Source organism: Oncorhynchus kisutch, linkage group LG11 (genome assembly GCF_002021735.2).
Source record: "Oncorhynchus kisutch isolate 150728-3 linkage group LG11, Okis_V2, whole genome shotgun sequence".
NCBI lineage: Eukaryota > Metazoa > Chordata > Actinopteri > Salmoniformes > Salmonidae > Oncorhynchus > Oncorhynchus kisutch.
In genome coordinates, this window is record NC_034184.2 from 42,970,413 (window position 1) to 43,042,501 (window position 72,089).

General features: G+C 42.7%; 1 protein-coding gene across 1 annotated transcript; it reads right to left on the reverse strand.

Annotated features, from left to right (window-relative positions):
• Positions 1-8,271: 8,271 nt before the first annotated feature.
• Positions 8,272-27,590, reverse strand: LOC109899644 (uncharacterized). The gene is made up of 5 exons (XM_020495062.2): positions 27,324-27,590; positions 14,504-14,645; positions 12,150-12,553; positions 11,808-12,036; positions 8,272-11,562 (listed from the first exon to the last, which is right to left on the reverse strand). The coding sequence occupies exons 1-5, from the start codon at positions 27,429-27,431 to the stop codon at positions 11,441-11,443; spliced, it is 1,005 nt and encodes a 334-aa protein (XP_020350651.1). The 5' UTR covers positions 27,432-27,590; the 3' UTR covers positions 8,272-11,440.
• Positions 27,591-72,089: the final 44,499 nt, after the last annotated feature.

The window sequence follows — 72,089 nt, forward strand, 5'->3', positions numbered from 1 at the left end:
TGTCCAAACGTTTGACTGGTACTGTGTATATATATATATATATATATATATATATATATATATATACACACAAAATGTTTTGTTCATATGTTTTCACACGTCTCTGAAAACCATGTGTTTTTTTCACGTTCTTTTGATGTGTTTTCTTGTTGTTTTAAGGGATAGACAACAAATCCTCACTTGCTATCTGGTGAGCCGTTTTCAAAATCTCACCTCGCCAATGATACCGCTGTGGATCTTTACATTTTCACTTTCATCTCACTGAAGGTTCCCTATTTAACGAGGATACAAACACAAATTCAACACATTCAAAAACATATAGTGTCAGGGAATTTCACATGCGGCGGGATGTATGAAACAGCTGTCTGTAGCCCTTTTATGTAAATGAGACATTTGACAATAGTAATCTCCATCATGATAGTAATCTGCATCATGCAGACGATACACAACTTTACATTTCTGTGTTACCAGAGGATTTTAGCTCCGCGCATCAATCATTAAACTGTATTAGTGATTTAAATAATTGGATGGCTCACATCTTCCTCCAGTGAGGCTGTTTCTCTCTCAGACTGATACAGAGAGACTCAACTATGCTTTTACTACAAGCAGGTTTGACTACTGTAATGCTCTCCTGTCTGGAAAAGCCATTGGTCAACTGCAAAACATACAGAATGCTGCACCATGGGTATTGACCAAGATCAGATGCAGAACACATATTACACCGTTACATTTAAAAAGAATAATTTTATGATGATTCATCTATTGGTTTTTAAATCAATTGTGCAAGTTATATACCCAGTAGGTTCCTCAGGACCTTTGGCACTGGCCTTATAACTTATGCCAAAGCCTAGGACCAAGAGGCACGCAGTGGCAGCCTTTGGTTATTATGCCCCCAGCCTCTGGAATAGCCAGAGAACCTGATGAGGGCTGATACTGTGGACATATTTAAAAGAGATTTTAAACATACATTTTTAGCTTTGCTTTTCCTTAGGGTGCTTTTTAGTCATTCGGTATTATTATTTTGTTTTTTTTATCCTCTTATATTTGTTGTGTAGTAAATATTTCATAGTTTCTGGTGTGTGAAGCACATTGCGTTGCATTCCATGTCTTAAATGCGTTGTGTGAATAAAGCTTGATTTGATGCTTAATGTCCACAGAAGATACTGCAACCTTATAGTATTGTGACATCTCTTATGGAATGTCGCTCCATTTGGTTGTGCCACAACTGCCCGGAGTCGATGACGTAGGTCTTCATAATCGTCATCGTCGTTCCTATCAGTGTAGCGTCATCCACCTAGGATGGTCTGGCTGATCTAGGATCAGATCCTAACCATCTCTCTGGACCAAACACAAAGGTTACGGATCAAACATGCCCGGTGTTGATTGGGGAATGTGTGATCACTTGTGCAAACAAGGGAGAGAGCAGTTTTACTCTGCAGCCTTCACAATATCTCACCATATCTTATCTACATGGCGCTGAGACTACGTACTGAGGAATAATGTGACGTGAGTGCCTTTTTAACCGATCTCAGTCCAGGTATGTTGTAGAGACGAGTGAGAGACCTCCTGTTAGGACAATAGCCTACTGTGACTACTGGCAGCCATTCACAGCATCTCCCCACCACCTTCACCAAAACCATCTCTGGATCTGTGGCTGTGAGTCTTCTTTGGGACAAACGAGGTCCATCAACTGGAGGAAGCAGCTTGCGTATCACAAAAACAACTTCATTAAAAATAGAGTTTCCTTTCTCTTCTTGTGCTGGACCTTTTCAAAGAGGAGCCCACCGAGGAGCCAGCGGCTGACCGACACTGACCCTAAGTAAGCACAAAGCCTGTGAGAGCAAGGGGGTTCCGGGGGGTCACAGCTTCCATTATTGTCCCTTGTATAGCTATTGACAGTTGTATTACTGAAACACACACACACACACACACACACACACACACACACACACACACACACACACACACACACACACACACACACACACACACACACACACACACACACACCTCTACGTTTGATGGGAACCCTAAGGAATGCCAAGCTTAAAGCACATCCCTTGTTTATAAAGGGCTGCCGCTATTCCTTTTCCAGCACTATGACTACAGCCATTCCTGTAACTATTACTGTTATTACTAGCTATGAGTACTATTTTCAGCTGCCGATAGTGTTTTGTTTTTCCAGCTTCAAGTAGACACTATTTGCCTATTTTCTTGGGGGGGGGGGGGGGGGGGGATTGTAGTGTACCAACACTGGATCAATGTTTTCTCTGAAGCGTTTGCTTTTGTCTTCACTTATCGTTATTTTGGAGGGGGCTTAGTGTTGCTCACTCAAGCTGCTGCTTAAAATGTTCATCCTATTGGTATCTGAAATGAGAGTCGCAAGGAGAAAAGAAACCAAGAGGCAGACAGCTCATCTCATTGGTCCCTTCCAATGTGTTCCACCGTCATACAGTAGCCCACCACAACCCACACAATAAAAAAATGAAAAAGGAAGACTTCGAGAAAATTTTACACACTGCCTTGTTTCCTCAGATTTGGAAGCAGGGTGTTATGGAAATTTCTCAGTGGACTGGCATGATTTGTAACTGCGGACAGATTTGACCCTCCAGACCTCTTTCTAAGAATGAACATGTGGATTTGCACGGTAGCTGCCTCCAGCCTCCTGCCTAGTACTCTCATGTTCTCCCGAGGAAATTACTGTGGCTTGTATTGACTCTCTGTCAGAGGAAGTAGGGTGATTTGGACTTCTGAAGGATACGAGGTAACCTGACCCCTTGTCAGAAGCAGGCATTACACAGGAGAGCGGTCACAAGGGCGAAAGAAATCGCATGACTTCAAGGTGCTGCACACCACACACACACACACTGACAGAACAGGTTGTGTGCTTCGGTGTCATGATCTGCTTCTCATATATCTGTGACACACTGTTGAGATAATCTATGGACATTCCTTCAATGTCACCGCTATACCCTTGCCTCATTAATGCTGGGGAGGGATTTAATGGGTATTGTGCTACATAAAACCAACATGAATCAGTGTCTGTCACTTCTCCAGGCTCCTGAGGTTGGTCTGGATCCAATAAAGCTGTCATGGTTATCGGCAAAGCACTGACTGGACTTGCACTACCGGTGAACCAGCCATCTCTAGTCAATAATTCTAGCTTTTTTTTGGCAAGTGCCAAAGCCTACCAGCTCTCTCCTCAAGACAAGGGTGCCCCTCACTACCTACACCCCCACGAAAAGCTTTGCACTGCAGCTAGCCAAAATGCTGCAAAGGGGTTTCACTCCTGAGCACCGATTTGATTGAGTCTACTTTCTCTTTAGCCCCGGTTCATTTGAATATGAATCTCCACGGTAACCAACAGTAAAACAGAGGGAGACCCATCAACCACCACCCGCCCCTCTCGTCCCAGCATCTCTGCCCCATGCTCAAGGCCCGGCTTCCTAAAACAAGGCCTGCTTAATAAAGGCAATATCTTATTCTTTCCCCCTTGAATGACACAGAGAGGACTGGGGCCATTTGCAGGGCTGCCAAGGACAGTGGACAAAGACCTGAAGCACGGAGAGGGAGAGCACAGCGCCTCACTCCACTTCACAGTGCACAAGGGCCTGGGACTGAGGACACATCCAGGGGCCAGGGACAAAGCGTTCCTCATTTCTCAGATCATCACTTGCTCGGAGTCCTCAGGAATGACTTCTTTTCAGCAATGACTCCATTTCTGATTCATCTGGAACCTACTACTCATAGAGTCAAAACACATTTTATATGGATTAAAATGCCCCTTCCCTCTTCAACCTCCATAACAATATTGTAGAAGCCCCTAGGGCAGTAAATTGATCCAGCATGGTGAAGTTGGAGTGCTTTCAACCACAGGCATCCCACTCATTAATAATTATGTGCAGAAATGATTAGGATGTCTTGACAAACATTAATGAAGAACCCCGGGACTCCTTATTTCAATAATTAATAGCATAAAGCAATGATTGCTGTGAATACCTTAATGCTATTACACTTGCAAAGGAGATTTTCTTGCATTGAATGGGAAGGAGAAGAACAACTTTGGCTAAATGTTTTTTGAGAGTAAATTATGGTGGATTGTCTTAAATGGTTATTTGCATAATTCATAAAATGATGAAAGGGCCCACTGGGAAAACAAAGATTATGTACGCGAGAGAGGGGATCTGGTGTTGTGCATACTAAACTGAACTATGTTTATGAAACTAGATCACACCACCAATATATAGTATAATACTCTGTGGATTTATCATACAACTTCAGCAATATAATCAATGAAACATCACTCTGGGCACAGAGTGGTTGGAATCAACCAGTCTTTTCAACGTTTCTGTGCTAAGTGGGATTCTACAAATGTATAATTCTTTCAGGCCAAAACTTACCCATAAACAAAGCCTTTTCCATGACTTCATCCAAGAGATCTGCAGGAGAAAATATAAACAGGCATTAATTACAGTATTTATGATTTCCCCCACATTCTTCTCTCCCTTCATCTGCCTCTCTACCTCTCTCTGTGCCCTCTCACCTACCCTTTCTCCACACGTGTACTCTCCCTGACCCCTGAAGCACCATACTTAGTGCGCCACCTGCTGGTGACAGGGTTTCTGACCCCACATTTTGGTAGGGCAGTGGGATTGAGGGTGCTGAAGAGCACTATACTAAAAGTGACAAATGTGAAAGCTACAATATTGAGTGTTTATTGTACATTGCTGAATGAGAGGGAGAAACTAGTGTTATTGTTATGAAACTATGGGTTAAAGGTCCACGGCTCACTTGTTAGAACTATTTTCTATTTTCTATAGAAAAAAATGTGTTAAAGTTATTTCTGTTGATTTATTATTGCTAGAGAAATGTATTTAAACCGTTTATATGTATGGAAATCCATATTATTGTTGCTATTATAAACTGGCATTTAATGGGTTAATTTAAGATTGCACCTCAGTTGAACTGGGCGACAGGTAGCCTGGTGGTTAGACTGTTGGGCCAGTAACCAAAGGTTTGCTGGATTGAATCCCTGAGGTGACAAGATAAAGATCTGTCATTTCTGCCCATGAAAAAGGCAGTTAACCCACTGTTCCCAGGTAGATCGTCATTGTAAATAAGAATTTGTTCTTAACTGACTTGCCTAGTTAAATAAAAGTTGTTTGCAGTAACTTCTTTGTTATTGTAATATCCAGTGGCGTCATGCACCCCGAAAATCTGAGGGGGCACAGAGTGCCCAATGGGAAGAAGCCATTTCAGGCTATCAATCAAGCTATAGTAGCTAGAAAAGCAAGCAATAACTAAATGTACTATATAAGACTCACATTCCTTTCAATCTTTTACCCAGATTTTAGCAGAGAAGCATATTTAGTTTACATAGAATTAAGCATAATGATTATGGCTCTAGATAGCAGGAAAAAGCTGTTTCAGGTTTTTGAAAAATTCAAAATTCTCCAACTAGAAATGAGAAACTAGAAGTTGGAGAATCAAACATTTTTCAAACACCTGCCATCTAACGTGAACTCAACATGAAACCAACAAACAATTTCAGCTTTTAATTGTATTTAGGTTAAGAGTTTGTTGGGAAAAAAATAAAAAATTCCCTTATGTTGATTACTTTTTCCAATCCAGTCAGTTTTCCACATCATCACATAGAATTTGTTGTTGTTGAAATGATGTGGAAACAATGTTGATTCAACCAGTTTTTCCCAGTAGGTTGGTAGCTAGTTATGAGGTTGGAAGATTGAGAACCTATCTGGGCTATTTAAAGCCAGCTTCATCAAAGTGCTAGGTGGCTAGTAGTATTAAAAAAAATATATATAATATATATATATAATAATATATATACAGTGCCTTGCGAAAGTATTCGGCCCCCTTGAACTTTGCGACCTTTTGCCACATTTCAGGCTTCAAACATAACGATATAAAACTTTTTTGTGAAGAATCAACAACAAGTGGGACACAATCATGAAGTGGAACGACATTTATTGGATATTTCAAACTTTTTTAACAAATCAAAAACTGAAAAATTGGGCGTGCAAAATTGTTCAGCCCCCTTAAGTTAATACTTTGTAGCGCCACCTTTTGCTGCGATTACAGCTGTAAGTCGCTTGGGGTATGTCTCTATCAGTTTTGCACATCGATATATATATATATTTTATATATTATTTTAAACAACAAACCTGAGGTGGCACGTGCCCCTGTGCCCCCTACGGACATAGAACGCCTCTAGTAATACCCCAAACGGATAGTAGCAGTTTCAACATTCAGGATTCCAGCTTTAAGATACAGTTTTCACTATTTCATTGGTGGATTTATCACCTAATTTCACCCTTTATCATTCAACATCAAATGAACTGTGTGACATACCTGGACTTTATGTGAAAATAAAGTTTTTTTTTTTTAATCATGAAATTATATCTCAAGCCATTTCTTGGAAACATTGGAATCACATAGAAACCCTCTCTTTACAGTGTCAGGAATTGGCCTATATCAGAATGCTGGGACATTGTTGGAAGCCACTACAAGATTTTCCAAGAACACGTCACAATGAGTAAGCAGCAGAGAAAATATGGCTGGTGGTCACACCAATTCAGTGGCCTTGTGGTGAAAGTGACTAACCTGAGACTGAAAGGTTGGGAGTTTGAACCTTGACTGAATCTTACCAAAGACTATAAAAATGTGTCTCTGCTTGGCACTCAAATTGGGGGTAAGGCCCTGTGATAGACTAGTGCCTCATGCTGCAGGAGATAGGCTGCTGTTATGGGTTGTGCACGGCTACTTACTTCACCATCACACATTTCATGAGTTATTACATTTAATTGTTCCTTAATTAAACAACATTGACCAGCCTAAATTTCAAGCTGGTGCTGGTGACCTGCGGGTGCAGCATGTTCTTGCTCAGGGGTATTCAACTCTTACGCTGTGAGGTCTAGAGCTTGCTGGTTTTCTATTCTACTTGATAATGAAAAGCAACCACCTGGTGTGCCAGGTCTAAGGAGTTATTTGGTTAGAGGGGAACAATGGAAACAAGCAGTGGAACTTGCTTCAAGGTCCAGAGTTGAGTTTGAGGGGTCTAGCTGGCAAAAGCACAGCCATCATTATCATATTTCCCAGCATGCTCTATTGCAGTTCGATTTGTTAGTTTTTGTTTTTGTTTCAATATCTGTGTTTTTGAATGTACACTGATAGATTATGTAATCTTATGCTACACAAAGATAAATAACAAACATTTTTCTTAACTAATCCAATCTGTTACTTGGACTCACATGTTTGTTTCAGTTCAGATGGTTTAGGTAGTCTTATTTATTTATTTGTCTAACAGGCAGTTATTCTGAATGCAGATTGTGTGTGAATAAAAATTCTAAGGGTTGGGTATTCCCACTGGCTGGATTCCAATAGGAATTAAACATCCCTTTGCAGCAAGTATTCTGGGACTTGCATACCTGATGTGGCTACTTTATTCATAAAAAAATTAGCTTCTCAAAGTCAGGCCTTGTGATAAATGTAATGTATTATCTTAAATAATTAAAAAGCACTTTGGTGATGGTTTTTCATTTGAGCAGCATAATGTTGGTACGCTGGTGAACTGGAGGTTTGAGTGACGTGTGGTATTATGTGTCTTTCTCAGAGACCTGGTTGCTTGTTGCGTCACAACAACAAAGGAGAATTAAGGGGAGAATTCACGTGGTGGTTAGGAGAACTAACGTCAAAGGTTAGGATGATGTACGTCAAAGGTTAGGAGAACTAAAAAGACAAAGGTTAGGAGAATTCTCGTAAAAGGTTAGATGAATTGGGTTAACGTTATAATAAATGTTCTGGGAAGGGTTAGCGAAAATGCTCCAGTTGTCCCCGATGCGCATCAAACATGCAACCTTTGGATTGCAAGATGGTCACGATATATGCTGGCCCATCCTCCCCGACCAGCCTCCCTCCCATCGTTTCTGTCTTAAGTAACCTTCTGTCATTAGTAACCATACCAAATGTAACACATCATACTTATTGGAGGTGCAACGATTCACATAAAGTACAAAATGTCTGTCCAGTGAGTCCATTCAAGGGATCAGCGTGGTGGATTTGTTGAAAATATGCCATAGTCTGCTGTAAAACTTTGCAAGACCCTCAAGAAACCCTCAAGAGAGACCTTTTTGCTATGCCAAGTAGACAATCAAATTCAATCAATCGTATGCATTTATAAAGCCCCTTTGAAACAGAGCGGCTCTCCAGTTGGGCTGACACCTTTCCTGGTCGGAGGAATAAGGCAACCTCATAGAGAGTCAGACATAAGATGGAACTTTATTTCCAGAGGACAAAATGAGATGGATGTGGTTCTGTACAAAGAGAGATGAGTGAATATACTGTACATAATAAACTTAGCATGACAATGAATGGGTCATCAGATATAATAGCACAAGAGCAGTAATAATATGGTCTGTATAAATTGATATATCAGTGGCATAAGCAAAGGACTGAATAGCACATAGCACAGCTACTATGAACAACTAACAATAGACAGATTGTAACTGCAAACAGTAAACACACAAGTTACAATAGTAACATCAACTCACTTCTGTCCACGCACTAAATCAGACATGTCCACTTGGAGTGGGGTGGCTGTGACCTGAGCAGGCAAGAGGACTGTCAGGTGTCCGCCCGCTAGCAACCACCTGAGCCTAGCAACCTATCAGTGGCCTGGTCACAGAGTTTGCTGGGAATTTGGGGACCCAGTTTGGGAAAACCCCTAGTTTCTCTGGCACCGTCGGGGGATGGATGGAGTGAGCTGCGTGAAGTGATGAGACTCACAGGCAGGGGAATCGGTAACATATTTACATCAGCAGTTGTCACAAAGTGCTTTTAAAGTAAACCCATGTAATATCGTATTGAACATCGAATTATAGGATCTCTATTAAGTTAAGAGATCCTAAAATTCGATGTTCAATATGTTATTCTATGGGTTTACTTTAATAGTATTAACTCTGCCTTCCTTAACCCGAAAGAGCAAGCAAAAGCGAACCAGAGGCACATTGGCTATCACAAATCCCTAGAAGGACGAGACCTAGAGAGGAACTCGGCTCTCTTCTGGCTGTACCTGCTACATAGCCTATTCAGTGCTAGCGAATTTCATATTGTGTATCTTCCTGTCTCTATCTGATACAGTGCTGTCTCCATCTCAGAACCTAGCCAGTAAACATCTCACTGTAAGGGGTCTGTCTGTTCCCTATATCTTTCACAGGAGGGGCTGCATTATTTCCTCTCCTTCTTATTATTTCACCTTTCCCTGACATTCAGGGATTATTGATGATGTCTCCTGTCTCGCTGTGCGGCCGCCCTTTGACCGGTGGACACGTCTTGTTTCTCGGCAGATAAATGAAAACATCAGAAACCCATATTGATTTCATAGCCAGGGACCAAGACTAGACACGCTGTCAGGGGCATTTTGATTGTTTTCTCTCTTTTTTGAAACCACCTACTCTCCTCAACTGGCGAGAGTACTGGCTGCTGCACAGACAGAGAGAAAGAAAAACAAAATAAGTCATTAAATTATTAATTGGGCCAAGGAGGAGGGGTCAAATGAGTCGATGCCTGGTTTAATAGCACTCTGTGGCATTTTAGAAGCAAGGATGAATTTTGGAGACAGCTTAGGTTATCTTTACTATTAGAAGTTCACATCACATCCTGGAGCTGAATGGAATGCAGCTTTATTGAATTTGTATCGAGACAGAATAAAAAGGCCACAATAAACAGGATAGGGGTTATCATGCTGTCAGTGGGTGGAATGGGGTTCAGGACAAATGCCCACGAGGGGACGTTAAGTCCCCACCCAGTGTTGTTGTCTGTGAATAAAGACATGAGTTGCTTTACAGGTAATCTCGGATGAAGGAATGGTTAGGAACATGGCTAGGGAGAGGGACTGCAGTACTGGATCAGGGTTAGGGATTTAGGATGGAGATATTCAATTAATTAATTGAAAAGTTCTCATGAAAAGTATAAATTGGCTATTTTCAATTAATGGACGCAATTTTAACTTGAATTGAGCTCACGGGCTCCTGAGGATCAAAAGCTGTGTTCACACAGCAGATTTGATTGGTCAAAATACCAATTAGTGAAAAAAAGATCAGATTTGGGCTGTTTGTACATTGGTCTGTTTATACACAGCCAAAGAGCCTGAGAGTAATGCATCTGAAAATGGTCACATGGCTACTTCAGTGGATATTTCAATTCATCAATGGCAAGTAGTTAATTGTAATTACTGCCTATGATCCTCTTTTTGTGTCATTTTATTTCAGGAGTAATGTCCTATTTGATGTGGTGCATCTGCCCAAAACTAAGGCTGCGCTTAGACAGGCAGCCCAATTACATTTATTTAACTAATTAAGTCTTTTGACCAATCAGATAAGCTCTGAAAAATATCTGATGTGATTGGTAAAAATGAATGGGAAAAAATATCAGAATTGGACTGCCTGTGTGAACGCGGCCTAAGTAGCTTTTAAGCAAGTGGTTAATGCACCTAACCTTTCCACAGATGACTAGAGAGACAACATATGAAGGACATTGACAAACTGCAGTCTTTTAATGCACCATATTCAATGGTCAGACATGACCGGATATAAAATAACAAACTTGACCGTTCCTCATTACCAACGGTTACATCTTCTCCAATATGTAATATCTGCATCAAGCCACATCTCCTGTCCTAGTCTCTTCATGTGGGCCCTGTAGACATAGTGGACTTGGGGAGAGTCACACACTGTTTAAGTCCGTTAAGATGAATTCATTCATGCCGTCATCCTCCCGGAGGCTCAGAGTACCTGGGGTCCATTAGGCATGATGCTTATCTCAGGGGGAAGAAGAGGGATGGAGGAAGAGGTTAAGGAGGGGACCACGGGGTGGTAATGGAGCTTTTGGAGTTAGCTTAATGCCTTGGATCAGAGAAATCAATGGAGAAATATCATTTGGACCCCCTCCACCCCCCCCCTCCTCGGTCTAAGTGGGTAGAGGTCAACGACAGTGAGGCGTCTGTCTGGTGAGACATGACTGAAGCCTCCGTTCCTCCACTGGTTGATCACACATGGGTCAGCAGTCCTGGATCTATGCATCTCTATCAATCAGGGAGAATACCCCGGGGGCTGTTCCCGTGTGGTTTGCTAATGGTTGGCTGGTGACAGAGGGTGGATATAACCATCAATGCTAGATCTTTTGTACCTTTTTCCACTGGTCTTGAATCCTTCCTCTATCGTTAGGCTGTCTTTTGAGTAATTTTGCCATTCTCTTCCACAGTATCTCTAGCTGAAGACAATGTTAAAGCCAATGTGAAAAAATTCATAGGCAAGACATTTGGCAGGCACATGCACTGATACACTGACATAGTTAATGTGATAAAAAAAAAACTAGAACAAAAATGTTGATTGAATAAACTTGGCGTTTGGGCAGGAACAGTCCTTCATAGATAAATGGGATCCCGGTTGGCTCTCCTGGATCGGAACCGGATCTCAGACAGCTTGGAGTTGATGCCGGTGCCAATTTGCCCCTTCCTGGCCAATGGGAAGCGGGCCAGCGTGGCATCTGCGGAGGGAGAGAGTGACAGCACAACAACAATTGGAGGAGGGAGGACAACGCAGGAGTGAGGAACAGCCATGTTTTACTTTAACTATACCAGTTATGTATCTTTCTAATGATCGAGAAAGTGAGTGTGTTGTTTTCACTTATCAATGAATGATCAAGTGCACTTGGGAGAAAAATACAATGACAGGTGGTTGAAGGTTGTTGGTAAGGCTGTTGATCAGGGATTGTGTCAATAATACACGTACTATAGATGGCGTTTAGCTTGTGTGGGTCCAGGGCGGTGCGGTGGTTGGGGAACGTTGGTCTGCGGCTCCTCCCCCCTCGCAGGTTGCTGTTAAGCAGGGTGTCCATGTCGAACACGCCCAGCAACAGGGTGCGCGCCATCGCCGTGGGAGACTGCGTCTGATTGGCTGCATGCCAGGACCGCATTTCACAGAAGACACCGGAACCCGGGTATACCTCCACCTGGTTAACCTGCACAACCAATAGGGAGAGAGAGCAAATGTGGTCAGAATTAAAAACACATTTAGACCTTCATAACCTTTGGAGGAAGGTCTTTATCTGGAATGAACAGCATTTTTCCTTACATGGCCAGTCCCATTAACACAGTGTGTCTCTGAGCATGTCCTCATCACAGGTAGGTTGGATGCTGAGCCACACAGAGAGCTGTGGAGGTCGTCGTTCTCTGTGATGTCACTCAGCTCCAAGTCTCCGTCCACACTGTGCTCACTGATGGCCATCTCGGGTCCAAAGTTGGACATGCTTTCATTCATGTCCTGTGTCATAGCTGAGCGGTTGGACATGGGCTGATGATGGAGTGGAGAACTGAACCCTTGGCCAAAGTGTCCTGACACGGAGTGGTGGTGTGTGTACGTGTAGCTCTCGCCCCTCCCTGTTGCCGTAGAGACCGCCTGTGGGGACACTGCAGGGTGGGGGGGCTGGTTGGCTTGGCCCAAGGTCTGCCACATGGTGGACAGCAGGCCAGGGATCTCTGGGGGATGACACCACAAAGAAAGAAGAAACATTCATGAGGGAATGTGATAAGTCCAGAGCAGTTGAATTATACAATTACAGATGAAGTCGGAAGATTACATACACCTTAGCCAAATACATTTCAACTCAGTGTTTCACAATTCCTAACAATTAATCCAAATAAAAATTCACTGTCTTAGGTCAGTTAGGATCACCACTTTATTTTAAGAATGTGAAATGTCAAAATAATAGTAGAGAGAATGATTTATTTCAGCTTTTATTTCTTTCATCGCATTCCCAGTGGGTCAGAAGTTTACATATACTCAATTAGTATTTGGTAGCATTGCCTTTAAATTGTTTAACTTGAGTCAAACGTTTTAGGTAGCCTTCCACAAGCTTCTCATTTTGGCCCATTCCTCCTGACAGAGCTGGTGTAACTGAGTCAGGTTTGTAGGCCTCCTTGCTCGCACACGCTTTTTCAGTTCTGCCCACATATTTTCTATAGGATTGAGGTCAGGGCTTTGTGATGGCCACTCCAATATCTTGACTTTGTTGTCCTTAAGCCATTTTGCCATAACTTTGGAAGTATGCTTGGGGTCATTTTCCATTTGGAAGACCCATTTGCGACCAAGCTTTTGTAACGGATGTGAAACGGCTAGCTTAGTTAGCGGTGCGCACTAAATAGCGTTTCAATCGGTGACGTCACTTGCTCTGAGACCTTGAAGTAGTAGTTCCCCTTGCTCTGCAAGGGCCGCGGCTTTTGTGGAGCGATGGGTAACGATGCTTCGTGGGTGAATGTTGTTGATGTGTGCAGAGGGTCCCTGGTTCGCGCCCGGGTATGGGCAAGGGGACGGTCTAAAGTTATACTGTTACACTTTAACTTCCTGACTGATGTCTTGAGATGTTGCTTCAATATATCCACATAATTTTCCGACCTCATGATGCCATCTATTTTGTGAAGTGCGCCAGTCTCTCCTGTAGCAAAGCACCCACACAACAAGATGCTGCCACCGTGCTTCACGGTTGGGATGATGTTCTTCGGCTTGCAAGCCTCACCCTTTTTCTTCCAAACATAACGACGGTCATTATGGCCAAACAGTTCTATTTTTGTTTCATCAGACCAGAGGACATTTCTCCAAAAAGTACGATCTTTGTCCCCATGTGCAGTTGCAAACCGTAGTCTGGCTGTTTTTATGGCGGTTTTGGAGCAGTGGCTTCTTCCTTGCTGAGCGGCCTTTCAGGTTATGTCGATATAGGACACATTTTACTGTGGATATAGATACTTTTGTACCTGTTTCCTCAAGCATCTTCACAAGGTCCTTTGCTGTTGTTCTGGGATTGATTTGCACTTTTCGCACCAAAGTACGTTAATCTCTAGGAGACAGAACGCGTCTCCTTCATGAGCAGTATGATGGCTGATTGGTCCCATGGTGTTTATACTTGCGTACTATTGTTTGTACAGATGAATGTGGTACCGTCAGGCGTTTGGAAATTGCTCCCAAGGATGAACCAGACTTGTAGAGGTCTACAATTTTTTTTCTGAGGTCTTGGCTGATTTCTTTTGATTTTCCCATGATGTCAAGAGTTTGAAGGTAGGCCTTGAAATACATCCGCAGATACACCGCCAATTGACTCAAATGATGTCAATTAGCCTATCAGAAGCTTCTAAAGCCATGACATAATTTTCTTGAATTTTCCAAGCTGTTTAAAGGCACAGTCAACTTAGTGTTGACTGTTGAATTGTGATACACTGGAATTGTGATACAGTGAATTATAAGTGAAATAATCTGTCTGTAAACAATTGTTGGAAAAATTACATGTACAAAGTAGATGTCCTAACTGACTTGCCAAAACTATAGTTTGTTAACAAGAAATTTGTGGAGTGGTTGAAAAACGAGTTTTAATGACTTCAACCTAAGTGTATGTAAACTTCTGACTTCAACTGTATATTGATTTTACTCATCCTCACCCTTCACTAGCATGTTATGTAGCCGTTGGTTTTCAGCTGCCATTTCGACCTTCTCTTTCTCCAGTTCCCGAACACGCGACCTGAGGAACTGGAGCTCTGTAGTGTGGGAAGGGTTAAATACGTCCATCTCCATCTTCATTGTCTGTGAAGGAAAGAGAAACGCAGATGGCTGATGAGTGAATGGTTTTGAGAGACACTTTCCATCTACTGTATTGTGTTGCCAAGATCTCTTATTTTTAAGTGATCTAGGTTGTGGCGTCAAACAGTCTTTAAATGGCTACAACAGAACAAAGAGGTTTATGTACTCAGTGCAACAAACACTTATAACACCTCCCATCTATGGCTCTGTCACCTTCTTTTGTGACCACACAAATCTAGGGCTGTGAAGGTAATGGAATTTTGGATGACGGTTATTGGTCAGACAAATTACCACGGTTACCATTATAAGGGACAGTTAGAAAATGACTGGTAGTGTCATAAACCCCCCCCCCCCCCCCCCACCAACGTAACAAATATGATCACATTACCCTCCCTGTAGTGCTGTAAAATAAATTGCACACCTTCCGACCCTCATTGAATTAATTCATGATTATGACCACAAATAATAACTGTAGTGACCCTGTGTTTATAAACGTGGATATCGACTTTGTCACTTCAGTATGCTTTTGTGGCACAGTGATGCCACGCAGGGTTACGGGCCAGAAGGTTGAGGATTCACCGACCACCACAGAGGAGCTAACTCTCCCTGCCTGTTTCATTACACTACGATCAGAGCCGGCTGCAGACAATGATCAGCTAGGGGGAAATCAGGTGTTCAATATGGTGATGCTATATTTATAAAATATATGTAACACATTTTCCACCAACAGGTTTCTGTGCCAATGCACCATACAACCAATAAGCAAAACATAACTGCATACCGATTACCAACTTTGGGCTCTTCAACATCATGGTTGGCGTTTTCAACTAGACTAGGCCTGTGTCAATCTCGACAAACACAAAATACATCCCTCCCTACATGGTACCCAGTACCGAAGGCTTGGCTTGACAATCTTTAAATGTCATTCAACTTTTAGTGATTTGTAACAGATGTCTCTTTCCATTCATTGAATGGCCTGTGCACAGTTTGGATGCCGGAATTATATTGGACTGGACGAATGTGCGCAGGTAGCCTACAGAAGACTTTTGAAGAACCAAAATCTGATTAAAACATTGTGAGTGATTGTGTTTATGCCACACATAAAAAGGATAATATATTTTAAAAGTTCAATTACAAATATTTCGGCTATAATGAAGCGTTCGGTTCTATGTGCGTGAGGAATAGGCACTCGGATTGGAGAGGAGGCAGAGCGTGCCTTAAGCTTTCCTGAATAACTGGGACTGGAGCATATGTGGCCACATTATTAAAGAAAGACTTGAGAATGATAATTCGCAACAGTCAGCGCATTTTAGTATCAGAAGTATGAATACAGCCAGACTGGCCTGCTACTGTGCCTTTCTAGACATTATAAACTGTCGAGAGTAGCCCCACAACTGATCCAAATGGAATGAAACATTCAAATCACAGCGTTTTTGAGCTGTTAATCAAATGACACGTTCACTGCAGTTTAAAGGCCTGGAGTACAATTTTGTGCTCACTTGAAAACAATAATGCAATTTTTCATTGCATTGTGATGTTGTAGGCTAGTCTAGGTAGGATAATTGTATTGTCCCGAAACAAGATCTATAGGGGAGTATTTTGAGCTGTGTGTCTCATGTCTTCACTGTCCTTTCATGCGTAATGATGCACCTTCCTCTCCACAGCCCTGAGCTCCTCCCCTTTGTTCTTGTGGATTTATATAGAACATTGGTGAAGCTTCAATGATTTTATGTGTGCCAGTCTGACATTTAAAAAAGCAATAATTTCCTTAAAGGTTCTGTATATCATAAAGCTACCTCTACGTTTAAATGTGTCACCTTCGACAGACAATGGTGACAGACATTCACAGAAAGCTATGACAAACACGTACGAGGAAAGGACTATAAATAACAGCATTTCAAAAACGCTGACATTAGCAATGTTCCAAAAAAAGCTAGGCAAAACAAATCATTTTATATAATTAATTATATAGAAAAACTTAGAATTCCCCTCACACAGAAACTAAAATGTCACTACAAAGGCTTTTATGAACATTTGATTAAAATTAAGTTTCATTGTTCTTAAAGTTATCTATTTGTTTTTTTCTCTCACTATTTCAGGAAAATAAAATGCTGGAGATTATAGACGTTCCCCGAAGGGAAAACCCTCCCAAATATTATAATCTTTCATCGCTCTCATTAATATGCAAATTGAATCGTGTTTAGTCAATCATTTTACCGTGCAAGTTGGGTTGTTATATGCCACATCATATTTGAAGAGATGCAGAAAACATTACGTTGATGCATTTTCAATTTGAATATTAATGAAGTTTACATAATTTACCGGTTCCTGGGATTTAACAGGTCCTTGCATTTATTAGTGTACACAACAAACATTTCTACAATGCACTGCTTCAAAAAAGGCAATCCTTTTTTTCCCAATCTTACATTTTTGATACATTTTCTATAGGTGGAGAATACAGAATAAAGCTGACACTACAATCATCTGTGGTGGACTAATATGGGAATGAGTGAGCAGCCTTCAACAAAAGGAAATTTATATCATTCATTATTATTCTATTAAATTATTTTCTAACATAACTTGATGTATACACATATGTAAATATATGAGTTGATATCACCATTCTGATTATCAGCAGATATCTCTAAAAGTGTCAAACCTGGGCCGCGTTCAGCAGGATACAATGGTTGGTGTGAAACATATGATTCAACAGAAACGGTGCTGTTCTGAACAACCAATTGAAGAACGCTGTGATTATGGCCACCCAAAGGTGATTGTGTTATGATTATGATTCATAGCTATTAAATACCTTGCCCAAACAGTTGTCCCTTATAGGGAGATGGCTTTGTGAATAAGAGGCTTCTTCACCTGAGATTGGACTCTAAAGAAGTTTGTAGATGTTTTTAAAGATGTTTGTAGTGTAACAGAGGTAAGAAAGTGCCATAAGCTCACTCCACTTGAAATATCTCCAATGTTGCTTTTGAATAGCTTAACTGGTTCGTATATTGTCAGATGGGCAGTCACGTGTGCTGGCTAGGCAGAGGGCCCCAGGTCCAAGATGTGGTACGGTCAGTTTACCCTGAGTAAGCTAATACTGCTAAGTTAGATCATTGCTGCCGTGACACGGATCCGCAGTTGGGCACATCTCAACGGCTGGGGTTGCTATGGAGCGAGTTTAGAGGGGGTGAGTGTAACCAAGGTACAGTAAGAATGTACCGTAAGCTAACTCCACAGCTTCACTACATAGGCTAGTTTCACAACATTCACCCCCCTTTGACCTATTCCCCCACGAGAGACCACCCCATGTTGGGCGCCATTGTCACATGCAATGTAACATCCATTAAGTTTTTTTTTCTTCGAAAAAGGTTTTTGTAAAACATGCATCTTACATCAGATCATCTTGACACTTTCTCTGTCAAGCTTACTTTCATCACGGTCTATAAATCGCTTGCTCTCTTTTCATTGTCAGTATCCTTTATCTTTATGATGGATAATCATTTATTATACGTTATATATATAACATCTTCACATTTCCCGAAAAATGTAACGACAAGACACAAATTACAAAAATGTTCACCAATGTGGGCAATAACGCAATTCCACAAAATACACAACATGCGCAGCAGCAGAATAGCATAAAACAAAATGGAGCATTATCCAAGCAGGTTGCAGGCCGCATGGAAGCCTTTAGCGTAGCGTATTTACTTCACACAATGAAGCATAATTGTCACTGCCGCATTGAACATGCTCCCTGAACGCAGTTAATAAACCTAACAGGAAACCCCTACAGTAAAGTCTATAAAAGAACATGTGACTATTTGAGCTGTCATTGTGACTCTTCAGACAGTCACAAATTTGATAGCCAACTGACATTTACTCCTGAGGTGCTGACCTTTTGCACCCTCGACAACCACTGTGATTATTATTACTTGACTCTGCTGGTCATCTATGAACGTTTGAACATCTTGGCCATGTTCTGTTATAATCTCCACCCGGCACAGCCAGAAGAGGACTGGCCACCCCTCAGAGCCTAGGTTTCTTCCTAGGTTCTGGCCTTTCTAGGGACTATTTCCTAGCCACCGTGCTTCTAAATCTGCATTGCTTGCAGTTTGGGATTTTAGGCTGGGTTTCTGTATAGCACTTTGTGACATCGGCTGATGAAAATGGGCTTTATAAATACATTTGATTGATGGGCCTATGCACAATCCATTACATAGACAACTCTGTCACAGATATAGTCTGTTAACAAATCAGAAGCATTAGAGGAAATTATATCTTCTCCTATCCCAAAGCCTAGGCTATTTTCCTATCCAGTCCCAATCAGACTGAAAGCCAAAATCCTTACTCCTGTCTGGCCTCAGGGCCTGGACAGCTTGCTATCATCGACGGAAAAATGAATTCAAGTTTATCAAGACATTTTGCAGGAGAATGTTAGGCTATCTGTCTGCCAATTGAAGCTCAACAGAAGTTTGGTGATGCAACAGAACAACGACCCAAAACACAGAAGTAAATCAACAACAGAATGGCTTCAATAGAAAAAATACACCTTCTGGAGTGGACCAGTCAGAGTCCTGACCTCAACCTGATTGAGATGCTGAGGCATGACCTCAAGAGAGCAGTTCACACCAGACATCCCAAGAATATTGCTGAACTGAAACAGTATTGTAAAGAAGAATGGTCCAAAATTCCTCCTGACCGTTGTGCAGGTCTGATCCACAACTACAGAAAATGTTTGGTTGAGGTTATTGTTGCCAGAGGGTCAAGCAGTTATTAAATCCAAGGGTTCACATACCTTTCCCGCCCTGCACTGTGATTGTTTACACGGTGTGTTCAATAAAGATGAAAACGTATAATTATTTGTGTGTTATTAGTTTAAGCAGACTGAGTTTGTCTATTGTTGTGACCTAGATGAAGATAATCACATTTTAGGACCAATTTATGCTGAAATCCAGGTATTTCCAAAGGGTTCATATACTTTTTCTTGCCAATGTATATAGTACCAGTCAAAAGTTTGGACACACCTACTCATTTCAGGGTTGTTCTTTATTTTGACTATATTCTACATTGTAGAATAATAATAATAATATGGAATCATGTAGTAACCAAAAAAGTGTTAAACAAATCAAAATATATGTTATATTTGAGATTCTTCAAAGTAGCCACGCTTTGCCTTGATGATAGCTTCACACACTCTTGGCATTCTCTCAACCAGTTTCATGAGGTAATCACCTGGATTGAATTTCAATTAACAGGTGTGCCTTGTTAAAAGTTCATTTGTGGAATTTCTTTCCTTCTTAATGCGTTTGAGCCAATCAGTTGTGTTGTGACAAGGTAGGGGTAGTATACAGAAGATAGCCCTATTTGGAAAAATACCAAGAACAGCTCAAATAAGCAATGAGAAGTGACAGTCCATCATTGCTTTAAGACACTTTAAGACATGAAAGTAAGTCAATCCAGAACATTTCAAGAACTTTTGAAAGTTTCTTCAAGTGCAGTCGCAAATACCATCAAGCGCTATGATGAAACTGGTTCTTATGAGGACCACCACAGGAAAGGAAGACCCAGAGTTACCTCTGCTGCAGAGGATAAGATCATTAGAGTTAACTGTACCTCAGAAATTGCAACCAAAATAAATGGTTCACAGAGTTCAAGTAACAGACACATCTCAACATCAACTGTTCAGAGGAGACTGCGTGAATCAGGCCTCGAATTGCTGCAAAGAAACCACCACTAAAGGACATCAATAAGATGAAGAGACTTGCTTGGGCCATGAAACACGAGCATTGGACATTAGACCGGTGGAAATCTGTCCTTTGGTCTGATGAGTCCAAATTTGATATTTTTGGTTCTAACCACCGTGTCTTTGTGAGGCGCAGCGTAGGTGAACGGATGATTGAATGAGTAGGTGTTCTAAAACTTTTGACCGGTAGTGAATGTAAATGTGATATTTCAGCTTTTGTAGTTTTATTTTGGCAAAATATATTAAAAATCTGTTTTTGCTTGGTCATTCTGGGGAATTGTATGTAGATTAGTGAGGAAATAAAACCATTTATTACGTTTTTAGAATAAGGCTGTAACGTAACAAAATGTGGATAGAGTCAAGGGGCTTGCACACTCCGAATGCACTGTATACACTTCATGGCCAAAAGTATGTGGCACCTGCTTGTCGAACACATCATTCTAAAATCATGGGTATTAATATGGACTTGGTCCCCCCTTTGCTGTGACAACAGCCTCCACTCTTCTGGCTTTCCACTAGAGGGGCGGCAGGGTAGCCTAGTGGTTAGAGCGTTGGACTAGTAACCGGAAGGTTGTGAGTTCAAACCCCCGAGCTGACAAGGTACAAATCTGTCGTTCTGCCCCTGAACAGGCAGTTAACCCACTGTTCCCAGGCCGTCATTGAAAATAAGAATGTGTTCTTAACTGACTTGCCTGGTTAAATAAAGGTAAAAAAAAAAAAAAAAAAAAATGTTGGAACATTGCTGATGTAGAGCGATTAGGCCTGGCTCGCAGACGGCGTTCCAATTCATCCCAAAGGTGTTCAATGGGGTTGATGTCAGGGCTCTGTGCAGGCCAGTCAAATTCTTCCACAGCAATCTCGACAAACCATTTCTTTATGCACCTCGCCTTGTGCACAGGGGCATTGTCATGCTGAAACAGGAAAGGGCCTTCCCCAAACTGTTGCCACAAAGTTAGAAGCACAGAATCGTTTACAATGTCATTGTACAGTATGCTGTAGTGATAAGAGTTCCCTTCATTAGAACTAAGGGGCCTAGCCCGAACCATGAAAAACAGCCCCAGAACATTATTCCACCTGCACCAAACATTACAGTTGGCACCATACATTGGGGCAGGTAGCGTTCTCCTGGCATCCGCCAAATCCAGATTTGTCCGTCGGACTGCCAGATGGTGAAGCGTGATTCATCACACCATAGAACGTGTTTCCAATGCTCCAGAATCCAAAGACGGTGAGCTTCACACCGCTCCAGCCAACGCTGGGCATTGCGCATGGTGATTTTAGGCATTTGCACGGCCATGGAAACCCATTTCATGTAGCTCCCAAAGAAGCAGTTATTGTGCTGACGTTGCTTCCAGAGGCAGTTTGGTAGTGAGTGTTGCAACAGAGGACAGACAATTTGTACGCGCTGTGTGCTTCAGCACTTGGCGGTCCCGTTCTGTGAGCTTGTGTGGCCTACCACTTTGCGGCTGAGTCATTGTTGCTCCTAGACATTTCCACTTCACAAAAACAGCACTTACAGTTGACCGGGGTAGCTCTAGCAGGGCAGAAATTTGACGAACTGACTTGTTAGAAACGTGGCTTCCTATGATGGTGACACGTTTAAAGTCACTGAGCTCTTCAGTATGGCCATCCTACTCCCGATGTTTGTCTATGGAGATTGCATGGCTGTGTGCTCGATTGTATACACCTGTCACCAATGGGTGTGGCTGAAATAGCAGAATACACTAATATGAAGGGGTGTTCACATACTTTTCTATATAAAGTGTATACATATACAGTGCATTCAGAAAGTATTCAGACCCCTTGACTTTTTCAACATTTTGTTACATTACAGCCTTATTCTAAAATGGATGATATTGTTTTTTCCCCTCCTCAATCTACACACAATACCCCATAATGACAAAGCAAAAAAAGTATATATTTTGTAATATTTTTGCAAATGTATTAAAAACAAAAAACAGAAATATCACATTTACATGTACAAAAGTACAAATGGAAATTACAATATTTTCTAAATTATTGTTTTTGTGCTCAGCCAGGCCTTTCCTTCGAAATGGCTAATCCGTGTTTTGACCTAAGGAACTTATTGAAATTTACAGAATGGTGGCCTGGAGGAAAAGGGCAAAGGGTCATGCTTTTTCAATTTCAGTCAAGGGGAGGGTTAAGTATTTTTTAAATCTAGTCCAGGGGAGGGTTATGTAATTGATTAAATGTTTTAGAATCAGTTGCTTATTAGGCTATAGGCCCAATGCCGTCCCTCATCTCTGATTCTCCATAGGCTATATAGGCTATCTAGTGTGGTCTCAAATCAAATGATCCATAGCCTATAGGCTACGAAGTGCATGCTCAGAGAAGCACAGGCAAAGATATATTTCTAAGATTGGTGCTGGGATGGTTTAAATTAAACTAGGCTGCATTAAACACTGCAATGGATATTCCGACCCTGAGCCCCAGCCTGCTCTGCTTTGTGTGAGCTGCTTAACCAATGGCTGTACTGTGTAGGGCTACGATGGCATTTCAGGAGGAGAGTGAAAGGTTTCTTCCAAAAGTATATTTGATTAGGTTCTGTTCAGTTTGAGAAAGAGAGCACGAAGATGAAAAGGAGGACCAGAGGTGAACTTTGATAGCTTGCTGCTACTATATTTGAATTTATTAAAAACAATATGTTTCTTTCCCATGATGTATTTTTCAGAGTTATTGACCTCACAATAAGCCAGACTCGAGTAACTTACATTGTGGTGCTGAAACTTGAAGCAGCAGCCACGGCACAATCAATTGGAAATGGACAGCTCATGGTGCTGAAAGTAGTCAAATTCGAGTAGGCATAATTCATTTAAACTGTCTTTACTAACAACAAGAGGGCTTTGTGTTGGAGCCTATTTCTTCCCATTTAAGAAATAAGAGGTACACCTACCTGTTTGACAGACGAAATTAGGCTATAGGCTGCTATAGCCATAGATTTGTCGGTCAATTCCACCACCCACCATGCACTCTTTAAATAGTCCTTCACTGACACAAACGTAGGCTGTTAAGTTAAAACCAATACTCAAATGAGGGGGTATGAGAGGGTATGCCATAGGCCTAACTTTTATTGAAGAAAATGGCCAAAAAAAACATGTTAGCTTAAGATTGAGAAGAAAATAAAAACGGATACAATTATATAAAAGTGAACTATAACGGTGATTTGGTCCGCAATGCTTTATGCTAGAAACAAGCTTTAAAATACCTGGGAAAGACGTCACTCCGATGCATATGAGGATATCATTGTTTAGTTTCTTTGACATTCAGAGGCCGACTTTGCTTGTGAAGTAATCTAATTCTGTCACTATCAATTTATTACGCTATTCACTTTCTGTACAATAGAAGATGTTTAAACCCAGACAGCTTTTAGGGAAACACGTGTGACCTGCTGTTGTTGGGATAAGAGTAGGTTAATAAGAGTAGAGTAGCCAGCAGTTAAAACTAAAACATTTCTAAGTAGTTAGGTCCACTATGTCTGGGGTGGAAAGGTAGGCCTAACTTCTGAAAGTACAGTAGTACCATGCTCAGATTCCTAATGACGTCTCAGATTTAATTATTTGCAAACAGGGACAGTTTCGTTGCAAACAAGATACACAAAATTGACATTGGAGAAATATGATAAGATGAACTCTCTGTCCATTCTTAGCCTGTAATTCCCGTAATTAGTGTTGTGTTAATAAGAGATCCAGCTAATATGTACAATTATGAGAATTGCATATCATCTATATAAAAGGCCATTTTTTTCTGGGACCTGCAAATACGACGATAGATTCATGCAAAGCTTTTACTATAAAGGAGATCTTTCCAACCCTACTCCTGTCCACGGTTGTTTACGAACCCACAACCTTCTAGCCCGCAAGCCCTGTGAGCTATCAAAATTCCCACGTTACCATTTAATGCTTACAGGATGAAGAACAGCTCAAACTGAATATCCAAGGCTCTGTTCTGTACAATAAGTGAGAGTAAACGGTAGACATGTTATATGCTATCCACTTTGCTTTAATTATTATTTTGGGTATAGGGGAGGGCGTTCAGGGAGGGTAAGGTCAAATCCATTTTGCTTAAGGGAGGGCTGATTTTCTTCATGTAACCCTTATTATAAGTAACGTTCACTCCCTAAGACTTACAAACTCACAGGCGTTTGTTAATATGTCCAGTCTCCCCAAAAAGCATGTCCATTTTATCTAAAAATCCATAATGCTTCTTATTTTCTTTAAATCTCCAACATGACAATATGTATAAGTCCTATCTTTGGGGTATACACCCCCCCCCCCCCCCCCCCCCCCCCCCCCAAGGAGTGCTATAGACACACACATCAAAAGTTGAATTTCTATTTTGTGAGCCATTACAGTTTTTCTCAATCGTATACAAGCATTTCTTGGAACGATGTTGATTTTCAAAACAGAGACCACAAGACACAGATCTGTGTGGCCTTTTGCAAGACAGTAAATGCATTTTAAAAATGTAGATTAGTTGCCTTCTTAAAACATAAATACATTCATGTATGAACGCAACCTTGAGTCCAAGCAGACAAAACAGAAAGTTAGTCTGTATTTTAAAAACCCCAGTAGATCAATACATTTTCTTTGCAGTCACTAAAATGTGATGATCAAAATTGGAAATACAAGTATCCAAAGGTGCAGAATTATGGGTAATTACTATCATCTGAACTATATTCCACCAAACACTGTTATTACACATCAAATGTTATTCCTGGGAAACATTTTTTTTAAAGCATATTGTGTGCAGGATCCATTACATGTTATCTGTATCATCACAATACAATTCCATGTATTTAATACACACGCTGGTTTGCTCATAGTTGTGTACACTTTCCATTGGCACAAAGAAACCCAATCCACAACAGAAATAAGACCAGAGTGGAAGAGGCCACGTTAAGCAGATCATTAATTATTAAACCCTTACACTTGTGGAAATTAGCCTAAAAGGATAGGGCTAAATTGAAATGCTTCTTACAGAAGAAATATAGAAAGCATATGCATAACCATAGTAGCAATTAAAAGGGAAAATGATTAGACTAAAGGTGATGACAGAACAGTTCACCTGACAAGACTGAATCCAAACAGTACACTATTAACTTTATGTGCATTTTACATTTTACTGTACGCCGCATTTGTTAATAACAAAATACTCTGGAAACATTCAGTAACATGATAAGAATATTCTTTGAAAATTTGGCGTAGGTGCAACATAAGACCATAAAATGACAAGGGTTTGAGTGAGAGGTCTAACTGGTGTTTCAAAATGGCCACACACCTCTCCAAAGTGTACACAGTTCCTAAGTAACTTCAGTGCACTTATAACTCAAAGAACAGTCTTAAAATATATGTTTTTGTTGTTGTTGCTTTCCTAGCTGTGCCATTGAGGAACTAGAGCAAGCACACTTGTAGTTGTTTTGAACACAGACCTGCATCCCCACCTTTACACAATTACTGTTGTTTAAAAATCACAAAACAGTACATTAATAAATCGCAATATGGGTTAGGTGGGCATAATTTGAAAGCTTGTTCAATTGCCAGCATGACTAGCTAAATTATACAATTATAAAAAAACAATTCATATCTGAGTTGTCCCTGTTGAAATCCGAGACGTCTATGCATATTCATGAGGCTAGCATTGCATCTCATTCTCCATTGAAAACAAGTGGTTGAAGTCAACACCCTCATCGAATATTCAAAAAAGTATCCAAATAACAAGATGCATCCACCACTCCAAAAAGAGGAATAGGCGAGAGCTTGAGAGCCTGTCATTTCGCTAAGTGGACTACAAATCCCATTGTTAGGGCGGAGATATAGGCATCTCGTCATTATATCCAGTATCTCTGGGATTGTTTGTCATTGCAGCCGACAGTGCAGGCGACTACCGACTGACTGATCTACAAATCACCTTACACTATAAATAACTACTCATTATTATTTGTAGATCAGTCAGTCAGAATTGACCAATGATACATTACGGTTTGATCCTCTCGAACATAACCACTGACACAACTGATATGAATTCAAACTTGAGTTGTGTGGTTTGATGAATTCTATTCATTTTGCCATTGGGCAGAGGGAGAGAATGACTAACAAAATCAATGATGGCCTCCTTGAGGTCTAATCAAATCAATTTGTATTTGTCACATGCACCGAATACAACCGGTGTAGACATTACAGTGAAATGCGTACTTACAAGCCCTTAACCAACAATGCAGTTTTAAGAAAATACCCCCCCCCCCCCCCCCCAAAACAAAAGTAAGAGAGAAGAATAACAAATTATTAAAGAGCAGCAGTAAATAACAATAGCGAGGCTACATACAGGGGGTGCCGGGAAAGAGTCAATGTACGGGGGCACCGGCATCGAGGTAATATGTTGATGTAGGTAGAGTTATTAAAGTGACAGGGCCCCTAGGCAAGTGTCCTGCGCGCTCGCTCGGTATTCGGCCATGATTACTACACATTTAGATAGCTGGTTAGATTCATTTACCAACCTAAAAATTGTTCGCTGACATGACTAATCGAATTCCTAAAAAATGTGTTTTTGTTGTTTTATTGTCAGCGGCCCACTAGAGGCTGCGGGCATAAGCGACGTTGGCTAGCCGAATAGAATAGATTACATTGAAGACAGCATCACTAGGCATCCCATTTAGTATTACTCTTTGTACAGTACCTAGACAGCTGACCGCTAGTGTGTGAATGGTCCATCATAACAAAAGCGAGGTGGTGGATTAACAAATATGAAGCTGGTCACCTGCAGTAGACACTGAATGAACACTATTAGCATAGGAATTATAATAATTTAGGATCTCTATGATGAACACGTCATATGTAGTAAGATGTTTCCAAATGTGACCAAACACACTAACGTGCAAGCTAGATTGCGAAATTACTTGAAGTACTGAGGGAAAACAGTCTTACTCTATTATTGCCAATGCTAGCCGTCTCTATTCTTTGTTGTAGGATCATGCATTCGTGATTCCGCTCCACCTCACATTTAGACAGCTGTGATTCCGGCATTTCTTGCATATTATCACGCGAATATCTAATGTGACTTGAAGTTATATTCCTTAAATGGTAATGTATCCGTTTCCAAATGCAATAGGCGCGTATTTGCTGTCAACAACGGACGTTATCAAAACATTGAAAGTGAAAGCAAGCACGCTGTAAAAAAATATATATATGTCCGGTGTTTAAAGCGATAGTTTCCGGTATGACGTCATGTGCAAAACTCAAAGCATTTCTCAAATGTACTGTCTTTGACTGTATTCCTTTTCCCTCTCCAAAGGTGCTGTTTGTAGTATACATTCGTAGTATGATTATGTCTGGTACAATGTATGTATATATTTTGCAATGTGAAACTGCTCAATGGCTATTTTGGACACTGCCAGGTACTAATTGATAACAATAATATGGAAACAAGTAGGACTCCATTCCTCAGTCCTCAAGACTGTAAATAATGTAAATAATGGAGATCCCCAGCAGTTGTATGCCATGAAATTCTTCCCCTTAAAACCAGAAGACATACTGAACATCCCCAGTATGATTGGTATATGATACAGTTGTAATAAGTCGTTTCACCCATTAATTTGCCGTTGTCAATTCTAGGTTATGTTGTGGAGGACAGAACAGCATCTTGTGCACTAACCTGTGATGATGCTGTGTGCATAAGCTAGCTACTAGCTAAGGTTATCTAACATGGACTATTTTTGTGCCTGGCTGGTTACTGGTCAGTTGACAAAATGTGCTGCTGTTTTATATAAAGCCCTTGTGTGTACACAAGTTGTATTAATCTTAACAAGATGTACTATCACCTGCTGGGTTATAATTTATAACCAACAGCTTCACTACAACAGCCCTACAGCATGCTCACGTGAACATGCAGTTCACACTGTAAACCCCAGGCGCAAGCCAGTGACAGATACAGTACATTGAAGCCAGATGGTCTGGCCTAGCTCTCAAGAACAGAGTACCATAGTATAATACCCATAAAACCTAGCGGTCAAACAGGGAAATGGTTCCAATTGTTTTTCCACCATTCATTTTCCCCATAAGGGATTTTAGAAACACTTCAAATAAGGGCTGTGTTTTGAGTAGGCTTACCGTAGCGTGACGTTTTGATAACACTGTAAATCTCTCTAGGACAAGGTGACTTTTATCAATATATTCACCTAAAAAAAAAGGATTGCTAATTAGCTGCTAATGTGGCTATCATAAGGAACTACAAATGCCATGATGATCTGGATGAGACTGCCGAATAGAGGCAAAGGTACAGTGGTTGCTCAACTAAAAGTTTTGCGGTTATGTGGCGGGACTTAGAGATAATTTGTGGTGCAGTACGGTACCCTCCTTCACCACTTCATTGCTCCAGACCATTGCAAGGGGGAGTTAGAGTACTGATTATGCTTTTGGGTCCCAAGGCGCTACTGTGTCTCTAACTGACAACTACTTCTCTGATAGAGTTCAGTGTGTCAAATCGGAGGGTCTGCTGTCCGGACCTCTGGCAGTCTCTATGGGGGTGCCACAGGGTTCAATTCTTGGACCGACTCTCTTCTCTGTATACATCAATGAGGTCGCTCTTGCTGCTGGTGAGTCCCTGATCCACCTCTACGCAGACGACACCATTCTGTATACTTCCGGCCCTTCTTTGGACACTGTGTTAACAACCCTCCAGGCAAGCTTCAATGCCATACAACTCTCCTTCCGTGGCCTCCAATTGCTCTTAAATACAAGTAAAACTAAATGCATGCTCTTCAACCGATCGCTACCTGCACCTACCCGCCTGTCCAACATCACTACTCTGGACGGCTCTGACTTAGAATACGTGGACAACTACAAATACTTAGGTGTCTGGTTAGACTGTAAACTCTCCTTCCAGACCCATATCAAACATCTCCAATCCAAAGTTAAATCTAGAATTGGCTTCCTATTTCGCAACAAAGCATCCTTCACTCATGCTGCCAAACATACCCTTGTAAAACTGACCATCCTACCAATCCTCGACTTTGGCGATGTCATTTACAAAATAGCCTCCAATACCCTACTCAACAAATTGGATGCAGTCTATCACAGTGCAATCCGTTTTATCACCAAAGCCCCATATACTACCCACCATTGCGACCTGTACGCTCTCGTTGGCTGGCCCTCGCTTCATACTCGTCGCCAAACCCACTGGCTCCATGTCATCTACAAGACCCTGCTAGGTAAAGTCCCCCCTTATCTCAGCTCGCTGGTCACCATAGCATCTCCCACCTGTAGCACACGCTCCAGCAGGTATATCTCTCTAGTCACCCCCAAAACCAATTCTTTCTTTGGCCGCCTCTCCTTCCAGTTCTCTGCTGCCAATGACTGGAACGAACTACAAAAATCTCTGAAACTGGAAACACTTATCTCCCTCACTAGCTTTAAGCACCAACTGTCAGAGCAGCTCACAGATTACTGCACCTGTACATAGCCCACCTATAATTTAGCCCAAACAACTACCTCTTTCCCAACTGTATTTAATTTTTATTTATTTATTTATTTTGCTGCTTTGCACCCCATTATTTTTTATTTCTACTTTGCACATTCTTCCATTGCAAAACTACCATTCCAGTATTTTACTTGCTATATTGTACTTACTTTGCCATCATGGCCTTTTTTGCCTTTACCTCCCTTCTCACCTCATTTGCTCACATTGTATATAGACTTGTTTATACTGCATTATTGACTGTATGTTTGTTTTTACTCCATGTGTAACTCTGTGTCGTTTTATCTGTCGAACTGCTTTGCTTTATCTTGGCCAGGTCGCAATTGTAAATGAGAACTTGTTCTCAACTTGCCTACCTGGTTAAATAAAGGTAAAATAAATAAATAAATAAAAAATGGGCGACAAAAACCAAATAGAAACTGATAATTGTGCACTTACTTACTAAAACTGTTGTTACACTAAGATTTTTATTCTAAGAGAAACTTAGACTACAATTAAGGTGTGGAAATGTTAGGATTATTTTGCCTACTCCCGACCAGTCACGCTGTACTGTGCCCGAGTGGCGCACCTGCGTTGCTACAGATGCTGGTTCAGTACTCATGCCGGCCGCGACCGGAAGATCCATGAGGTGATGGTAGGCTTTTGGTTTCTCTCCCTCTAAATAACAAACTTGCTTTATTTACAAATTTCGTAACAATGTCTCACCCCATGTTCAAGAATGGCCTTTTTCTCACTCACTTGAGGTTGTTTGAAAACAAAATCATCTCCAAATGATCATTATTTTTTAAACAAGCCATAGAAAGTTGGTTGCAATTTCAGTTTAATCCACCAGAAAAGACAGAACAAATAATACAACAAATATTGTGGTTAAACTCAAATATACTAATTGATAAAATGCCCCTTAGATATTCATGTAGAATCCTCCAATCCTCTAAATGTAATTATTGACGAAGAGTCACATCATTGAAAAATATATTTTTAAATATACTGTAGGCCTACCGTAGGCGACATGAGTCTCACTAGCGTTGAGTAATGTGCAGCTAAAAGTGGTGTAGGTCTTATTTATTTTTAATGTGTATGCAGCATTTGTGTGTTGGAGTCACTTTGAATTCTTCACTGATCTACCGTTTCTATCATAGGCCACTGTAATCGATGGGGGCTCAGGGCGGTACCATTCTGCTCATCTGATGAAGGTACACATGGATCAGATTCCAATTTTGAAGACGGAGATCGAGTCATTGAAGGCAGACCAGCAGAAAGAGAAACATTCTCTGAGGGCAGAGATACAGGCGACAGCTGATGCATTGGTCCAGAGCCAGGCGGCATTGGCGGAGAGTCAGGCGGAGAATGACGCGTTGAAGAGGGCGAAGAACGAGATGGAGTCACAATCCATGCCAGGCACACCTGTGAGCTCTGGAACTCCACCTCCGACAGGCAGAGTCAACAATCTTGGTGGGTTCGTCAGGTCGTCGGTTCACCCTGACATTTCCATTCCTCTTCTGACGTTATGCTGTTCTGCTATTCCAAGGATGTGTAACCGAAGAGAGATACCACGAGTGGACACAGAATACCAACTGGGATGGATCCCGAGGCAAATGTAGCTTACCAGTGAACCTCTGGGTGTTCATCATTAATACCGTGTCTCAGAAGTTTCTGTCCATGACTGATCCAACCCGAAAAAGCATTAAAGACAGAGGTAATGAGTACTTGAGGTCACTGAGAAAGTCTGGACATGGCCTGCTCTCCCTTATGTAAGGAATTAAGCACTTTAACATGTTTACTACAGTATGTACTGTAGGCTATGTTTACTTGTCAGACTGCAATGTAGCCTAATAAACAAATGCAGGAGGCTTCTATCTTCAAAATGCTTTATTATCCAAATGTTTAAAGTGCGTATGGGCGACCTCATGCTACTGCAAAGTGGTGGATAAAGAATATACTGTACAGTACTGTATTTCTTCATCAGCATCTTTATGCTTTCGTTAATAAATATCACTGAATGACAGAAATAATGGAACAAAGTAGGCTAATGAAGGTAAACAAATAGTTGCTTACTGGAAAATAGTCTTTCAAAATTAATGGAAGAGAGAGCATTCAGAGGTCAAGACAGAGCTGCTCTGAGACAAGCATGGGGACTGGTCTTGATAAATCAACAAGATTTTTATTTTCACTGAATCTCCGTTTGGATATTGGTTAGACTACAATTAGAGTGTGTAAATGTTATGCTCTTCCATCCCAATGGAGACCCTTGAGGGTTTTGTGTTTTGTTTTTCTTGGAATAGAAACACCATAATATTAATCAAATTAATTAAGCAACATTTCTTAAAATCAACCTCATATACTATGTTCTTATAAAAAAAAGGTTTTACATTCTCTAGTACAACCAATATTGAAGGCTATCAAACTCTTCTCAAAGATGCCCTCTGTTGGTCAAACTAGCACTAACTAGCATTAATGGTAACAATGGCTGACAATTAAATAACGTGCCATAGAATTCAGGAATTCTTTTAAAGGAAGAACCACTGTAAGAATCTCTGGATTCTTACCTAAATGTAGTAATAAATAAATTGGCTACATGTCTTTAAATGGACAATTCTTTGAACTGTCTTGTGCAAGTTTTAAATTTACACAATACCTGCTAACAAAAGTATCAGCTTGTCACGTTCTGACCTTTATTTCCTTTGTTTTGTCATTATTTAGTATGGTCAGGGCTTTAGTTGGGGTGGGCAGTCTATGTTTGTTTTTCTATGATTTTGGGATTTCTATGTTTCGGCCTAGAATGGTTCTCAATCAGAGGCAGGTGTCATTAGTTGTCTCTGATTGAGAATCATACTTAGGTAGCCTGGGTTTCACTGTTTGTTTGTGGGTGTTTGTTTCCTGTCTTTGTGTTCTCTGCACCAGATAGGACTGTTTCGGTTTTGCCACATTTGTTATTTTGTATTTGTGTTCATGTTGAGTTTTCTTATTAAAAAACATGAACTTTAACCACTCTGCATTTTGGTCCTCCTCTCCTTCGACAGAAGAAAGCCATTACAGAACCACCCACCGCAACAGGACCAAGCGGCGTGGTGACAGGCAGCGACTGGACATGGGAGGACTGGACATGGGAGGACGAGTTGGACGGTAAAGGACCCTGGGCACAGCCAGGAGAATATTGCCCCCCCAAAGAAGAGCTGGAGGTGGCAAAGGCGGAGGAGGCGCTGGTATGAAGAGGCAGCACGGCGGCGCGGATGGAAGCCCCCAAAATGTCTTGGGGGGGCACACAGGAAGTGTGGCGAAGCCAGGTAGGAGACCTGCACCAACTTCCTGTGCTTACCGGAGGGCGAGAGAGACCGGGCAGGCACCGTGTTATGCTGTGGAGCGCATGGTGTCCCCAGTGCGGGTGCATAACCCGGTGTGGTACATACCAGCTCCTCGTATCGGCCGGGCTAGAGTGGGCATCGAGCCAGGTGCCATGAAGCCGGCTCTACGCATCTGGTCTCCAGTGAGTCTCCTTGCGCCGGCGTACATGGCACCAGCCTTACACATGGTGTCCCCGGTTCGCCAGCACAGCCCAGTGCGGGCTATTCCACCTCGCCGCACTGGCAGGGCGACCGGGAGCATTCAACCAAGTAAGGTTGGGCAGGCTCGGTGCTCAAGAGCTCCAGTGCACCTGCACGGTCCAGTACCACCTCCACGCACCAGCCCTCCGGTGGCAGCCCCCCGCACCAGGCTGTCTCTCCATCTCAGCCCTACAGGTGCTCCCGCCTGTCCAGCGCTGTCAGAGCCCTCCTCTCCAGAGCTGCTAGAGTCTCCTGTCTGTCCAGAGCGGCTAGATTCTCCCACCTGTTCAGAGCTACAGGTGTTGCCGTCTGTCCAGAGCGGCTAGAGTCTCCCGTCTGTCTAGAGCGGCTAGAGTCTCCCGTCTGTCCAGAGCGGCTAGAGTCTCCCGTCTGTCCAGAGCTGCTAGAGTCTCCCGTCTGTCATGAGCTGCTAGAGCCTCCCGTCTGTCATGAGCCGCCAGAGCCTCCCATCTGTCATGAGCCGCCAGATCCGCCAGTCAGCATGGAGCCGCCAGAGCCGCCAGTCAGCATGGAGCTGCCAGAGCCACCAGTCAGCCAGGATCTTCCAGAGCCGCCAGTCAGCCAGGATCTTCCAGAGCCGTCAGTCTGCCAGGATCTGCCAGAGCCGCCATTCAGCCAGGATCTGTCAGAGCCGCCATTCAGCCAGGATCTGCCAGAGCTGCCAGTCAGCCAGGATCTGCCAGAGTCGTCAGCCAGTCCGGAAGCTGCCCTTCAGTCCCGGGCTGCCCCTCAGTCCCGAGCTGCCCCTCCGTCCCGAGCTGCCCCTCCGTCTCGAGCTGCCCCTCCGTCCCGAGCTGCCCCTCGGTCCGGAGCTGCCCCTCAGTCCAGTGGGGCCATTTAGCAGGGTCGCCATGTTTAGGAGGCCACGGAGGCGGACAATGAGGCGGAGAAAGACTGTGGGGTCCACGTCCCGCACCAGAGCCGCCACCGCGGACAGACGCCCACCCAGACCCTCCCCTATAGGTTAAGGTTTTGCGGCCGGAGTCCGCAGGGGGTTCGCAATCAGAGGCAGATGTCATTAGTTGTCTCTGATTGAGAATCATACTTAGGTAGCCTGGGTTTCACTGTTTGTTTATGGGTGTTTGTTTCCGTGTCTGTGTTTTACACCACACGGTACTGTTTTCGGTTTTCGTTATTCACAGTACGTTTATTGTTTTGTATAGAGTGTTCAGTTTATGTGTTTAATAAACAACCATGGACACTTACCACGCCGCATATTGGTCCTCCGATCCTTCTCGCCTCTCCTCTTCAGACGCAGAAGAGGAAAACCTTTACACAGCTAGAGATGAAGTGCAGGAGCTTGCAGGGGTTTTTAGTTTTGCATGATGTCTACTTTGATGCTAATTAGCATTTTCGAATCTGAGAGTCAATAGAGACGAATATATTGATAAGTCACCTTGTCTGAGAGAGATTTACATGGTTATCAAAACGTCAAACCAGGGAAAGCCTTAATTTAAGTGTTTCTATAATCCCCTATGGGAAAAATGAATGGTGGAAAAATTATCAGAACCATTTCCCTGTATTTTTTGGGGTTATTATAACACCTCCACTGTGGGGCTCTATACCCAGTTTACTGCCGGCCCCCCTTAGGTTCTCAACTGATGGTACTGTTCACAGCTGGCTACCTCATGAACTACAATTCCGACACTGTTTAATCCCAACGGACTGTCTAAACACAAATATGTTTATTCTACGTTTACATCGTGACGTATTTCATTTCACCATCTTCACGGAGTGTTGCACACAATATGGAGGAGAGCCTGTCTCTCGCCAGAGATAGCATTCATTTTGTGAGAAAGGGCGCCGGAGGAGATGGCCGCCGTTTTACGGTCTCCTAACCAATTGTGCTATGTGTTTTTTGTTGTTGCGATAATTGTAAATTATTTTGTACATAATGTTTCTGCAACCGTATCTTACAGAAGAAAAGAGATTCTGGATATCAGGACAGCGATCACTCACCTCGGATTAGACAAAGATTTCTTCAACAACAACAACAACAACATCAACAAGCAGGACTCAAACGATATTCTCCAAACACCCCACAGGGCAGACATCCCAATTATTCGCAAAAGGAAATGACGCAGAGGACGAAGAGCCGGATGCCTCGTCCGGACCCGCAGAAGACAACTAGGAAAGCTGCCGTTAAAATCAATATTACTCGCCAACGTGCAATCATTGGACAATAAACTAGACGAGGTAAGATCACGAATATCCTACCAACAGGACATGAACAACTGTAATATCCTATGCTTCACGGAGTCGTGGCTGAATGACGACATGGATATTCAGCTAGCGGGATACACGCTGCACCGGCAGGATAGAACAGCACACTCCGGTAAGATGAGGGGGGGGGGGGGGGGGTCTGTGCATATTTTTAAACAACAGCTGGTGCACGAAATCTAAGGAAGTCTCTAGATTTTGCTCGCCTGAAGTAGAGTATATTGTGATAAACTGCAGGCCACACTACTTGCCTAGAGAGTTCTCAGTTATACTTTTCGTGGCAGTTTATTTACCACCACAGACAGATGCTGGCACTTAGACCGCACTAGGTCAGCTGTATAAGGAAATAAGCAAACAGGAAACCACTCACCCAGAGGCAACGCTCCTAGTGGCCGGAGACTTTAATGCAGGGAAACTTAAATCAGTTCTACCAAATCTCTATTAACATGTTAAATGTGCAACCAGAGGGAAAAAAATTATTGATCACTTGTACTCCACACACAGAGCGTACAAAGCTCTCCCTCGTAGTCCATTTGGTAAATCCGACCACAACTCTATCCTCCTGATTCCTGCTTACAAGCAAAAATTAGAGCAGGAAGCACCAGTGACTCAGTCTATAAAAAAATGGTCAGATGAAGCAGATGCTAAACTACAGGACTGCTTTGCTATCACAAACTGGAACATGTTCCGGGATTCTTCCGATGACATTGAGGAATACACCACATCAGTCACTGGCTTTATCAAAAAGTGCATTGAAGACATCGCTCTCCGTAGCCGACGTGAGTAAGACCTTTAAACAGGTCAACATACACAAGGCTGCGGGGCCAGACATGTGCTCCAGGCATGGACGTGTGCTCCAGGCATGTGCTGACCAACTGGCAGGTGTCTTCACTGACATTTTCAACATGTCCCTGATTGAGTCTGTAATACCAACATGCTTCAAGCAGACCACCATAGTCCCTGTGCCCAAGAACACAAAGGCAACCTGCCTAAATGACTACAGACACGTAGCACTCACGTCCGTAGCCATGAAGTGCTTTGAAAGGCTGGTAATGGCTCACATCAACACCATTATCCCAGAAACCCTAGACCCACTCCAATTTGCATACCGCCCAAACAGATCCACAGATGATGCAATCTCTATTGCACTCCACACTGCCCTTTCCCACCTGGACAAAAGGAACACCTATGTGAGAATGCTGTTCATTGATTACTGCTCAGTGTTCAACACCATAGTACCCTCAAAGCTCATCACCAAGCTAAGGATCCTGGGACTAAACACCTCCCTCTGCAACTGGATCATGGACTTCCTGACAGGCCGCCCCCAGGTGGTGATGGTAGGTAGCAACACATCTGCCACGCTGATCCTCAGCACTGGAGCTTCCCAGGGGTGCGTGCTCAGTCCCCTCCTGTACGCCCTGTTTACCCACGACTACATGGCCAGGCACGATTCCAACACCATCATTAAGTTTGCTGATGACACAACAGTGGTAGGCCTGATCACCTACAACGACGAGACAGCCTATATGGAGGAGGTCAGAGACCTGGCCGGGTGGTGCCAGAATAACAATCTATCCCTCAACGTAACCAAGACTAAGGAGATGATAGTGGACTACAGGAAAATGAGCACTGAGCACTTCCCCATACTCATCGATGGGGCTGTAGTGGAGCAGGTTGAGAGCTTCAAATTCCTTGGTGTCCACATCAACAACAAACTAGATTGGTCCAAACACAACAAGACAGCCGTGAAGAGGGCGCGACAAAGCCTATTCCCCCTTAGGAAACTAAAAAGATTTGGCATCGGTCCTGAGATCCTCAAAAGGTTCTACAGCTGCAACATCGAGAGCATCCTGACCGGTTGCATCACTGCCTGGTACGGCAATTGCTCGGCCTCCGACCGCAAGGCACTTCAGAGGGTAGTGTGTATGGCCCAGTACATCACTGGGGCAAAGCTGCCTGCCATCCAGGACCTCTACACCAGGCGGTGTCAGAGGAAGGCCCTAAAAATTGTCAAAGACCCCAGCCACCCCAGTCATAGACTGTTCTCTCTACTACAGCATGGCAAGCGGTACCGGAGTGCCAAGTCTAGGACAAAAAGGCTTCTCAACAGTTTTTACCCCCAAGCCATAAGACTCCTGAACAGGTAACCAAATGGTTACCCGGACTATTTGCATTGTGTGCCCCCCCCCACCCCTCTTTTATGCTGCTGCTACTCTGTTTATCTTATATGCATTGTCACTTTAACTATACATTCATGTACATACTACCTAAATCGGCCCGACCAACCAGTGCTCATTGGCTAACCGGGCTTATGCATTGTGTCTCACCACCCGCCAACCCCTCTTTTTACACTTCTGCTACTCTCTGTCCATCATATATACATAGTCACTTTAACGATACCTACATGTACATACTACCTCAAGTTACAGGTGTCTGTATGTAGCCTTGCTACTCTTTTTTCAAATGTCTTTTTACTGTTGTTTTATTTCTTTACTTACACACACACACACACATACACCCCCCCCCCGCACCATTGGTTTAAGCCTGTAAGTAAGCATTTCACTGTTGTATTCGGCACACGTGACAAATAAACTTTGATTTGATTTGATTGCAAAATATGACCTTTTCACTCAAGACAGGATAAAATATTGCTTCAAGGTGATAATAAAAACATGTTTTGTGTTTTTACTTTTTCCTCATTTTGTTTCACTACTTTATAGCAAGTCAAGCTAGCTAGCTAGCTAAAAACGGCTAGGTCGGAGTTTCAAGATCAAGTTTCACTTTTTTATGTCACATGCACAAGTACAGTGAATTGCAAACTCAAAACCCAACAATGCAAAAGTCAATAACAATGTAATACTAGAAAACAATACATGAGAAATAAGAAGAAATATTAAGAACACAATCAGTAAGTAAGTAAACATACTATACTGAGTCAGTTCCAATACCATATTTACAATGTGCAGGTATACTGGAGTGATGGAGGTAGATAGGGGTAAGTTGACTAGGCAACAGCATATAAGATGAACAGAGTAGCAGCAGCTTGCATGTAAGTGGGTGTGCGTGTGTAGAGTCAGTATAAATGTATGTGCATATTATATGTGAGTGTGTAGATGATGGAGTGAGTGTTTACGGCCTGTGAGTGTGCAGAGAGTCAAAAAAGATACATGGTTAACTCAGATAGTCCGTGTAGCTATTTTGTTAGCTATTTATCAGTCTTATTGCTTGGGGATAGAAGCTGTTCAATAGCCTGTTGGTGTCAGACTTGTTGTACCGGTTGTTGTGCAGAAGCAGAGAGAATAGTCTTGGGTGGTTAGAGTCTTTAACATTTTTCCACGGCTTCCTTCCTCGCCGCCTGATATAGATGTCCTGGATGGCAGGGAGATCGGCCCCAGTGATGTACTATGCTGTCCGCACCACTCTCTGTAGCGGCATTCGATGGAGGGCGGTGCTATTGCCATACCAGGCTGTGATGCAGCCAATCAAGATGATCTCAATGGTACAGCTGTAGAACTTTTTGAGGATTTGAGCCCATGCCAAACTTTTTCAACTTCCTGAGGGAGAAGAGGCACTGTCGTGCCTTCTTCACGACTGTGTGCGTGTATTAAGACCATTTTAAGTCTTTAGTAATTTGGACACCGAGGAACTGGAAGCTCTCGACTTGCTCCACTGCAGACCCGTCGATGTTGATGTGCTTGCACTCCATTTCCTGTAGTCCAAGATAAGCTCCTTGGTCTTACTGACATTGAGGGAGAGGTTGTTACTCTGGCACCACTCTGCCAGGTCGCTGACCTCCTCCCTGTAGGCTGACTCATCTTCGCCTGTGATCAGGCCTACCACCTTCAGAAAACTTAATGATGGTGTTGGAGTCGTGCGTGGCCACACAGTCGTGGGTGAACAGGGATTACAGGAGGGGACTAAGCACACACCCCTGTGAGGCCCCTGTTTTGAGGGTCAGCGTGGCAGAGGTGATGTTGCCTACCCTCACCACCTGGGGGCGGCCCTTCAGGAAGTCCAGGATCCAGTTGCAGAGGGAGGTGTTCGGACCCAGTGTCCTGAGCTTGATGACGAGCTTTGAGAGAACTATGGTGTTGAACGCTGAGCTGTAGTCAATAAACAGCATTTTCACATAGGTATCTTTTCTAGGTGGATGAGGGCAGTGTGGAGAGCAATTGAGATTGCATCATCTATGGATGTGTTGGGGCGGTATGCAAATTGGAGTGGATCTAGGGTGTCTTGGACGGTGGAGTTAATGTGTGCCATAACCAGCCTCTCAAAGCACTCCATGATTACAGAAGTGTGTGCTACAGGGCAGTACTCATTGTGGCATGAACATTGGTGACCCGTCATTCAGGGCAGGTGGGGCAAACAATATGTAAAAAATAATGGTTTCTTTTGTGCTTTCTTAAGTAAGGCAGCTCCAAAATGCAAGTGTTTCAGCCTAGCTCAATGGTTTCTGTGGTGGGGCAGCCAGCAGACAATACGGAGCATAGGATTTGGTAATATTCTCTATTGCGCTGTGATTGTCTCAGTGTTCTGTCACTCATGGGGACACTGTCACCGCAAAATCTACGGAGAGAGCTCAAAAATTCAAACCCTTTCGGTGCTGCGATAGATTTACAATAGAAGTGCCCATCCTAGAAGGCTCAAGGTCATTGGCCAGAGATAAAATGTCAAATCTACCGTATCTTTGATTGAACTGATCATGTCAACATGATACTTTTAAAATCTTAGCTAGCAAGCTAGACAAGTAGTCATCATGAATCAAGTCGACAATCTACTGCCAAATCCTTTTCAATCCTTGCCTTGTGAAGAGAAATTATAGATAAAACGTATCGGTGCTCATCGGCCCTTAGACATAAACATTACACAACAAGTTGGAGTAGTTTGGAAGGAATCAGATGCCAACAGCAAGCTTTGCCAAGCAATCATTAGTCTGCTATTCAGTGGAATGGGTGTGTGGGTAAAGTCTGGATTTAAGGGTCTCTTTTCCAAGCTTAAAGGGATACATTCACATGCAACACAATGGGCCAGAAAAGGTAGACTGTCAATCCAGCATGACTTCTGCCATGTTCAAAACAACTGGAAACTCGGAAATCTCAGTCTTCAGTGAGTTGAAGTCAACAGGGAACTCCGACAGGGAAAATACATTTTGAACGGTCGTCCAAGTCTGGAACTCTGGCCTCTTTCTAGACCTCCTACATGAAGATCATTGACGTCGTGATTCAACATGTTTTTTTCCCCCGAGTTCCTAGTTGTCTTGAAAATACCATAAATCCAGAGAATGCCAGACTTTGATGACAAAGTTTGCTGACAAAATTTGCCCACTAGAAGGACCGCAGCGCCATCTTCATTTTCAAGTGAGCACAGCACAACAAGGTGAGTCCAAAAATGTCTTGTATGCTACTGCATAAATGATGTAATATGCCAGGGAGATATGTAAACTGTAGCTAAGAAAGCAATACTAAGTGTATGTCTTGTAGTAAACTGTTAGTTGATGGTGCAAATGTAGCATATATCCTGGTTTAGAGAAATGTCATCATCGAATATTGCAAGAGGTTTCATTGTCTGCTTATATGCCCCTTTTATTTATCCTACAGTTCTGACTTGGTGTACATGGAAAATACTGTAAGAACGGACCATGTTCTGAATTCTGTCGCTGTATATTTCAAAAGTGCTGAACAAATAGTTACATTGATTACATCCGTCCTAGCTCGCTAATTGTCTTAATAGAAATTACGCCATAGTTTGTACATCTCAATTGTCATTAGAAACCACATTTTTTAAGCAAGCCAAATCAGCTATGTTTTTTTAAAGGCAGTAAATGAGGCTGAATGAACTGTTTCGCTGCCAGACAATAACCTGCTGATAACCAGGTGTAACAGTGGTAAGGATTCACTCCATGGTGCTGAAAAGGGACAGCTTTATGTAGGCCCTAACAGTTTGTGGGCACCGTTTGTCACCGTTATAGTGCAATTAATGTATTGTTTAGTGTTGTGTTGTGTATTGGCTTTGCCTGCATAAAAAACTATTTAAAAAGAAATGGTTTTCCCCACCAAGATTTACATGCTAAAATCTCCACTGGGCATGAAGCATTAGATTTATTGGTAACAGGAATGATAGTGGTCATTTTAAAACATGTGGGGATTACAGATTGGGACAAAGAAGGTTGAAAATTACCATGAACGTGCCCGGCAGCTGTTTGCGTATGCTCTGATAACGCGCTCTGGAATACCTTCGAGCCGCATGGCCTTGAGGGCGTTGACCTGGTTGACCTGGTGTTGAAAATACCATTGTAGCTAACGACCTCCACCTAAGAATTATCATTAAAAAACAATGTCATTACCATCACAATAAACTTACATGGGAGCAGGTGTCCACCTATGTTTGGTTACTTGAACGTCAATGCCGTTCTCTCTGTCATGTTGGAAAAATGTTCTATGGCTCTGTAAGCTTTTATTTGTATTTTTCATAGGCTACCTAGCTAAAATGCTTGCTAGCCTAACCATCTCGCATGGGCAACAATGAACCATCTAAGTTAGCTACTAGGCTACATTTAGGCTACATATTGAACTTCAATCATCTCAGGCCAGTGGCACAATATATGAATTTATGGTTAGATCAGAATCGCTGTCATAATCATTGGCCTGTACAGAGAATTAAGTCAAAACCACAAGTTCAAATCCCAATCTCCATTCATAGCTTAGGATAGGGCTGATTTAGCAAGCTAACTATTGCAGGGCATCAACACAAGCAGACCAGAAACAGACTCGTTTTTCTGACAATTATGACATTTTGCTCAGGATGTGATTTGATTGGTGTGAAGCCAAATACAAATTGTCCTCCATTGGCTGAGCCAGGACAACCCACAGTTGAGCTCAGCTCAGCTCAGATATTGGCAAATGATGTAATACTTTTTTATCAAGGGAGGCCAAATGCTTGCTGGCATCAATCAATCAAATGCTACAGCATCATACTCTTTTGTTCCAGACAGCATCAGAAACATAGGCTACACACTGAGACAGAGCGGAGTTGTGCATGGCGTTGTATAGCTTGTTAAACTTGAAATCAATGTTTTTTGTTTGGTATGGCTCAATGTAATGCAATAGAATTCTAGTCATGAATAAGGGTTAGGTCTTGCCCAAGTTTTTGATGGTTATTGAGTGAGGCAATACCATGAATAAACCATTATATATCTGGCAACATTGGTTATAATTTAATCTTTTTATTCTTCCTGTCAAGACAAGGTAAAGGGTAAAGACCATATATTTTCAGTTCAGATTCGTTCAAAGGTCTTAGTCTACACGCACCTGTTGCTACAGTAAGTTGTTCAAATGTTATCAGTAAGTTGACTATTATATCAACACTGTGTTTGGAAGAAGGTTTTTCTTTGACCGATTCTAAGGTTTAGTTTGACTGATACTTCTAGTCCTGGAATGTGAAGGCAAACTGTTGTCATCTTGGAGAAAAAACATACATGCTCTTAAGAAATGTCCTGGATAAACCTTTCAAAACTCAATATTTGTCTCTAAATCTGAAGGCAAGAGCAACATTCATCTGAGGTATATCTCCAGAGAATGAAATAGCCTTTCCACCCACTTCAATTGTCAGACTTTGAGAAACTCAGCAGTGAAGGCATATTGATTGTGTCTTTTGAGACTCTCTGGCCCATCAACTCTGAGTCAGTCTCAGGCTCACACATCCCCAGGAGACAGGGTTTGGTTTGAGCTGGCTGAATGACACTTATCTAGCAATACGTTTCACAAGGCCTATTGAGCAGTGGAGGCTCCTCAGAGGAGGAAGGGGAGGACCATCCTCCTCAGTGAATGTCATGAAAATAAAAATGGTAAAACATTGAAAAAGTTATCCTTTTTAGACAAAACTATATTAAATAAACTCATGTCACCAAATAATTGATTAAAACACACTGTTTTGCAATGAAGTCAAATGGTAGCCTCAACAGCACTCTGTAGGGTAGCACCATGGTGTAGCCAGTGGACAGCTAGCTTCCATCCTCCTCTTGGTACATTGACTTCAATACAAAACCTAGGAGGCTCTTGGTTCTCACCCCCTTCCATAGACTTGCACAGTAATTATGACAACTTCCGGAGGACGTCCTCCAACCTATCAGAGCTCTTGCAGCATGAACTGACATGCTGTCCACCCAACCAAAGTATCAGAGAATGAATCTAGTACTGAAAGCCTAAGCTACAGTTAGCTAGCACTGCATTGCATAAAATGTGATGAGTATTTTTTTTTCTCACCTTTATTTAACCAGGTAGGCTAGTTGAGAACAAGTTCTCATTTGCAACTGCGACCTGGCCAAGATAAAGCATAGCAGTGTGAACAGACAGCACAGAGTTACACATGGAGTAAACAATTAACAAGTCAATAACACAGTAGAAAAAATAGAGTCTATATACATTGTGTGCAAAAGGCATGAGGAGGTAGGCAAATAATTACAATTTTGAAGATTAACACTGGAGTGATAAATGATCAGATGGTCATGTACAGGTAGAGATATTGGTGTGCAAAAGAGCAGAAAAGTAAATAAATAAAAACAGTATGGGGATGAGGTAGGTAAAATTGGGTGGGCTATTTACCGATAGACTATGTACAGCTGCAGCGATCGGTTAGCTGCTCAGATAGCAGATGTTTGAAATTGGTGAGGGAGATAAAAGTCTTCAACTTCAGCAATTTTTGCAATTCGTTCCAGTCACAGGCAGCAGAGAACTGGAACGAAAGGCGGCCAAATGAGGTGTTGGCTTTAGGGATGATCAGTGAGATACACCTGCTGGAGCGCGTGCTATGGGTGGGTGTTGCCATCGTGACCAGTGAACTGAGATAAGGCGGAGCTTTACCTAGCATGGACTTGTAGATGACCTGGAGCCAGTGGGTCTGGTGACGAATATGTAGCGAGGGCCAGCCGACTAGATCATACAGGTCGCAGTGGTGGGTGGTATAAGGTGCTTTAGTAACAAAACGGATGGCACTGTGATAAACTGCATCCAGTTTGCTGAGTAGAGTGTTGGAAGCTATTTTGTAGATGACATCGCCGAAGTCGAGGATCGGTAGGATAGTCAGTTTTACTAGGGTAAGTTTGGCGGCGTGAGTGAAGGAGGCTTTGTTGCGGAATAGAAAGCCGACTCTAGATTTGATTTTAGATTGGAGATGTTTGATATGAGTCTGGAAGGAGAGTTTACAGTCTAGCCAGACACCTAGGTACTTATAGATGTCCACATATTCTAGGTCGGAACCATCCAGGGTGGTGATGCTAGTCGGGCATGCGGGTGCAGGCAGCGAACGGTTGAAAAGCATGCATTTGGTTTTACTAGCGTTTAAGAGCAGTTGGAGGCCACGGAAGGAGTGTTGTATCGCATTGAAGCTCGTTTGGAGGTTAGATAGCACAGTGTCCAAGGACGGGCCGGAAGTATACAGAATGGTGTCGTCTGCATAGAGGTGGATCAGGGAATCGCCCGCAGCAAGAGCAACATCATTGATATATACAGAGAAAAGAGTCGGCCCGAGAATTGAACCCTGTGGCACCCCCATAGAGACTGCCAGAGGACCGGACAGCATGCCCTCCGATTTGACACACTGAACTCTGTCTGCAAAGTAGTTGGTGAACCAGGCAAGGCAGTCATCAGAAAAACCAAGGCTACTGAGTCTGCCGATAAGAATATGGTGATTGACAGAGTCGAAAGCCTTGGCAAGGTCGATGAAGACGGCTGCACAGTACTGTCTTTTATTGATGGCGGTTATGATATCGTTTAGTACCTTGAGCGTGGCTGAGGTGCACCCGTGACCGGCTCGGAAACCAGATTGCACAGCGGAGAAGGTACGGAGGGATTCGAGATGGTCAGTGACCTGTTTGTTGACTTGGCTTTCGAAGACCTTAGATAGGCAGGGCAGGATGGATATAGGTCTGTAACAGTTTGGGTCCAGGGTGTCTCCCCCTTTGAAGAGGGGGATGACTGCGGCCGCTTTCCAATCCTTGGGGATCTCAGACGATATGAAAGAGAGGTTGAACAGGCTGGTAATAGGGGTTGCGACAATGGCGGCGGATAGTTTCAGAAATAGAGGGTCCAGATTGTCAAGCCCAGCTGATTTGTACGGGTCCAGGTTTTGCAGCTCTTTCAGAACATCTGCTATCTGGATTTGGGTAAAGGAGAACCTGGAGAGGCTTGGGGGAGTAGCTGCGGGGGGGGGGGGGGGGGGGGGGGAGCTGTTGGCCGAGGTTGGAGTAGCCAGGAGGAAGGCATGGCCAGCCGTTGAGAAATGCTTGTTGAAGTTTTCGATAATCATGGATTTATCGGTGGTGACCGTGTTACGTAGCCTCAGTGCAGTGGGCAGCTGGGAGGAGGTGTTCTTGTTCTCCATGGACTTCACAGTGTCCCAGAACTTTTTGGGGTTAGAGCTACAGGATGCAAATTTCTGCCTGAAGAAGCTGGCCTTTGCTTTCCTGACTGACTGCGTGTATTGGTTCCTGACTTCCCTGAACAGTTGCACATCGCGGGGACTATTCGATGCTATTGCAGTCCGCCACAGGATGTTTTTGTACTGGTCGAGGGCAGTCAGGTCTGGAGTGAATCTGTTCTTAGTTCTGCATTTTTTGAACGGAGCATGCTTATCTAAAATGGTGAGGAAGTTACTTTTAAAGAATGACCAGACATCCTCAACTGACGGGATGAGGTCAATATCCTTCCAGGATACCCGGGCCAGGTCGATTAGAAAGGCCTGCTCACAGAAGTGTTTAGGGAGCGTTTGACAGTGATGAGGGGTGGTCGTTTGACTGCGGATCCGTAGCGGATAAAGGCAATGAGGCAGTGATCGCTGAGATCCTGGTTGAAGACAGCGGAGGTGTATTTGGAGGGCCAGTTGGTCAGGATGATATCTATGAGGGTGCCCTTGTTTACAGATTTAGGGTTGTACCTGGTGGGTTCCTTGATGATTTGTGTGAGATTGAGGGCATCTAGCTTAGAATTTAGGACTGCCGGGGTGTTAAGCATATCCCAGTTTAGGTCACCTAACAGAACAAACTCTGAAGCTAGATGGGGGGCGATCAATTCACAAATGGTGTCCAGGGCACAGCTGGGAGCTGAGGGGGGTCAGTAGCAGGCGGCAACAGTGAGAGACTTATTTCTGGAGAGAGAAATTTTTAAAATTAGTAGTTCGAACTGTTTGGGTATGGACCTGGAAAGTATGACATTACTTTGCAGGCTATCTCTGCAGTGGACTGCAACTCCTCCTCCTTTGGAAGTTCTATCTTGACAGAAAATGTTATAGTTGGGTATGGAAATCTCAGAATTTTTGGTGGCCTTCCTGAGCCAGGATTCATACACGGCAAGGACATCAGGGTTAGCAGAGTGTGCTACAGCAGTGAGTAAGACACACTTAGGGACGAGGCTTCTGATGTTGACATGCATGAAACCAAGGCTTTTTCGATCACAGAAGTCAACAAATGAGGGTGCCTGGGTTTACCTCCACATCACCCGCGGAACAGAGGAGGAGTAGTATGAGGGTGCGGCTAAAGGCTATCAAAACTGGTCGCCTAGAGCGTTGGGGACAAAGAATAAAAGGAGCAGATTTCTGGGCATGGTAGAATATATTCAGGGCATAATGCGCAGACAGGGGTATGGTGGGGTGCAGGTACAGCGGAGGTAAGCCCAGGCACTGGGTGATGGTAAGAGAGGTTGTATCTCTGGACATGCTGGTTGTAATGGGTGAGGTCACCGCATGTGTGGGAGGTGGGACAAAGGAGGTATCAGGGGTATGAAGAGTGGAACTAGGGGCTCCATTGTAAACTAAAACAATGATAACTAACCTGAACAACAGTATACAAGGCATATTGACATTTGAGAGAGACATACAGCGAGGCATACAGTAATCACAGGTGTTGATTGGGAGAGCTATCTAAAACAGTAGGTGAGACAACAACAGCTAATCAGCTAGCACAACAACAGCAGGTAAAATGGCGTAGACTAGGCAGAGAGGGTCGGATTAACTACACACAGAGCCTGAGTGCGGCTGGGGCCTACAGATAAAACATAAACAAACAGAATGGAGTACCGTGATTAATGGACAGTCCAGCAGGCATCAGCTATGTAGCCAAGTGATCACAGTGTCCAAGGGGCAGCGGTGGATGGGACAGGGAAGCTAGACTGGCGAGAGTTATCCAGGCAAAAAAAAACTGGCTGGCTGTGCAGAAGGTAAAAGCTGCTAGCAGTGGCTAACAATGAATAAATAGCTTGTAGCTGGTTAGCTTCTGGAGGTTCTTGAATGTGTTCTAAAAATAAAAAATAATAGCGATTTCGTATCACATTGGGTGAGGCAGGTTACCGGAAGGTATAATCGAATTAAAAATCGAAAAGAGATTGAAAGTAAATATGGGTCCAGTGAGTGGTTGGGCTGGCTGGGGACGCGACGATTCAGACAGTTAGCAGGCCTGTGCTAACAAGCTAGCATTTAGCAGACCGGGGCTAAACAAGCTTGCAGTTAGCAGGCCGAATTAGCAAGCAAGCAGATAGCAAGGGCTAGAAAGTTAGCCTTTGGGGGATGTCGCGATGGTGTTAAGTCTGTTTATGCCTCTTCATGCGGTGACATCGTTGACTCAAAGAGAGTCAACAAATTAATTTCTTCAAAAGTGAAGGAGAAGCGAGAGAGAGATTCTGTCATTTTTTTCAAGTTCAGTTTTGCTTACTTAGCTAGCAAATTCAGCTGGCCAGTTTAGTTACTCAAACACCCGGCTCGAACAGAGGGATACTATGTTAGCTAGCTGGCTATGACTATCCAACACTATCCAAGTCAAAGTAAGCTGGTTTCATTAATTTATTGCCATCGGGGCCCGACGGTGTAACTGCTTACTGACTATACACTGTAACGTTACTGCATGATTGTAGCTGGTTTGTTAACGCATTAGTTCTATTAGCTATGTTGACTAGGACGTTACTTTAGCTAATATGGGGACAATGATGTAGGCTGTTTGTAGCGGTTATGACATGGTTTGGCTTGGAAAGTTTTTTTTGCCTGGTCACATACAGCTGATGTGTTGTTCATTGAAGTCCACAAACGAAGGGAAAAGGTGAGAGGAGGAGAGTGCATAGAGGCGAGAAGGAATACAATGTGGCTGCTATGAAAGGGAACTATGTTTATGCGTGATCAGGGGTCATTTCTGTTGAAAAACGTTTCTTAAATGAAAGCAGGGATAAAAACACCTGAATTTGTCAAATAGAAACTCTCGTTTGCAAATGTTGTACTAATGATTACACCATAGATAATCTAGATGTAGGCAAGTGTGTGCAAGGCGGTATTGAATGTGCCACTGTCTGTCATCTCAATTTTTTCTCTCGACCTGTGTGCACCTACGTTGTAAACTTTCATTCGTAGGCTAAGTTGTAGCAACCTCGTGATGGGTATAGGGAACATGTGAGTATCATGTAGTAGCCTAAACCTATCAATGTTACATTGAACCAGGTGAATGGAATGTGAATGACAGTCATCCAACATGCTTTAATAGAAATAAGGTCATGCTCATTACATTTTTTTTGCTACAGCCCCAGCACTAGGTCTATCACAAGAAAACAGTGTAGACATACTGCATTTTTTGATCAGTTTCAAGTTTTATTGGCACAATTACAGTGAAACTCCTTTCCTGCAAGCTCTTTCTCAACAATGCAGTAATCAATATCAGTTGTGCTATAAAAAAGTTAAGTAGAACAAAAACACTATATACAGGGTCAGTTCCAGGGTCAGTGCCAAATCCATATTTACAATGTGCAGGGATACTGGAGTGGTAGGGGTAAATATGTATAGAATATACAGTACCAGTCAAAAATTTTGACACACCTACTCATTAAAGGGTTTTCTTTATTTTTTAACTATTTTCTACATTATAGAATAATAGCGAAGACATCAAAACTAGGAAATCACATATATAGAATCATGTAGTACCCAAAAAGTGTTAAACAAATCAAAAATATATCTTATATTTTAGATTCTTCAAAGTAGCCACCCTTTGCCTTTGACATCTTTGCACACACTTGGCATTCTCTCAACCAGCTTCATGAGGTAGTCACCTGGAATGCTTTTCCAACAGTCTTGAAGGAGTTCCGACATATGCTAAGCACTTGCTGGCTGCTTTTCCTTCACTCTGCGGTCCAACTCATCCCGAACCATCTCAATTGGGTTGAGGTCAGGTGATTGTGGAGGTCAGGTCATCTGATGCAGCACTCCATCACTCTCCTTGGTCAAATAGCCCTTACACAGCCTGGAGGTGTGTTTTGGGTCATTGTCCTGTTGAAAAACAAATGATAGTCCCACTAAGAGCAAACCAGATGGGATGGCGTATCGCTGCAGAATGCTGTGGTAGCCATGCTGGTTAAGTGTGTCTTGAATTCTTAATAAATCACAGACTGTGTCACCAGCAAAGCATCCCCACACCATCACACCTCCTCCTCCATGATTCATGGTAGGAACCACACATACAGAGATCACCTGTTCATCTGCTCTGCGTCTCACAAAGACACGGTAGTTGGAACCAAAAATATCACATTTTGGACTCATCAGACTAAAGTACAGATTTCCACCAGTCTAATGTCCATTGCTTGTGTTTCTTGACCCAAGCAAGTCTCTTCTTTTTATTGGTGTCCTTTAGTTGGAGTTTCTTTGCAGCACATCGACCATGAAGGCCTGATTCACGCACTCCTCTGAACAGTAGATGTTGAAATGTGTCAGTTACTTGAACTCTGTGAAGCATTTATTTGGGATGCAATCTGAGGTGCAGTTAATTCTAATGAACTTATCCTCTGCAGCAGAGGTAACTCTGGGTCTTCCCTTCCTGTGGCGGTCCTCATGAGAGTCAGTTTCATCATAGTACCTGATGATTTTTGCAAATGCACTTGAAGTAATTTAACTGACCTTCATGTCTTAAGGAAAGGATGGACTGTTGTTTCTCTTTACTTATTTGAGCTGTTCTTGCCATAATATGGACTTGGTCTTTTACCAAATATGGCTATCTTCTGTATACCTTGTCACAACACAACTGATTGGCTCATACTCATTAAGAAGGAAATAAATTCCACAAATTCATTTTTAACAGGGCACACCTGTTAATTGAAATGCATTCCAGGTGACTACCTCATGAAACTGGTTGAGAGAATGCCAAGAGTGTACAAAGCTGTCAAGTCAAAAGGTGGCTACAATGTAGAAAATTGTAAAAAATAAAGAAAAGCCATGGAATGAGTGTGCTGTAGATTTTGGGCAATGTCATGATATCCATATTCATGAGACTTTAAATGACCTTCATAATACAGCAAGTTGTAATATTAGATGAGTCTGTATTAGGAAGATAAATGTGTGAGTGACTGAGCCATGATATTATAATCTTGCTCATATGATTTAAAAATAAATATTACTGAATTTAATAATAGCCTTTTTAGTCTGGGCAAAACATCAGAGGAGAGGGGAATAATAGAAAAACAAGACTACTTGCCATGTGAATAGTCACATCCTTACCAATTGCCAAAGGCTATGTCTTTTACCGGAGCAGGAGTGTGTCCCAGTAGCAGTAGGTATTTGAGGTATTGAGTCTGAGCGACGCTACTCCGAGGGGTCAGAGAGGTCTGCAACAGGCTGAGGAGAGAGAGAGAGTCGCCAGTGCACTCCTGGGACAGGCGAGAGGGGAACAGGATTATTTACTTGCTCTGTTTGGAGTCCAAGGAGAGAATAAATTGCTATTGATTTTTGTCTCATTGCAGCTAAGTGTCTTTCCTGCCTTTGCAGTGACTCCGGGCCAAGAATAATGTTTAATATGTATCCACATTCGTCTTCTGCATTTTTCTTCATGTCTTCTGCATTTTCCTCCATTGCAGTTGTGTGTTATAATTTCCTTCACGTTGAGTTCAGAACTCTTATGAGGGAACTAAGGCCTTAGGCAAAGGGTGTAGGCTACACTAAAGAGTGCCAGGTTTGGATTTACAGTGGAGAATGAGTGAATGTGTAGGTTGTATTTGGTGTGGTTCTTGGAGTTTGGGTAGACGGACACATTACTGACTGGAGGCTAGTTACCTCAGCCTTGACAAGCTAGACTCCCACAGATTTTCGATTAAAGTTATTTAGGCGAGACAGCATCCAACCAGAACAGACTGAAGGTGGAAGATCATAGGCTATGTTCTAGCTCTGAACTTGATTGATCTATGGGCCCATGGAATGATTGGGTACTAGTGCTGAGTGGTTCGTGCTTTTTGAGGTCAGTTTCGGTTTGGTAAAAAGAAATTGAAATATATATTTTTTAAACAACATTAAATTATGACCTTGAAATTATTTTTAGAGCTTTTTAATTTAAATTCCAAAGCCAAATATGAGAACATTCAATTGGCAAAACATTGAAAACATTCCATTGTTTTATGATTTTAGTTTTTTTAAATTTCTATTATTTAATTTCTCAGTCATCATCTCATCTCTGCTCAGGCAGGAGCATCCAGGAAGCCAGTCAGACAACAATCTAAGGTTATCTCTTTGCTCCCCAACGATTCCTCCTATTTAGCTAGGCTTGTAGCTAATGTACCTCACGAACGGGTAGAGCAACCTCACTGTCTCTATCCCTCTTGTTGTGTACATTCCTCCCTCATGCGGTCTGTGTGTATCTGTCCGGCCCGGGAAGAACAAACCGGCCTGGTAATTTGTCTCTATACTCCAGCATTTGGGATTTGAGATGAAATGTTTTATGAGGGTATGTTCAAACGTATCTGTTTTATTGTTTAGAAATGAATGCACTTCATGTATCTGGTCCCCCCCATTTGAAGGTGTCATAAGTATTTGGACACTCACTTATAGTGTATTAAATTGAGTCAAAAGTGTAGTATTTGGTCCCATGTTGCTAGCACGCAAGGACTAGCTTACATCAAGCTTGTGATTCGACAAACTTGCTGGATGCATTTGCAGTTTGTTTTGGTTGTGTTTTGGATTATTTTGTGCCCTTAGAAATGAATTGTAAATAATGAAATGTCATTTTGGAGTGACTTTTATTGTAAATAATAATAGAATATGTTTCTGAACACGTCTAATGTGGATGCTACTATGATTATGGATAATCATGAATGAATCTTGAAGAAGGATGAGTGAGAAAGTTACAGAAGCACAAAGATCAGGCCCCAAAAACATCTAATTTGCATATTTTTCACTTTAAAAGTATGCCAATCAAAAACCATTGATTGCAATTTCCACAGGAAATGTGTAGCTCCGGTAAAAAACATATTTCGTTTTGAATGGTTTGAGTAACAGACTAGGGGGTTTCTGCATTATAAAAGTGCAACCACGGACACAAAGCCATGCTCCGTTCGTTTCTATGGCAGAGGCTGTGGTACAGCTAAGACTCAGACTTGCCTGTGCTAATGGTTCTCACAGGCGAAGTAAAATGATACAAAGGACTTTGCTTGTGATGCATGCTCCTCAAATGATACAAAGGACTTTGCTTGTGATGCATGCTCCTCAAATGATACAAAGGACTTTGCTTGTGATGCATGCTCCTCAAATGATACAAATGTAATAGCAAGTCTGAGCACACTGGACTTGAAACTAAGACACAGATGTAACCATGTGCCATTCCGTTGCATTGGTGCACCCAAGTCAAAATTCCATGTGCATTCCACAGGTTACATTTATAAGCAAGTGTTAAAACAAAAAGATCAAGATTAGGAAAAGTTTTGCGGGACACACCTACAATGGCTTGCGAAAGTATTCACCCCCCTTGGCAGTTTCCCTATTTTGTTGCCTTACAACCTGGAATTAAAATACATTTTGGGGGGTTTGTATCATTTGATTTACACAACATGCCAACCACTTCGAAGATGCATTTTTTAAAATTGTGAAACAAACAATAAATCATTTTTAAAAAACTGAAAACTTGAGCATGCATAACTATTCACCCTCCCAAAGTCAGTACTTTGTAGAGCCACCTTTTGCAGCAATTACAGCTGCAAGTCTCTTGGGGTATGTCTCTATAAGCTAGGTACATCTAGCCACTAGGATTTTTGCCCATTCTTCAAGACAAAACTGCTCCAGCTCCATCAAGTTGGAAGGGTTCCATTGGTGTACAGCAATCTTTGTCATACCACAGATTCTCAATTGGATTGAGGTCTGGGCTTTGACTAGGCCATTCCAAGACATTTAACTAGCAACTCAAGTGTTGCTTAAGCAGTATGCTTAGGGTCATTGTCCTTCTGGAAGGTGAACCTCCATCCCAGTCTCAAATCTCTGGAAGACTGAAACAGGTTTCCCGCAAGAATTTTCCTGTATTTAGCACCATCCATCATTCCTTCAATTCTGACCAGTTTCCAGTCCCTGCCGATGAAAAACGGTGGTGTTCTTGGGTGACGGGAGGTGTTGGGTTTGCGCCAGACATAGCGTTTTCCTTGATGGCCAAAAAGCTCAATTTTAGTCTCATCTGACCAGAGTACCTTCTTCCATATGTTTGGGGAGTCTCCCACATGCCTTCTGGCGAACACCAAACATGTTTGCTTATTTTTTTCTGGCCACTCTTCCGTAACGACCAGCTCTGTGGAGTGTACAGCTTAAAGTGGTCCTATGGACAGATACTCCAATCTCCGCTGTGGATCTTTGCAGCTCCTTCAGGGTTATCTTTGGCTTCTTTGTTGCCTCTGTGATTAATGCCCTCCTTGCCTGGTCTGTGAGTTTTGGTGGGCGGCCCTCTCTTGGCAGGTTTGTTGTGGTGCCATATTCTTTAATATTTTTCATAATGGATTTAATGGTGCTCCGTGGGATGTTCAAAGCTTCTGATATTTTCTTATAACCCAACCTTGATCTGTACTTCTCCACAACTTTGTCCCTGACCTGTTTGGAGAGCTCATTGGTCTTCATAGTACAGTTTGCTTGGTGGTGCCCCTTGCTTAGTGGTGTGGCAGACTCTGGGGACTTTCAGAACAGGTGTATATATACTGGGATCATGTGACAGATCATGTGACACTTAGATTGCACACAGGTGGACTTTATATAACTAATTATGTGACATCTGAAGGTAATTGGTAGCACCAGATCTTATTTAGGGGCTTCATACATGCATGCACCACTTTTCCATTTGGACTTTTTTTGAATTTTTTGAAACAAGTACTTTTTTTTCATTTCACTTCAACAATTTACAGTCCATTACATTATGTCCATTACATGAAATCCAAATAAACATCTATTTCAATTCCAGGTTGTAATGCAACAAAATAGGAAAAAACATAAAAGGCGGTGAATACTTTTGCAAGGCACTGTAAGAGTAAAGAGTAAAGTATACTACACTACAGCACAGAACAGGAGAGTCGAGTTCAGTACAGTACACTACAGTAGAGTATAGTTTAGCACAGTAGAGTAGAGCACAGTGAAGTAAGGTACAGTAATCAAGTAAATTATACTGTAGCTTACATCTAGTGTGCCTGACTGTTCTAAACTATACTGTACATCACTGTACTGTATTGTACTGACCTATACTCTACTTTTCTGTTCTGTACTGAAATGTCTTTACTTCAACATTACTGTATTTCTAATACCTTTTAAGACTTGTCTACTAGATGTTTTCTAAGACCCCTTTGCCATTTGTTTGACCAGAAATCAAAACCTTTGCATATTCCACATTTTTGGGATTGTCACACCCTGACCATAGAGAGCTTTTTATTCTCTATGTTGGTTAGGTTGGGGTGTGACTAGGGTGGGTTATCTAGGTGATTTTACATACATCTATTTTGGTCTGGTATGGTTCCCAATCAGAGGCAGCTGTTTATCGTTGTCTCTGATTGGGGATCATATTTAGGCAGCCATTTCCCCTTTGTACTTTGTGGGATCTTGACTATGTTTAGTTGCCTGTGAGCATTATTGTAGCGTCACGGTTCGGTTTGGTCATCTATTGTTTTGTTTGATTTTACTTTGCGGTTCACATAGCAATAAAGATGTGGAACCCAGATCACGCTGTGCTTTGGTCCAGTTATTATGACGAACGTGACAGGGATGGATGTTTTTGTTTGTATTCCTTCATTTTGAAAAAATATATAGACATTTGACACCAAATTTGATTCAGTGTTTGCTCCCTCAATTACGCATTTTATTCCTTTTTTTTATAACGCTTAATTGTGTATTCAATTCCATGACCCCATTGTTGGTTGGAAGTAAAACGAATAGGCCAAGTGACTCAAAGGCAGAGGCTTTTAATGTTTGGAGAAAAAATAAGGGATTTTAAATGGCATCAGTTTTAATCGTACATTTACATTCAATCGGTCTTTTAGCGATTTGTCTGAATTCTAATGTCTTTTTATTCATATTTCCATGTATTGGTTTCACTGGAGGCACAGAAGAAGAGGACCTTGAGAAATCTGGGCTTTGGCGCGTGCTGGCAGAAAGGTAATTGGTGTGTCAATCACAAGTTTTCATTTCTCCAAGCTGGCTGTCATGAAAAAGGAGGCAGAAAGAGAGAGCAGTAGGGAGAGAGAAATGAGCAGAAGTGACTGAAATGGACAGATACTCAGATAGAGCTGACGTAGTGTCGTTGCCTAATTGCCTCTGGAAAATATAGGAGCCTCTCGGAAACCCAAGAGGATAATGACTGTATTACTGTCAATCAATAGCTGTTGAATGCGAGGTAAATACGTATTACCCGGCTGACGGGAAGAGGGATTACTGAACCACTACACACAGAAACCCAAATCCTCAATGGATTTCAATGGATTCCTATCACCCCCAGTCTTTGCCAGGTCCTGGTATTGCCCCACTGAGATTATGTCAAGGTCACCTTGGTAGGGTGTGGAGCAGTGGTGTGAATTCCAGTCACATGACTTAGACTTGAGTCACAAATGTAATAACTTGAGACACAGCTTGATAAAAAAAATACTTGATAGCAGTGGTGGGAAAAGTACCCAATTGTCATAAAAGTAAAGACTCACGTAAAAGTGAAAGTCACCCAGTAAAATCCTACATGGGAAAAAGTCTACAAGGTTTTAAATATAGTTAGGTATCAAAAGTATATGTGAAAGTATAAATTATTTCAAATTCCTTATATTAAGCAAACCATTTTCATGTTTTTTTTTAAATTATTTGCAAGATAGCCAGGAGCACGCTCCAACACTAATTTACAAACAAATGATGTGTTTAGTGAGTCTGCCAGATCAGAGGCAGTAGAGATGACCAGGCATGTTCTCTTCATAAGTGTGTGAATTGGATCATTTTCCTGTCTTTCTAAGGATTCAAAATGTAAGGAGTAATTTTGGGTGTCAAGGAAAATGAATGGAGTAAAATGTGCATCATAGGTCTTCACGAATGTAATCAAGTAAAAGTAGTCAAAAATATATAATTTAAAGTAAAGTACAGATACCCTAAAAAAAACTACTTATGTACTACTTTCAAGTATTTTTTACTTAAGTACGTTACACCACTGCTTGATATACAATAAAATACATTCAGACTTGACTTGGAGCTTCAAGACTCGGGACTCAACCTTGACATAGTCCTATCGTTTAATTAATGTAAACAAAGATGTGCTTTTTGGTCTTAATTTAAGGTTAGGGTTAGGCATAACGTTAGCAGTGTGGTTAATGTTAATGTTAGGGTTAGGGTTAGGTTTAAAATGTGATTTTATTAACATCAATTGTAAAAATAGGAGTGGTTTATAACTGTGTGTCTTTGTTAATAGTGACGACCTTGGGTGAGAAGGTTTTGGGGAACCGCGAGTGTGAAACTGAATGGGAAAATATTTGTGTTCATACATATTTGAAAAGGCTACATATAGCCTATCATTTGTATTATATATGTATACCTTTTCTTATTCGATCTGGTCACTAACATAGGCCTACAGAATTGCACCAGATTCTTGTTTCAAAAACATCTAATCTGTACTTCAGAACCAAAATATTGCGCGTCTTGACTGATGACCAATGACCAGTCAGCAGCATTGGCGCTCAAAGGCGGGCCCTCATATATCCAGATTATTGATGAGATACTTGGCAAAAACAGAGTAGCTATTGTAATTTCATAATATCCCGTGGCTCTCTCTCCTGCTGTGGCAACCCATCTTTCAGGGCTGGTGGGGCAGAGTCCCACTTGTTTGAGACCCACATTTTTGACTTGCCTGTTTTGCATGAAATTTTGGCATTAATACGTGTCACATATCGCTTTTCAAACTATTAAAAATATATATATATATCAATGAGTTAATAAAGCTGCAGACAAACATGGTCTCTTTCTTGTTTTCTTGAGTAAGGCAGCTCCAAAATGCAGGTGTTTCAACCTAGCTCAGTGCTTCCTGTGGTGGTCGGCAAGCCAGCAGAAAATACGGACCGTTGTTCCGTAATCAGTGTTCTGTCATGGGGACACTACGTCACCTCCGAGTCTAAGGGTAGAGCTCGGAAATTCTACCACAGAGTTACATTAGAACTGCTCATCCAAGAAGGCTCAAGGTCATTGGCCACAGATAAAATGACGTCAAATCACGTTATATGTACAGTAGCTTTGATTGGACTGATCATGTCAACATCATACTTTCAAAATCGTAGCTAACAGTCATCATGAATCAAGTCGACAATCTACTGGCAAATCCTTTTTAATCCTTGTCATGTGAAAATAATTAATGAAGAGAAATTATAGATAAAACTTATTGGTGCTCATCAGCCATTGGACATAAACATTACACAACAAGTTGGAAATCTCAAATTCAACAATGAGTGGTTTGGACGGAATCAGTGACAGTGGCTAACGGCAATCACTAGCCTGCTATTCAATGGAGTGTCTGTGTGGTCCCAAATCTGGGATTAAGAGGCTCTTCTCCAAGATTAAAATGATAAACATTCAACATTGGCCATGCTGTCAATGAAGCATGATTTGTGCCGCGCTCAAAACAACTGTTAACTCGGAACTGCAAAAATTTGACTTCAGTGAGTTCAAGACAACTGGGAAGTAGGGAATAAATGAGCTCCGACTGGGAAAATACCTTTTGAACGGTCATCCAACTCTTTTTAGAGCTACGACCTGAAGATCAATTGACGTCATCATGATTCAACCTTGTTTTTCCCCGAATTGCCAGTTGATTTGAAAGCACCATAAATCCAGAGAGTGCACAAGAAGGTGAGTCCAAAAATGTATTGTATGCTGCTGCATAAATGATGTAATATGCCATGGAGATGTATTCTGTAGCTAAGAAAATCATACTAAGTGTATGTTGTGTAGTACGATATTAGTAGCCCATGTGCCTAATTTGGTCTGTTTACCCCTCTTAATTTCACCTACTGTTCTGATTTGGTGGTACACATGTAGACTAAATCCTGTTTTAGAGAAATGTAATCATCGAATATTGTACGAGCTTTCATTATCTGCTTATATGCCCCGTTTATTTATCCTACGGTTATGACTTGGGGTACAGGGAGAACACTGTAAGAACGGCCCATGTTCTGAATTCTGTCACTGTACATTTCAAAAGTGCTAAACAAATAGTTATATTGACTACATTATATTGACTACATCCTAGCTCACTCATTCATGACTTAATCGAAATTACGCATGGCCTCTTATACGCTTGTCGTCTCCTTATGCCACAGTTTGTACATTTCAATTGTTATTAGAAACCACATTTGTTTAAGCAAGTCAGACACATCAGCGATGTTTTTTTAAAAGGCAGTAAATGAGTCTGAAGGAACTGTTTCGCTGCCAGACAAGACTCCACTGGTAGCCTAGTTGCAAGTTTGGGTGGGTTATAATTATATAGTCTACATCAGTGGTGGCAGATAGGCTGACTGGCTATGTGTCAAAAGATACATTATATATAGAAAGTATGTGGACACCCCTTCAAATTAGTGGATTCGGCCATTTCAGCCACACCTGTTGCTGGCAGGTGTATAAAATATAGCACACCGCCATGCAATCTCCATAGACAAACATTGGCAATAGAATGGCCTTACTGAAGAGCTCAGTGACTTTCAACGTGGCACCGCATAGGATGCCACCTTTCCAACATTTCTGCCCTGCTAGAGCTGCCCCGGTCAACTGTAAGTGCTGTTGTTGTGAAGTGGAAACGTCTAGGAGCAACAATGGCTCAGCTGCGAGATGGTAGGCCACACAAGTTCACTTGAACGGGACCACCGAGTGCTGAAGTGCGTAGTGTGTACAAATCTTCTGTCCTCGGTTGTGACACTCACTATCGAGTTCCAAACTGCCTCTGGGAGCAACTTCAGCACAATAACTGTTCGTAGGGAGTGTCATGAAATGGGTATCCATGGCCGAGCAGACGCACACAAGCCTAAGATCACAATGTGCAATGGCACTCGGCTGGAGTGGGGTAAAGCGCGCTGCCCGGTTCCTGCAACCTCCACTTTATACAGGTAGGCCTTATAGTCCTGCTTGCTCTGGACTCCAGAGAAGTGACATGACATCCCTAGTTGATATTGACTTTCTGCTCAAAATGCTGATCTAAGACATGTTTTCCCTTTATCTTGCTTTTTGAGAATGCATCACCGTTTATTTACTGACAGGCTACATTTGTGCAGCTCCAGAAATAGTTTGGTGATCAATATGAACTAATATGAACTGTTCACGTTGCAAGCTCACCAGCAATGGGGGCATCAAGCAACAATTACTGGCTTAGGTCTACTGGTCTTTTGGTATGTAAAAATGGATTGAAAAATGGATCATTTACTTGTGAAGCTTGCTTTTGGAATTTGTTGTTCAAATGAATTATTATACAATCAAAATGTGTGGTAGACAAAATAATGAAAATGGCTGTTTGGTAGCCTCAATAAATAGACACAGATGTGTAGTTGAACAAGTCATCACATGTATAGATTATTTTGTTTAACTTTATTGATATTTGACTTTTAAAAACTTGACTTGACATGGTCTTAGAATGCATGACTTGGACTTGACTTGAGACCTGACCCATTCTACTTTGGACTTGACTCGAGACCTGACCCGTTCTACTTTGGACTTGACTCGAGACCTGACCCGTTCTACTTGGGACTTGACTCGAGACCTGACCCGTTCTACTTTGGACTTGACTCGAGACCTGACCCGTTCTACTTGGGACTTGACTTGAGACCTGACCCGTTCTACTTGGGACTTGACTCGAGACCTGACCCGTTCTACTTTGGACTTGACTCGAGACCTGACCCGTTCTACTTGGGACTTGACTCGAGACCTGACCCGTTCTACTTTGGACTTGACTCGAGACCTGACCCGTTCTACTTGGGACTTGACTCGAGACCTGACCCGTTCTACTTGGTACTTGACTCGAGACTTGACCCGTTCTACTTGGGACTCGACTTGAGACTTGGACCTTGTGACTGGTTTGTAACTCAAATAATAGTGACTTTGTCCCACTACTGGTGTGGAGGGAAGGTGAGCAGTATCATGACAGAAATCAAAAGCTGTGTGTGTAGCTGTGTGTGTTGCTCTAGAATAGATCATTGTAGCTCAATTGTCGATTTTCTAGCCTCAGGTACAAGGACATACAGCACATCCCCAGAGGAGATGTGTGTGACAGTTCCTGATCTTGTGTCCTTTTACTCTTGGGGACCCCAGTCCTTTTCCTCTAAGCACACCTCACTTTGAGTCATTTTCCCAGAATTAATGCTTTATTGTTTAGTCAATGATTAGACCCGAATAATTTCACGCCTCAGTGCCGCTGGCGGGTGAACGGCCACCTGAAAGGCAACCGGTGCCTTTCACCGAACTCCGTGGTTTCTAATTAAAAGCTGTGGATGGGGTCCGGAAAACAAATTCCGTCTGAAATTGGAATTGGTTACAGTGGCTCTCATGCAAATATGTGCTGCCAGCAGCCACAGTGCTAATAACAGGGGAAGTGGCGAGGGCGCAGGTGAGATGGCTGCCGCAGAGAAATGAAATGGGGATTGAAGGAGGAGGAGGAGGGGAGGGAGGGAGGGAGGGGGGGGCAATGTGGATCTGAAAGATCAGGGGAATGAATAGGAACGCCTGGCTTTTCACTGATACCCCTGGGCTTGTATCCGTCTAATACAGTCTCTTTTTAGCATGCGCTCTGCCTCTGAGTTGTTCAGGGGTTTCAGTTGAGTGTACACAGACCAGGGAAGTGCATTTATCTGTAGTAGGCCTGCATATTCCAGAATATTTGCACTCTTGATCTAAACATACAGAGTTTTCACTGAATGTTTTGCTGGCGTCCCACTTCTCTAAATGGCTTGTGTCAATGTTACCTAGACAATGCTCTTTGATTGTCATCGACAGAATATCTGGATTACCCAATATGGAGAACATGACTTTGCGTCACCTCCCTCTCTCAGAGCCCAGCCATGCCTACAGGTGTTGTCGCTCTGGCCCCTCCTGAGGTACTTCAGGTGGCAGACGCAGGCTAATGGTTAATTACCATTGTTAATGGCCTCCCTCTGTCTCGATCCCCCCTCAGATCTAGTTGTGACGGGCGCCAGGCAGCACTGTCCAAGCAGCCACAGCAACACGCGGCCCCATCTGTCTGTCCCAGGGCCCCAGCGGTCACTCTCGGCACGCAGCAGCGGACACATACCCATAAGATCTCGTATTTACATTGTTATTACGTAGGGCTAAAACATGACTTTGGCACACTTGCTCTCTGTCTTGTCTACATCAGCTCTTTCAAATGAAGTTTCCTGGCTTTCCAGCACCTGGCTTTCCAGTGACTGATGAACGGCCGCTGCGTTCCAAAATCAATCCCACCATTGATCTGAGAGATCATCTTCCTGTGGTCAGTCAGCGGGCCTGAGGAACCTATGGCCACCACCACCGCTGCTAACTGCCACGATAGATAACCTGGCCTGGACCGGGCAGTGCTAGGCTCAACATACAGCACAGCATCACACAGCACGCTCCACAGCACCAAGAGGCCTGTCACACATGACCTAAAGCTGGATGAAGGAGCAAGAAGGGAGAGAAGAGGGAGGTGAAGGGAGAAAAGCTCTTAGTCCTGGTGTAGGATGGGAATTTGTTATCTTGATTGCTCAAAGTGAGTTCTGGAATTGCGGAATACATCTTCTTATAGTTCTGTGCGGAGGTAATTAGGGGCTATGGGGTTGGTACTATTTTACGGCAGGTTTTGCTGTGGCCGTTGGGGCGCTTTATCGCTAATCAATGGGGAGCAGAAAGGAGTGACGTGGGCAGTGCACTCATATGGAGACATGTGGCTCCTCCAAGCCCTCTGATAGCATTGCGTTCGCCTCTGGAGAGCCTGACAACAAAGCCTCTATGGGAAACTACACTGCCTCCCTCCCTCTGTCTGGCTCCTACACTAAAGAGTCCCCAGACCCGTTCCCCTCCGATGCAGCAGTTGAGAGTTAAACCAATCTGTCTTCATATTACTGCCTGTGTGCGGGCCGCATTGATCTGTCCGCCTGCCACTCCACCCAGACACAAATCATTGGCTGCCCATGATACCCTACCTGCCCCCTCCTGCCCCCCTGGTCTGAGTGACAGAGTAGCTAAATCGCATTTCTGCCTCTCTCTCTTTTCTTCCCCTTTCTGAATTACTGTCATGGGACTATAGCAGTAAATAGCACACTTTTCATTATGCATAGAGTGGTTTCGATCTGGCAGTTGGATATTTTTTCAGACTAGTGTCCTAGTTTTACTGTGTGATTTTGGTAGAGTAGCTCATTCCACCTGGGGAAATTAAAAGGGACTAGTGAGCTATTTTGATGCTTCAACCCTGCACCTCCTCTATTTCTTCTCGTTCCCAAATCAGAGGAACACAGACAACCTCTCTCTCTCTATTTTGTCCCTCTCTTTCTGTAACATTATTTTGAGAAAATGAAAACTACTGTTTTTCGGTCTGGAAGTATTGCTAGTTGTTAGCCTTTCAGTGAGCTCTTTGCTTGGTAATCCTGCCTGGTGCAGTTGTGGCTTCATGATTGCATTCTGTCACTCTTCCTCCCCAGACTGAGAACTCAGGTAATCCAGACACGATGCATCCCAATCACCAAACTGACGGCTTCTGTGATGAAACATGACAATGGGGGAATTTACTCATTTGTTATCCTCTTGGATGGGATGCAAATCAATGAAGGACATTATGGAAATCTCGGTGACGGGACAAATCAGAATCAGCCCCTCTCCTCATTCACTTTGTGTCACAGGTTGGATTGGTTTCAGAGCTGCCTGAGATCAGTCAACCGAGAGACGGTTGTGTCATGGTGGTCATTGTTAGTGTTGCTCTAACTTCAGGTAGTCTCTTCGGTGTAGATAAATCAGGTATCTGATGTAATATATCAGGGGTTCAAACCGATAGCTTAATAGTGTCTGTCCACTTTCTTGTTACAATCTCAGAGAAGGTTTTGTAGCTTTCTTCTGACTCAAGTGACAGAACAAATGACAGAGCAATATCTAAAGCCAATGTCGCACATCGGCAACAAGCAATGACTCAACTCCTTAAAAGTGCCAACTGTAAGAACACTCTACTTTTGTTGTTTTAGCAATCAGGACCTTTTTTATTCCTCCTCAGTCATTAAATGTAAATCTGACACTATCTCATTTCCTGTAATTATCACGACTCAAGATATGGCCCAGATGCAGACACAGGAGGTGGATAGTACAGCACGGGGGCAAAGGGCAGGTCGTAATCAGGTCGGAGTCAGGCAGTTACAGGACGGCATTCAGGCTCGGGTTCAGGCAGAATGGTCAGAACTGGGAAAACTAGGAAACAAACACTTGAGAAACAGGAAAACGCAAAAGCACGCTGGTAAGACCTGACAAGTCAAGACGAACTGGCAAAAGACAAACAGAGAAGACAGGTATAAATGCTCAGGGGATAATGGCGAAGATGGGCGACACCTGGAGGGGGGTGGATACAAGCACAAAGACATGTGAAACCGATCAGGGTGTGACAGTAATAGGCCTAACTATGATTAATGCTGAGTTCCCATGACTATTCTGTACAATGTTTGTGTTAGTGTGCGCACAAAATCTTTTTATGTATGCTTAGTTCTCGTGTGTGTGTGTGTGTGTATGTTGAGACTATGTGTGTGTGTGGGTGTGTGTGTGTGTGTGTGTGCGCTCACTTGCCTATCCCCCTTGCAGCATTTACATATTTATATTTGACTGCAATGTGCCATTTTGTATTCCTTCAATCAAAACCAGTGTGTGTCCAAACATGCCTAGATAGTCTATACACATCTCCATTGACTCATCCAATTTGATTGTAGACTTTTCCCCGATCCTTAAAAGTGCCAACTGTAAGAACACTCTACTTTTGTTGTTTTAGCAATCAGGACCTTTTTTATTCCTCCTCAGTCATTAAATGTAAATCTGACACTATCTCATTTCCTGTAATTATCACGACTCAAGATATGGCCCAGATGCAGACACAGGAGGTGGATAGTACAGCACGGGGGCAAAGGGCAGGTCGTAATCAGGTCGGAGTCAGGCAGTTACAGGACGGCATTCAGGCTCGGGTTCAGGCAGAATGGTCAGAACTGGGAAAACTAGGAAACAAACACTTGAGAAACAGGAAAACGCAAAAGCACGCTGGTAAGACCTGACAAGTCAAGACGAACTGGCAAAAGACAAACAGAGAAGACAGGTATAAATGCTCAGGGGATAATGGCGAAGATGGGCGACACCTGGAGGGGGGTGGATACAAGCACAAAGACATGTGAAACCGATCAGGGTGTGACAGTAATAGGCCTAACTATGATTAATGCTGAGTTCCCATGACTATTCTGTACAATGTTTGTGTTAGTGTGTGCACAAAATCTTTTTATGTATGCTTAGTTCTCGTGTGTGTGTGTGTGTGTGTGTGTGTATGTTGAGACTATGTGTGTGTGTGGGTGTGTGTGTGTGTGTGTGTGTGTGTGCGCTCACTTGCCTATCCCCCTTGCAGCATTTACATATTTATATTTGACTGCAATGTGCCATTTTGTATTCCTTCAATCAAAACCAGTGTGTGTCCAAACATGCCTAGATAGTCTATACACATCTCCATTGACTCATCCAATTTGATTGTAGACTTTTCCCCGATCAGCCATTTTACAGTCCTGAATTTATCTCCTTGCCTCTAGGGTTGACTCATTTCAATTAAAATAATAAGTAGAAACGATAACAAGAAAAAATACTTTTGCTCCAAATCTCACTCATCTTAATGAATGGGTTTGGGGATTTTCATAGTGGCTTAGCCGGCTGAATTTTAAAATCCCGTTTCTTTGTTTTCTCCTGTCTATCATCTGTTCTCCCCCACAGCCCCATCTCCCTGCCTCACGTAATGTCTCCTCAGGTCCTCTCTCGTTCTCCCTCCTCTGTCCCCACTTTCTCTCTATTCTTCTCATGCATCTGTGTCTTTTCCACTTCCACTGTCTGTCCTTCACCTCTCCTCTGTTTACTTCTGTGTTGTGGTCCCCTATGTCTAGCCTATTGCCTTTTCATTCACTACTCCCTTCTACCCCTCTTTTGTGTCATTCTCTTTTTGTCTCTTTTGACACACACACACACACACACACACACACACACACACACACACACACACACACACACACACACACACACACACACACACACACACATCTCTCTTTCTCCCTGCTTCTTTCTCTGTTATTGTTCACTATTGTCTCTGGCTTATCTCACCTGTCTTTCCTCTCTCTGTCTCTCCAGTGTAAGTGGTGTTTAACTCCAGCCATGGTTTCCCAGTGGAGCTGGAGAAGGAGGCCAGCATTGCAATGCCGGGGGAGATGGTGTGGAGGTTGCAGGGGGTACAGCCGGAGCAATTGAGGGTAAATCTTTGCTGCAGCGACTGCACCCTCCACTTCAATCGACCCTGTCTGTTTGTCTGTTCTGTTTGTGTGTGTGTCTGTGTGGTTGTGTCTGTATAGCAATTGCCCTCTCAGCACTCTCCTCACCCTCCATACAGTGCCTCCGGTGGAGGCTGGAAACCTGGCGTTCTATCCCCATCCTCAGCGTAAACAGAGCATGGGGATCCCATGAACTTTAGTCCACAGTGCTTCATTAAGTCTGACCTTCTTAATTATGCATCTAAACAGCCAGGCTCACAAGGAGGGGCCGGGGAGCCAGGCACACACACTCCCCACTCTGTCTCCTCTCCAGTCAGTTCTGCTCTCTCTGCACATTTATACCTGAGCGCCGAGCTCAATTTCCCCCTGACAGGTTGCTTCTGAGGCTGGGGTAAGTGCGGGTCCAAGCTGTTGACGGTTCTGCAAGCACAGCAGGAGCGTGGCGTGTTGTGATTCGACACTGCCCCCTAGAGTATAAGCAGCCTGTGTTTGTCAGCCTGTGTTTGTCAGCCTGTGTTTGTCAGCCTGTGTTCAACGTGGCTTTGCCTGTTCCAGGGGTTTGGGGTGAATAAAGTGCATCAAAGAATGGCGTGAAACATAAAGTTATTTAGAATGACATGGAGACACACCACTCTCTAATTTGTTGTGTCGTGACAGATGATTAATGTTAACCAGTTGACATGAAGATGACCTGTGTGTGTGTTTACTGTACGTCATTCAGCAGACGTGAAGATGATCTGTGTGTGTGTTTACTGTACGTCATTCAGCAGACATGAAGATGACCTGTGTGTGTTTACTGTACGTCATTCAGCAGACATGAAGATGACCTGTGTGTGTGTTTACTGTACGTCATTCAGCAGACATGAAGACGACCTGTGTGTGTGTTTACTGTACGTCATTCAGCAGACATGAAGATGACCTGTGTGTGTGTTTACTGTACGTCATTCAGCAGACATGAAGGTGACCTGTGTGTGTGTTTACTGTACGTCATTCAGCAGACATGAAGATGACCTGTGTGTGTGTTTACTGTACGTCATTCAGCAGACATGAAGATGACCTTTGTGTGTGTTTCCAATTTTGTGTCTAGGCGTATGCTATGATTAGTCATTGTTATTGTGTGAATTTTATGCAAAATTTTGTGAAGCAAGAATACCATCCATAGGAATGAACTAAGAGCAAGGAATGGATCGTGTGTGTGTGTGAATCACCCTCTAAGCGTAACTCCTTCCTTCATTTTCGCTGTTCATCGGATCCTTAAAAAAAATGCAAATTCTTAAACCCTTACCATGTACCTATGTTAGTCCTCTGTTGCGTGCCTTTGTTTGCTGAAATCCATACTTTTTAATCAAATCAAATCAAATCAAATCAAATTTATTTATATAGCCCTTCGTACATCAGCTGATATCTCAAAGTGCTGTACAGAAACCCAGCCTAAAACCCCAAACAGCAAGCAATGCAGGTGTAGAAGCACGGTGGCTAGGAAAAACTCCCTAGAAAGGCCAATACCTAGGAAGAAACCTAGAGAGGAACCAGGCTATGTGGGGTGGCCAGTCCTCTTCTGGCTGTGCCGGGTGGAGATTATAACAGAACATGGCCAAGATGTTCAAATGTTCATAAATGACCAGCATGGTCGAATAATAATAAGGCAGAACAGTTGAAACTGGAGCAGCAGCACAGTCAGGTGGAAGTTGAAACTGGAGCAGCAGCATGGCCAGGTGGACTGGGGACAGCAAGGAGTCATCATGTCAGGTAGTCCTGGGGCATGGTCCTAGGGCTCAGGTCCTCCGAGAGAGAGAAAGAAAGAGAGAAGGAGAGAATTAGAGAACGCACACTTAGATTCACACAGGACACCGAATAGGACAGGAGAAGTACTCCAGATATAACAAACTGACCCCAGCCCCACGACACATAAACTACTGCAGCATAAATACTGGAGGCTGAGACAGGAGGGGTCAGGAGACACTGTGGCCCCATCCGAGGACACCCCCGGACAGGGCCAAACAGGAAGGATATAACCCCACCCACTTTGCCAAAGCACAGCCCCCACACCACTAGAGGGATATCTTCAACCACCAACTAATAAATAAAACGTTAGTCAAATGCTACCACTGACTGTTTCAGTTGGCACATGCATTTCCTGCTGAGTTTTCCATCTTAGAGCAACAGCAATGAGGAAACCGTCAGTCGTTGTATTTGATTCACGTTTTTGTTGTGCTTGTTGACTTACTCAACTTCTTCCTGGGTAATGATGCTAGTTTATCTTACTGGTGCTTATTGAGATGTTCTTTTAAATGCTAATGATGATAAGTATACATAATATATTCATACACAGACACACACACACACACACATGCATTCACCCACCTCTTCAACACGGCACCAGACATGAAACCATTACAACACTACATCCTTTCTTCTTGCTCTGCCTGGCCTGGTTAGTTAGCAGACCCTGGCGCTGGGTCACTCAGCCAAGTAAAGCGGTGGTGCCGATGCTGTTGCTATGCGTGTCACGTTGTCATTAGTCCAACAGAGTCAGAGAGTCACGGTGCCTCTAGGCTCAGACAGTCGCTAGTCGCTGGTGTTTATCTGCCACCGCCTGGGGAGTGAGCTGCTGACATTTGTAGTGACGAGACGAGCGTTCACTGTAATGGGCTCTATTAGCTTTCTCATCCCCAAGGGAGAGCTATCTCTCTCACACTTCCTTCTACTCACTCTCGCTCTTTCGCTCTTATTTCTCCATCTCTTCATTCTCCCCCCTTCCAGTAGCCTACAAGAGTTCCTCTCCATATCCCTTTTATAACCCAGAAGGAATCCCGCCAACTTTACCATGTCGTCTTATTTTTACCGGCATTTCTTTGTTCATATCTGAAAGGTGAAGCCGGGAACAATCCTGGTACATTTAATTCCTCCGAGAAATGCTAGTGATGATTTCGGTGTTTTCTTTAAAGATCTTGCCATATGTCTTTGTGTAAACCGGGCTTTGGGAGGAATCACAAAGCTTCACATTCACACTTTTTCGCTATTTAAACGTATGTAGTTCTGTCTGTTTTTTGCCTATTGTCACAGAAATGCTTTGGCATTTAGCCTGGCACACAGGAATTTGCCATTTCATCTTCTTTATATGATGGGCTAATATGCATTCATTTCTAACTTAACCTACTAGGGATGTGTAGTTTATCCGTCTTCAGCCAAAATAACTGATTGCCTAAAAACAAATTGCCGTCTGAGTGCTTGAATGGGTGTACATCAACTGGATTGAAATCAGAAGAGTAATCAGGTATTTCCAGCTGGCCTGGGAGGCAGTTGGAGAGGTGGCCTGGGAGGCAGCTGGACAGGTGGCCTGGATTGCAGTGGGCACAGTGGGCACAAATCAGCTGCCATCAAGAGACACTCTGACAACTTTTGCTCCTGCTCATCAATGAAGACCCTGTTTCCACTACGGTAGCCTCCAAGCTCTCTCGACCCTATCTCCAGTAGCTCTTTCTCTCTTTGCAGAATCTGCACAGCATCACGTGACATATGCCATACAACTTTGCAAAAAAACTAAAATGAATGAAAAAGATAACAACCATATAAGATCTAGAAATTATATGGTGTTAATCTTTTACTGTTGGTGTTGAAGCATACAGCTGGCTCTACACAGTCAATGGCATGGGGTGTGCATTTATCTTGTGAAAAGCATGAGCTGGCGCACACCAAGCGTAGATCCCCTGAACGCAGCTCACCTTCCAGCCCACTTTCCAGCGCACACTCTCAAACACCTAGATCCCCTGAACGCAGCTCACTCTCCAGATCCCAATCACCTGAATTCTAATCACCTGTTCACACACCTGTATGTCATTATCACACACTATTTAGTTAAGTTCTTTGCACCCCATCACTGCAAGGTATTGTTTGTTTTGTGACACACATCTCTCTGAGCTCTTGGTTTTCCCTGTGATTTACTCTGCCTGTGTATGATAGTTTTTGCCTGCCTCACTAACGGTGTCTTTTGCCTATTCCCTGCCTGTACTTTAGCCTATCGGATTTCCTGTTATCAACCTTTTGCCTGATCTCCCGGACTATGTTATTAGCCTTTTCCCTCCCTGTACTGTTGCCCTTTTTGACCCTCTGTGTATGACCTTCTGCCCCTGGACCCAGCTACCTGCCTCCTCCTGTGGTCCTTTGCAATTAACACCCTGCGCTTGAAACCAGATCTCTGTCTCCCCTCGTGTTAATTACAATTTAGCTCTACTTTTGAGGCATAAGACTACTTTTGAAGCATAAAAACATTTGACAAACTTTTAAAAAAATGGTGTAATGCCCCTTTAGATGTTGTGCAATAATGTAGTCGTCTAATAAACAGAAACATCTGATGAATCTAAACTTCTTGTTATTGAGATTGGCAGATAAGGAAAGAAAGAGGGCTGCATCAAAAGCTAGGGTGGAGAAGCATAGAGAGAATAAGCATAGAGAGAAGCATAGAGAGCAACTGTACAGAAATCCAGAGCTGTTTGATTAATGTATTGTTCTCAATGGTTAATGGTTAATATGGTTCAAAATTATATGCTTTGCACTTGATGAAGTACTGTTTGCTCATTTGTTCATTCTTGTAATGCGGTCTCATCTACCGTAACATGGATCTCATTCCTGAAATGCATCATAAATGATAAAATGTTCATAAAATGTGTGTTTTGATCTTTATATACAGTACCAGTCAAACGTTTGGACACACCTACTCATTCCAGGGTTTTTCTTTATCTTTACTATGTTCTACCAGCACTATGGCAAACTCCAAGCGGGCTATCGTGTGCTTTTTACTGCGGAGTGGCATCATTTTGGCCACTCTACCATAAAGGCCTAATTGGTGGAGTGCTGCAGAGATGGTTGTCCTTCTGGAAGGTTCTCCCATCTCCACAGAGGTACTCTGGAGCTCTGTCAGAGTGACCATCGGGTTCTTGGTCACCTTCCTGACCAAGGCCCTTCTCCACCAATTGCTCAGTTTGCCAGGCGGAAGAGTCTTGGTGGTTCCAAACTTATTCCATTTAAGAATGATGGAGGCCACTGTGTTCTTGGGGACCTTCAATGCTGCAGAAATGTTTTGGTACCATTTCTCAGATCTGTGCCTTGACACAATCCTGTCTTGGAGCTCTACAAACAATTCCTTCAACCTCATGGGTTGGTTTTTGCTCTGATATGCACTGTCAACTGTGGGACCTTATATAGACAGGTGTGTGCCATTCCAAGTCATGTCCAATCAATTGAATTTACCACAGGTGGACTGCAATCAAGTTGTAGAAACATCTCAAGGATGATCAATAGAAACAGGATGCATCTGAGTTCAATTTCGAGTCTTATACCAAAGGGTCTGAATACTTACACAACCGTTCAAATGTTTGGGGTCGCTTAGAAATGTCCTTGTTTTTGAAAGAAAAGCTATTTTTTTTGTCAATTAAAATAACATCAAATTGATCAGAAATACAGTGTAGGCATTGTAAATGTTGTAAATGACTATTGTAGCTGGAAACGGCAGATTTTTGATGTAATATCTACAGAGGCGTACAGAGGCCCATTATCAGTAAAGATCACTCACTCCTGTGTTCCAATGGCACGTTGTGTTAGCTAATCCAAGTGTATAATTTTAAAAGGCTAATTGATCATTAGAAAACCCTTTTGCGATTATGTTAGCACAGGTGAAAACTGA

Coding starts and splice junctions, on each gene's coding strand:
- LOC109899644 (XM_020495062.2), bottom strand. CDS start 27,431: ATGCAAGAAATGCCGGAATCACAGCTGTCTAAATGTGAGGTGGAGCGG. Junction 12,554..14,503: donor ACATAACATGCTAGTGAAGG/GTGAGGATGAGT, acceptor GTCATCCCCCAG/AGATCCCTGGCCTGCTGTCC. Junction 11,563..11,807: donor CAAGCTAAACGCCATCTATA/GTACGTGTATTA, acceptor CTCCCTCCGCAG/ATGCCACGCTGGCCCGCTTC.